This window comes from Nycticebus coucang, chromosome 1 (assembly GCF_027406575.1).
Source record: "Nycticebus coucang isolate mNycCou1 chromosome 1, mNycCou1.pri, whole genome shotgun sequence".
In the NCBI taxonomy this organism is placed as follows: domain Eukaryota; kingdom Metazoa; phylum Chordata; class Mammalia; order Primates; family Lorisidae; genus Nycticebus; species Nycticebus coucang.
In genome coordinates, this window is record NC_069780.1 from 185,980,295 (window position 1) to 186,052,383 (window position 72,089).

Below are 72,089 nucleotides of genomic sequence, written 5' to 3' on the forward strand. Positions count from 1 at the left end.
AATCAGAAACTTAATATTTTCAGTTAATTTTTTGTTATTACTAATAACAGATACTGGTTTCTTCAAGAACCTTTACTTTCTCCTATTCTAGGGATCTATGCAGGGACAAAAATCTTTCTGCTCTACACCTTATCTGGTGACTAATAAACTAGAGTTTCAGGATCTTAACAAGGAACTGACACTCACATTTCTGGTCCCCAAGTAACTATAAATGGTATGTTATGAGTGAAAAAATCTCAGTAAAATATTTCCTTGGATTAAAGTTGAACAAAAGGCCAGATTAAGAATATAGCATTTATCATGACCTGTGTGATAGATAAAATGATTCAGAATAGGATAAGGATCAGACTGAAAAGACATCTTCCTGCTTCTTGTTCGAATATTTGCAAAATATCAGGAATAGAGATAAGATAAAACATGAAGAAGAGACAACAAAGAAATAAGCAGTTGACTTAGTCTAAAAATTAATTTTTATTTATTTTTCAGAAGATGCATTTAATAGAAATAAATTTTGATTTACTTTCCAGAACATGAATTTAAAAGCAAGGTATTATTACCTGTGAAATCTCAATACTACTTTTTACTGTTGGGGAAATTACAGCAATATTAAATCCCTATTTTTTACTCAAGTATAAAGAGAGCTAAGAAAGATATTCCCCAAAGTCCATGACATGTTGTCTGAGGAAAATAAGGGGAGAAAAAGAATTCCAAGATAGAAATATAATTTCAGAAGGAAGAAAGGTGAATCAGACAAAAAGGGTCTCTAAGGAGAATCAGAATTAAGTGCCAACTACCCTCAGGATAGAAAGCCTTCCAATGCTTCACCCTGTGAGATTTAAAAATCGGTATGTGTAAACTACTTTCTATTCTCTTTATTTCTCCTATTTAAAATAAATAATTTCATTGGTTTTCTGTCCCACTTATAATGCTTCTGTGTATATGTACGTGTTGTATATGCTTGTTCCAGGGACATACCTTCTCTTTTTTGATAAATAGATTTGCACACTAAAAGTTGTTACATTCAGAGATTGTTGGAAGCCATAACAACTGGCCCAAGAATCTCAGACTATGACCCAGATTCTGTGGACTGGATAATCTTCTGGGATGTCTTCCTTGAAGAGAATGAAGCACTCTGGCTGTATATAGGCAGAAAAATTAAACAGGTAGTTGATGTCCAGAAAACGGTTGAGATGTTCTTGCTTTCATGATATCCAACTCTTTTCTCCATTATAGGCACACGGAAAGACTACTTTTCTCAGCTCCCTTGATATCAGTCAAGGCCACGTGACTAACTGTGACCTATGGCTACTAACTGTAGTGGCAGGTCTTATTTCTAGGCTGAAATAAAGCCCTTTGTAAAACCCTTCAGTTGTCTCTCCCTGGGTGCCAAATCTTAGAATGATATATCCAAGACAGAGTCAAACTGATTCATCATTTGGGAGGAAACTCTGTATCCAGTAAGAAATTTTTATGCCTAGCATATAAGCTTGTAGATGTTAAGCAGCTGAGTTTCAGAGTTCCAAAATGTATTTTAACAAAGAGCAACTGCTAAATTCTCTAAGACATTCAATGAAAACTAGTTTAGGAAATTTAGTTAATTTTACTAATGAAGAAGAGTTTATTAGATGTGAAAGAATTTGTCTATGAGAAGCTAGATGATCATACAAAATTTTGGATAGTTTTTTTTTTTTTTCTAGGTCTTCCAACTCCTGGGGATACGACTGAACATGAAATACACCTTAAAGAAATGACAGCTGTTGGTTTCCCAAGTTAAAAAAGTATCCTAGCTAAATGTAATTTGAACATATAATTCTGGATTTAATTTTTCATTGACCTATAATTTTTCACTATCATGATCAGTGAGAAGTTTGATGCCCCAAGGGACTATGTACCTTTCTTTGAAAAGTGACTATTTAACAAAGAAAAGCAGGGTATCTGTACACACTTTCCCCACAGCCGGTTCATGTCAAGTTTCCAACAGCGGTGGGAATCTTTCTTTCTTTCTCTCTCTCTCTCTCTCTCTTTTTTTTTTTTTTTTTTTTTTTTAGTTTTTTTCTTTTATTTCACATTAATATGAGAATACAAATTTTGTTTTCAATTCTAAGGTAAACTTCAACATGTAGTTGAGACCTATGCCCGGGGGCGTGCTGAACGCCCTCACATTGTGCACATTAGGTGAGATCCCACCAATCACCTGCCCGCTCCTGCAAATCCTCCTTTCCTCTCTCTCCTCTCCCCTCCCCCTTGCTAGATGACATTTGTATTTTATGATTTATATGGGCATGCAGTTGTTTATATATTGGTTTCATATCAGTATTGACTACATTGGATAGTTTCTCTCATGCATTTAAACTAGCTTTTCTACCTGGGTGAACTGAAGTGGTGGGGACAGAGGCTCCATCTGCTGTACATTATGTTATGTGCATGGTTATTAAGGACTAGTGTTAAGTGACATTAACCCAATCTCAGCTTACCTAATAATGTGGTCAAGCTTACATTTCAATCTTCTTTCCAATTTCAGAGTTGTTTATGGCCACAGCCATACTTAATGTAGTGTGAACTTTTCTAAGAATAGTTCTCTAGGTAGTTTACCTCGATAGCTACTTCTTCACTTGAGTGAGTGAATATTTCCCACATACTGGTCTCTCGAGAAAGACTGGGATCACCAGAAATGATTAAAGCTGTTCTTTTATAATAGCAGCTTCAACAACTGCAATATTAAATTCCGGCACTTAACTCATCCTGGTGCTACCATGGCCGGCTATGAAATCGAAGTATCATAGTTTCATGCTTTTAAATGAAATTCCGTTTTAGATGTTGATACACAGGAGTCAGTCTCCTTTTTTCTGTTGAATAAATTCGTAAGTTGCCAGTGTTCCACAGCGTAGCACACACCCAGGGTGCTCAAGAATTGTTTTGGCAGATATTGAATTTATAATGAAAATTCAGGGGCTAAAACAGGCATGGGCATTACATAAAGTCAACTATAACTTCATAAATGTCAATATTGACACTTTGGGAATCACTGACCTCTACATGAGTGAAATATGGATTTGCTTATGCAACATAAATTAGAAATTTTAAAATTAATCTGTAATTGAATACCATGCAAGTAAATACATGAATACAGAAAACATAATGTTCAGTAAAATTGAAAATGAAGACTACATAATACTGTGTTTTTATGCATTGTAGACTTCAAAAGGATACAGATCAGTATCATCCATTGTTAATGGATATATTCCCATGTAAAATAAATACATGTGTATTAATAATGAGCACTCAGTTCAGAAAACTGATTCAGACTGGGAGGTATGAGGCTTGGATGATGGAGGTGTACACAGAAAGCTTTAACTCCTTCCTTTTTTTACACTTCTCATTTAGAGAAAATCAGGACTCAAATGTGGCTAAAGAAACAAAACAAAGATCCTCTACATTCTTCCCCCAGAAGAGGGAACCTTCTGAATAACTGCAGAGCAGTATTGTAATCAGGAAACTAACATTGATAGATTCCATCCATTTCACTCGTATTTCATGCACTCATTAGCCCTTAGCTGTGTCTTTAGGTCTGTTTAATTTTAGTCCATACTTACATTTGCTATTTTTAAATTCCAAGTTGACAAATTACAGGTGTATATATTTGTGAGGTACAAAGCGATACTACAAATCATAAACACAATATAGAAAAATTAATTCAAACTAATAAACGTGCCTCTCACTTCAAATGCTTTTTTTTTTGGTGATGACAACATTTGAAATTTACTCAGTTATTTCAAAATATACACTAGTATTTACTAAATGCACCCCACTGTGCAATAGATCTGGCAAAAGCACCATTCATCCTGTCTCCATGAGGCTTTGCTCCCTTTCCCAGCATTTCCTCTTTGTCTCCACTTCCCAGCCTCTGGAAACCACCACCCTACTCTCTGCTTCCTTGAGTTTGATCATTTTAGATCCTACAGAAAGTGAGAACAGGCAGGATTTGTCTTTCTCTGCCTGGCCTACTCCACGTAGCATAATGTGCTCCTATTCCATCCTTGTCACAATGACAAAATGTCCCTAGTTTTAAAGGCCAGATAGTATTTCATTGTGTATATACACCCTATTTTCTTCATCCTTTCATCAGCTGATAGACACCGAGGTTGATTCCATAACCTAGCAATTGTGAATAATGCTGCAATCAACGTGGGAGTGCAAATATCTCTGACAAAATGACTGCAAAACTTTTGAGTGAATAACCGGAGGTGAGATTGCTGAATCATATGGTTATTGTGCTTTTAGTTTTTAGAGAAAACGCCATAGAATTTTCCATAATGGATGTACTAACTTACATTCACACCAATAGTATATAAGTGTTCTCTTTCTCCACAATCTCACTAGTATTTATCATTTGTATTTTTAATAATAGCCATTCTACAGGGGTGAGCTAATATCTCATGATCATTTTAATTTGTATTTCCCTGATAAGTGGTGTTAAGCATTTTTTTTTTTATGTATCTGTTGGCCATTTGTAATTCTTTTAAGAAATGCCATCCAGGTCTCTTGTCTCTTTTTAAACAAAACTATTTGTTTTCTTTCTATTGAGCTGTTTGGGTTCTGCATATATTTTGAATATAAATACTGTATGGTATCTATGGCTTATCCCTTGTCAGACACACAGTCTGCAAATAATTTTTCTTATTCCATAGGTGTTTCTTCATTCTGTTGATTATTTTTGGTTGTGCAGGCGTTTTTAGTTTGATATAACCCAATTTCTCCATTTGGCTTGGGTTATCTATGCTTTTTAGTTCATATCCAAACTTCCTTATCAAGATCAATGTCTTAAGGCATTTTCTCTGTTTTCTCTTAGTCATTTTACAGTTTTGAGTCTTACATTTTGGTGTTTAATCCATTTGAAGGGATTTTTGTTTTGTTTTGGGGTTTTTTTGGCATGGAAAGAGGAAAAGGTCTACTCTCTTTCTCTGCTTGTGAATGTCCAGTTTTCCACAACCATTTATTGAAGAGACTGTCCTCTTCTCCATGTGTTCCAGCACCTTTGCTGAAGATTGTTTGGCCATTAAGCCTTTGAACTTATTTCTGTGTTCTCCATTATATTTCATTAGTCTATCTGTCTATTTTTATACTAATAACACGTTCCTTTAGTTACTATAGCTTTATGACATATTTTGATGTCAGGTAGCACAATGCCTTCCACTTCACTATTTTTGCTCAAGATTGCTTTGGCTAATGGAGGTGTTTTTGTCATTCCTTAAAAATGTTAGGGTTATTTTTATATTTCCTTGAAAATAAACATAGATCTGTTAATAGTGATTGTATTGACCATAGACTTTTGTTGGGTAGTAGAAACATGGTAACAATATGTATTTTTTCCAGTAAATGAACACAGAATATATTTTCTTTTTGTTGTTGATTTTACTTGGCTTGAGATAGGAAGTTATTGGGGGGGGGGGGTTGAGCAGGATGTGTCATTGTTTTATGGAGAATAAATATGTATTTGGGAAAGGTGGGATGTGAGGCAGGCTAGTATAAAAGGCAGGATAGTAGTCAGGAGGTGATTGCAGTAATCTCCGCAAAAAAAGTGATTGGGGTGATGTGATGTACATGGATGTGGAGAGATGCAGACAGGTTTGGAAAAACCTATAGGACTTATTTATGTAGTGATTATGCCACATAAAGAGACCAGTCAAAAATGACTCTATTTTTTTGGCCTAAGCAAACGGTATATTCTTGTGATGGTTAATTTTATGTGTCAACTTGGCCAGCTTACGGTACCCAGTTATCTGGTAAAACATCAGTGAAAACAGTGACCATATTTTTTAGATACGATTAACCTTTAAATTAGGAAAGTTGGTATAAAGCAGTTTGCCCTCCATAATGTTGGAAGGCAGCATCCAGTCAGTTAAAAGCCTAAAGAGCAAAGACTGAGGGTTCCTAAGGAAGAAGGAATTATAAAGCATGTGCCATAGTGACCCTGCTTCACTTCCAGCCTGCCAGCTTGCCCGACAGAGTTTGAACTTTTTGGTGTCAGCTCCCATAAGCACATGAGCCAGTTCCTTAAAATCTCTCTTTCCCTCCTGTTTTTTCTATCTCTCCATATATATTATGATTAAAATCATATAATTATATAATATAAATTAAATATGTTTCTCTAGGAAAGTAATAAATTGTTCTTAATGACCGTGAAATTTTAAGCCTCTGAAACATTTTTATAAAGTCTTTTATAAATTGAAGGATGTTATACACTGTTAGATGAGCATCATGCGGTCTCATTTATGCCACGTAATAAAATACATATCATATGCACACATCTGTAAGTAAATTTGTATTAAATGTTCCTAAAAACATAATAAATAATTTTTATGACATTTAACTCTGGGGATTGAAATTAATGTGTAATTTAGGAGTGCCATGTCATGCACTGTTAAAATATTTATGTGACTCTTGGGATTCTCCCCATTTGTCATTTTCTAAATTAATTAACCCATAAAAAGATTAGAAATATTTATGAAATGACTCTTTTCAGTGGAGGGACACATGATGAATATGATCGATGTGTTGCTTTCATGAGGCTAGACATTTTGTAGCTAACATCTAAACCCAGAAACAGGAAAGAGAAAGGAATGATCTCAGAATTTATATTGACGTTTGAAGAATGCCTGCAGCTAAGACAGGAGAAGCAAGAATTTAGGAAGAACATAGAGTAACAGATCTCTAAACTCAGATTTTGTGAAAGATAGATACAAAACACCAGAGAGAAGTTTTCAGATTATAGCAAGCATTTAACTCCATGGAGAAGGCGGTCTAGATCCCAAAGATGAGTGTGTGAGAGTTTGTGGTTTGTGCGAAGGAAATGCATATGAATTAATGATTTTAATAAGCCAAAATATATAGAAATATTAAAGACATTCTTGTTAAGAGAAAGAATTTATACATTATATCTTTCACTATCAATGTTTTCTACCCAAATAGTGAAGAATGCTCGTGTGTGCACATTTGTAAATTGTTTCTTTTCGTTTTAGCTCATCTGCTGTGTTACATAGTTCTTTACAGATGAATGTTATTTGTGGCTTAGGATGATGAAAATTTGGGACAAGAATTTTTTTGATGGGGCACATTTACATAATAGTAAGGGCAACAACTTTTCTTATACACAGAAAAACTTTGGGTCTCAGTTTATTTGCAAATTGTTGGCATCAGTAATATTATTTTTCTTACGTGCATTAAAGAGCCAAAGGGGAGGAGAATTTTCCTCTTGCGAGAAGAGAAATACGATTTTGTAATCAGAGCAGTAGTTAAAGATTATCATGTGAAATGAAATAGAAAAACTGAAATAGACATTTTTTACTAACATTTTTAGCATCACTGAAAACATGGATGTGGACTTCAGGGTCTCTCTCTCTCTCTCTCTTTCTCTGTATCCCACTTTATACTCTTTCACTATCTCTATTTTTATTTCTGTCTCTAGTTAGCCAAATACTGTACGGATAGGAAATAGAAGAATATGTTGGTTGCCAATTTTTATCAACCAAAACACATTTCACGGGTAGATTTTAATTATTTTTATGCTTTTCTGGATGTTCTAAGTTTTTTGAAAATTGGGATCTTCTTTAATAAAATGAAAATATTTAATGTAGTAAGAAAAGTAAACATCATTTTACTGCTGACTCTTAAAACAACTGCATGTACACTTGCCAGAAAGGTTAAGGCAATAGCATACATTTTAATATAGAAAGCCTTCCAAATGTCTTTTTAAAATTCAGCAGCACTTCTCTGAATGCCCTTTTAGTTATGTCAACTTTAATGCCGGTAACTATTACTTTATAATCGTACCACATTGGAAAAGTGAACTGGAACATTGGTATTTCCCCTACGTGAGAAGTAGCATCAATATAAAACTAAATGTTTCCACAATTCCACAAAATAAAGTGCTTTTCAGAACGTCATTATGAATAGTGTATTTATGTTATTGCTTCTTCAATTGGCAGTTGGCCCCTTATCCCATCACTAAAATCCCTAAATATAGACAGTGTTCCCTGCTTTCTACCCTGACATGAAAGAGGGACCTGGTAGCTTGGAGGACTGCATTTGATGCACAGAAAATTGTTTTCTCCTTTTAATGAATATAAGTGAAAAAAAAATATTTTCAAAGGAATTTATATGTGTTTAAGCACCAAATTTTGAATATTTCCCATAAAATATCTCTAATGAAAATTTACATTTCATATGCTAAGTCGTTGGCTTTCTAAATCAGACACATTTGCTTATATGCAGTGTCATCAAGTTTACGATTATATGGGGAACAGTTTTTTCAACATCCTAATATTAACATGTCTGCATTATTGTTGTACAGTTTTAAAGAGCGAATGAACTTGGAACAATTCTTTTGTCCATCGTTCAAAATAAATTCTCCTAATATCAGTCTAAACTGATCTGTAGTAAATGCTCAAAAATCATTAGACAAGAATGATGTGACTCAGCCAAATAGTATTGATCACAGCAAACAGTTCAAACCACTACAATTCATTGATATCATTCTGTTGCAAGCTATCAAACCCAAAGAAACCAAACTCCTACTCATCTCTCTCTAAGGTGGTTCCCAAGGAGAAAAAAAAAAAGACAACAACAACAAAAATAAAAATGACCTATTTTTCTATATGACTGTACTCATAAGTATGATAACAAATGATGGAACTAGCATGAATTACACACTTCCCTATAGAACCTAATGATAATGAGAGGATTTTAAAAAGCTTTTAATACAGTAGATAAAATTTAACCAAATCTTCTCTATTACATGCTAATTTCAGCATCACCTGATCAAAACTATCCCAATTTATATGCCTAATACTGATGACTAAATCAGATCCTCTTGATTATTTTATTTTGTTCTGTGATTAACATGATGAAACATCTGTTTTTCTAAGATAAGACCTAAGGATCCAATCTTGGACCTATTTCCTTTTTTTTTTTTTTTTTATTCTATTCACCCAATAACACACACACACACACACACACACTCACATCCATTCTATGTGGTAGTGATGGGCACAGAGAAATATATTAATTCTATTGATGTATGTGATGGATTTAGATAACACAGGTTTCTACAGGGAGGTATAGAGTTTAGGACACAGTACAGCCTTTTCTCTAGGGGTAGCAAATTTCAATGGGCTCCTCACCCCCCCACCCCCACCCAGGGCATCAGTTTTCTTGCATTATTCAAACTCTGCTGATTCTATACCCTCTGGATACCTCCTGAGATTTTTAGGGATAACAATCTTCAAACCAATGCCTGGTAACAGGCTAAGGACATTCTGAAATGCTTGCCAGAAAATGACCAAAGTCATTACATGCACAGTTTTTTCAAAAACATAGACTCTAGCTTTGCCTAGATCCTTTGTCTACAAAAGCCAATTCAGTGTCTTCAGTGTCTCTCTCTTCCTAACCTACATTATTGCTTGTCTCCTGAGCCTCCTCACCACCATTCTACCATTCTTCTATTACTGAAGGTTCTTCTGACATTGGAAGTGACTGATTTTACTTGGCACTCTAACTAGATGAAAATCTACTTTCTCAGACACTGCTCTGAAATTCTAGCATTCATCTCTTCTTTTAGGCAAAAAATGCTTTTTGCTAGATTAATAGGCAATTCAATTGGTGTCCTAAGGTCCAATCATCTACTTGTGTAGAACCTCATATGCACCAGTCAAGAGAGAGAGAAAAAGAAAGGAGGATCTGGCTCAAAATAAATAATGGCTAGAATGAGAGTTTAGAGAAATCTTAGCAGACTTTATTAAATTACTTCCTATGAGGTTGATTTTAACATCTTTATCTTTTTTAGGAATGGATAAAGTAAATTTCATTTTCAATTTCCGCTGTTCCATTGATAGCATGAAATTACAGGTGCACAAGCCCACTGGTTCTCAAATATAGTCATCAATATCACCCAGAGGGCTGCATCAAATAGATCGCTAAGCCCTATCCCCAGAGTCTGAGCCAGTAAGTCTGGCATAGAGCCTAAGACACTTTCTAATAAACATCTAGCAGCTCCTGCTGCTGGTAGGAAACACAGGCAGAGAACCTCTGGACTAACCTATCTTCATTTCATCTAATTAAAGAACCTTCCCTATGGAGGTTCCAACCTCAAGTTCCTGCATCTAGCTACATAGGAGTTTTTTTGTGTATTTCAGTAAGAGGAAATTCAGGGTGAGCATCATGTTAATTAATGCTTCAGAGTATAGACGATCTCAAGTATAAGATACTCATAGCTGTGATGTTACTTAGAAGATAGAGAATTAAAGCAGATACTAACAATGGGTGAGGAATAAAGGAAAGCTAAGCTTTGGGGGAAAAAAACACAAACCAATTAATATGATTGTGATGACTGTTATTTTCCTTCTGAGGGAAAATAGCCAGGCATTGTGGCAGGTGCCTATAGTCCCAGCTGCTTGAGAGGCTGAGGAAAGAATATTGCTTGAGCCCAAGAGTTTGAGCTGGGCTGAGTTTGAGTTGTGAGGTGCGACACCACAGCAATAGCTCACAAAAAGGGCAACAAAGTGAGACTGTATCTCAAAAAAAAAAGAAAGAAAGAAAGAAAGGAAATCAGATGTAAACTATATAGACTATTTTAACATATGTTAAAAATAAATATTTAGGGTGGCCATAAATTTCGTGTGGTTTAAATTGCACATGAACTTAATGGCCACCCTATATATCAATGTGTGTAGATATATCTACAGTATATAATTTTATGCCATTGTGTCAACAATTGTTTTTTTTCTAAGTGATGCTGTTGAGGTGATCTTTATTTTATATAAATTTAGTTTGTACTGTCTCCATGTAGGCTAGCATAACCATTTAAACTTTCTAAATAGCCTGAATAATTTTATTTCATATACAAAGTTTTTTTTTTCTCCTATTGGAATATTTAACTTAAAACCATTTGGAAGAAAATATGGAATTATGATTTAAGTAATTGGACCAGAAATGTATTCCCCAATGAACTGAGGCCTGTGTCTTAAATAAGAGCAACACATAACTCGTAAACATAAGAATTTGTGTTCTAGAATAAAACACCACGGAGTTCTGACTACTTGTGGATCTGAATGTCAATGATCAGATGTAGAGTGAGCGGTGTCAACTCTGTCAGCAGCTTGGCGATTCTTTCCCCCTAACTTCCATCCTCTTTCTGTTGCTGGCAGACATCATTCTTCAACTCCCCCTTGATCTCAGTGGGGGGAGGGTCTCTGACTTTGAGGCTTACTTAGAGGTTATAAACTACCTTACGATCTTCAGATGAAAGTGGTATTAGTGCAAAATACTAACATGCATAATAATTATAAATCATCTCACTAATCATCTCACTAATCATGCACTAAGGTGTTTGCTGGCATCAGAAGCTGAGGAATTCTAATATTTTAGAATATAAAACTGTCAAAAGCATTTAGTTTAGGAAGTATTTAAAGAAGGCTGATGAAAAGACACTGGTTGGAAGTGATGTTATTCTAGTTCTTTTTAAAAATCATGTAAGAAATTAGGCAATGACTCAAAGCAAGCAAACAAACAAGAATGGTAATTGAGAGCAGTATTGATCCAAGAGAAAGGAATGGGATAGCAAAATTCTATTCCAGGTGAAAGAGAGTGTAATTAAATTGCTTTTCATGAAGATACCTACTAGAAGGATTTTAGTCAAAATCATTATTGATGTATCATATTTGAGAAAAAGACAATTGAATTAGAATGTTCCTTCATCATGATTATTGATGATATTAATCTGCTTTTCAAAGATGGTACATATATAATATCTGCCATTTAATTTTCTTGTAACTACAAAAATATTTTCATTGCTGACTTTTATTTGCAATATATGATTTGATGCAATAGTTGCCGTGAGATAAAACTGTCAATGCTCACTTTTTTTCCAATGTATAATTCCTCTTAAAGGGTTTTATTTGTTGTTTTACAAAATGTTAACAGAACCTCAAAGTGACAATATTCCATTTATTTTTAAATAAAGTGAAGGGCATCTTTGATTGTTCCTATTCTCTTGTCTCTGAATTTACTGACATTTTAAATTCAAATGTCAAACTTAATAGTGATGGAGGAGAAAATGTTCAGAATGAATTGAACAGATGAACTTTTAAAACAAGATGATGGTCAGTGGGTTAATAAAACACAAGAACTCAAGGATGACTTTGGATAACATAATTTTGTATAAAATTATCTGTAAAATAAATTTTCTTTTTAATGTAAAGTGATGGGCTATCTGAGATGACTGTTATTTATACCTACAATGTGCTTCTCCAACCTTACTGTACATAGGAATAGTCAGTATTCCTGTCGGGGATTCTTTAAGTGTCATCTGAGACCCAAGGTCCTAAATTTCTAGAAGCTCCCAGCAGAGATTGCTGATGCTGATTCACTGACCACATTTTGATATGAAAAGCATGGCAGTAAAAGGATATTAATGAAGAACAAAGCAAACTATTAATTTATTATTAACGTGATTATTGAAATAACAAGCAAATTAAAAGGCAGCTTGTAGTCAGAAAGCATGTCTTGGAGATAAAGTTCATAAAAGGGATCCTTCCACTTAGCGGTCAGACTAAATATTTTACTATTTTTAGCTATAACTTCCTAATAATTGAGGTCCTTCCCCACCCTGCTCCATGTCTCTGTAGAACAAAACCACTGTTAAAAATAAACACTGTCAAAAATTTCTAAATAGATAGATACTTTTTACTGCTTGTAAAGTTCATATGTAAAAATATTTAAGGTCTCCACTCCACACCTGCCAGGTATAAGCTGGGTGATGGTAGACATAATTTTATTTTCATGGAAATCAGAGTCAAACAGAATACATGTAAGTTTAAAAATATAAAGTCAAATACGTCTTTTAAAATTGTACCAGTGCCAATGTATTTAAGTTTTTTTAACATTTAATCCGAGTAATTCTTAATTCTAAAGTGTCGATCTGTACATGGTATGATAGTTAGTGTTATCCCCCTCATTAGATTCCCGTTAGCACCTCCCCCAGAAAATGTCCCCAGGTACTGACACTTGTTCCTGTGAAGAGGGAAAACATTCCCAGTGAACCATGGAAAGGCTGTTCACATCTTTGTTATAATAGTAGTAAACATTTTTTTTTTACTGTATATCAGTACACTAATTTTTCAATGGCAAGATCAAATAAATATTTTTATAGTTTGCAATGTTGCATATTAATTTTGCCTTTGCCTTAGATCCCTCCATCTCAAAATATAATCACGCTTTTATACTTCTTGTTGGGGCAGTAAGGTAATACCAAGTGTTGATATAAAAAATAAATTTTTGAAGGACCAGGCATGGTGGCTCATGCCTGTAATACTAGCATTCTGGGAGGCTGAAGCAGGTGGACTGCCTGAGCTCATGATTTCAAGACCAGCCTGAGCACAAGTGAGACCCTGTCTCTAAAAAATAGCCAGGTGTTGTGGTGGCTGCCTGTAGTCCCATCTACTTGGGAGGCTGAGGCAAGAAAATCACTTAAGCCCAAGAGTTTGAATATGCTGTAAGCCGTGACATCACAGCACTCTACTGAGGGCAACAAAGTGAAACTTTATCTCAAACATAAATAAATAAATATTTAATAAGAAAATAATTTGATTATTTTAAAAGATGAAACATCATAGATCTAATCACTAACTGGAACTGATACACTAATTTCATCAGGTTGCATTGGCATGTAGCTTTAAAAGCTACATGCTTACACTTCTTTGTATAAAGATTGATTGAGCTTCTTTTTATATAGAGAGTAATAAGAAGAAACACAGGGTACCTCAGTGTTATATCTTATGATGGACACTCTAAGCATATGATATCCCAGCTTCTGCTTAGAATATTTTAATGATATAGTCACTTTCGTAAATAAAAGCCACAGCATCAATCTTCTTTCTTTCATTCCGGATACCTCATATGCAATGATAAACAATCCAGTTAAAAGTGACAATAGAAAATTTCAATTTTAAGGTTAAAGTGTTTTTTGTGATTCTTAATTATTTCTCTTTCCTCCTTATTGCTCTTGCTTAGGTTGGTCTCAAACACCTGAGCTCAGGCAATTCACCTGCCTCGGCCTCCCAGAGTGCTAGGATTGCAGATATGAGCCACCATGCCCAGCCCCGATTTCCCCTTCTTTGATACGCTTTTTAAAAATTATTTTAATTACTATGTGTATATAATAGATGTGTATATTTATAGGATACATGTGATGTTTTGATGCTGACATACAATATGTAATACTCGATTCAGGATAATTGAGGTATCCTTAGCCTCAAGTATTTATCAGTTTTTTGTGTTAGGAACATTCCAATTCCATTCTTTTAGTTATTTTTAAGCAGGCCCTAACTTAACATTGTCTATGTTACTTGTGCTATTAAATATTATTCCTCCTATCTAACTATCTGATTGTATGTTTGTACCCTTTAGTCATTGGACTTTTATCCCCTCCTCACTGCCCTCCCCAGGCTCTGATAACCATCATTCTACTATCTGACTCTGAGATCGATTGTTTTAATATTTAATTCCCACTTATGTGTAAGTGCATGCAAGATTTATCATTCTTTTTTTGCTTTATTTCACTTAATGTAATTTCTCCTCTTCCATCCATGTTGACACAAGTGGAAGAAGGTCATTCTCTTTTATGGTTATATAATATTTCATGGTATATGCTGCATTTCTCACTCTTTTGATCAAATTTCTTAGGGAAAAATGAGAATGTACCTTACATATGAGTAGTACTAATAACATATCTATATAAATTTTTAATATTTTTATTTATGCTTAGGAATTAAAAGAAAACCATTTATCCTACCATTATATATTAAAAATTAATGCCAATATTCCTTTACAATACAAAAAAGTAACTATAAGCAAATAAAAATTTGAATTAAAACAATTTTTTTTCCTGAAAGTTTGGGCCAAAACTATGGGTATGCATTATACAAAGAATGATATTACATACAGCAAAATACAGGACATACCACAGTTTCTTTATGGTTTTATGTACTGATGCACACATAGGTTGATTCCAAACCTTGGCTACTGTGAATAGAGTAATATACATAGGAGTACTGATTTCCTTTGTTTTGGAAATGTGAAGGTCTGAAACTAAGTTTGCAAACTAGCAACCATGCCCATATGTTGGCAACATGGTACCAAAAACTTGGTAAAATTTCACGATCTTTGTACATCAGTGTCTCACAGCTGTGTGTGTTGACGTGTGGCGATGTCTTGCTGAATGCCATTCATTGTTGTTACATGTCTTTGTGTGCCATTATGAGAATGTTGAAGCTTGAATTATAGCAATAAACAAACATTCATTAATTTCTTGTTAAATTTGGCGAGAGTGGAAATGAAATCAGAGGCATGTTAGTCCAAGTTTAGGGGGATAACGGCATGAAGAAAACAGCATTCTCTGATCACTGATGAAGAGAAGCCATGGCAGCTGGTAATGAGCAGCACTGACAAAAACATTGCAAAAATTCACTGAATTGTGTGTCAAAATCATCAGTTGACTGTGAAAAGCAAAGAAAACCAAGTAAACATGGACAGAGAAACAGGAAAATCTTCACTAAAAATCTTGGCCAACAACTCCTGGCTCTTGCGTCACAACAATGTACCAGCTCACACAGCACTGTCTACAAGGGAGATTGAGCCAGTAAACAAATAACTATATTGGAATATCCTCTCCACTAACTTGATATGGCCCCCAGTAACTTTTCTCTTTACTTGAAAATAAATGAAATATTGAAAGAAAGTCATTTTGATGGCATTCAGGACATCAAGGATAATACAACAGACAAGTGCTCTGATGGCCATTCCAGATAAAGAGTTCCGAAATTGCTTTGATGAATGGCAGGCAATGGCATTTGTGCATAGCTTCCCAAAGGAAGTACTTTGAAGGTGACTATAGTGATATTTAGCAATGAAGTATGTGGCATTTTATCTTCGACAAATTCATGATCTTATTAGTCCCATAGAAATACAATTCTTAGCACCATTTATCCTTGAAAAAATATCCTTGTCATTGGAATTGCTTTTACTCCTTTTATCAAAGATCACTTGTTTGTAGTTGGATGGGCCTTCTCTCTGTTTTGTATGATAAGTCTATTCCTTTGCAGATTTCACATTGTCATGATACTATAGCTTTATAATGAGTCTTGAAATTGGGTAGTGATAGTCCTCCAACTTTATTATTATTAAATATTGTATCATGTAATATTGGTCTTTTGCCTTTAGGTTTAATTTATTGGTATCAATAAAATACCTTCCTGAGTTATCAACTGATATTATATAGAATCTCAATAATAGGATTGACATAGGAATAACTGGCATCTTAACAATACTGACATTTCCAGTCCAAGAACAAAGAATACATCTCTATTTATTTATATTCTCTTCGATTTGCTCAACATAGATCATATATATATATTTTTTTTTTCTTTTTTTTCCAGTTTTTGGCTAGGGCCAGGTTTGAATCCACCACCTCCAGTACATGAGGCCGGCACCCTACTCCTTGAGTCACAGGCACCACCCTATACATATTTTTTAGAGTTATATTTAATTATTTAATATTTGTTGCTAATGTAATTTTGATTTTAAACTTTGAATTTCATGTAAAAATTGTTCATTGCTGGTATAAGAAAGCAGGTGGTTTTTATATATTAGCCTTGTTTTCTGCGATCTTATTATAACTATATATTATTACCAGGAGTTCGTTTTGTCAATTTTGGGGGATATTCTACATAGACAATCATGTTATTTGTGAATATATAGTTTTATTTCTTCCTTTCCAATTTGCATACCTTTCATTTCTTTGTTTTTACTAAGACATACCAGATGATGTTACATACAAATGATATTTATCGTAGAGAAAAAGCACTTACTTTTCACCATTAAGTGCTATGCTAACTGCTGCTTTATGTAGATTCTCTTTATCTACTTGGGGACATTCCCTACTATTTCTGGGTGGTGAGAATTTTTATCATGTTTGGGTGTTAAATTCTGTCAAATGTACTTTCTGATGTTGCCAAGTCAAGCTACATTTTAGAAATTTGAGTAGATATTTTGTGAATATTTTATTTTGAGTTTTTGCAAAATACAAGGATAAATCATCCTTTTATTTTTGATGACACTTCTGAGACAACTTAGAATTTTAAATGTGTATTTTTATATGTAGAATTAATCTAGTTACGATTATGCAATTGCTTTTATTATAAAATATGGACCTATTACAACCTCATTTGGGAGTAAAATGGGCATATATCTGACAGTTCAACAGAAGATGTGTATTTTTGCTTTTGTTTTTATTATTAGGTGGTACCCCAATTCTTGAAAATTTTTGAATGTTGGAGTGGAAGTAATTACTATAAACTGTACTTTATACAGAAAAGGTGCAATGAACAAAACACTTTTTTTGTTTTTTTAATCGTTATAATTCACACATATAGAATTCACCTATTTTAATTTTATCATTTAATGAATTTTGGAAAAATGTATACAGTGTATGTGTATGACCACCATAGTCAGGATACAGGTATCTCCTTTATCCAGAAAGTCCACTTCTGACGTTGGTGGCCCATCTCCTCCCTCACGGTCTACTCTGTTCAGCAGGCTGGTGCTGTTTTCCTTGGTTTACTGGTCCAGTTGCCTCTCACTGTCATGAGTAATATGTTGGGCATCCTTCTAGCACAGCATAGCAGTAGGATGTGGAAAGAGAAGAGGGCAATCCCAGCACTGGGTGTTACTTGCGTTCACCCACTTGACTGTGGCACTGGGAAGACTGATGAATTGTTAAAATATATAACAATAGGCTTGTTTTTTCAGATTGGAAAATAATGATGTTATTGGCTGTGTACTGAATCCCTCTGTTTTTGTCTACCCACTACTAAGAATGATCACAGGAGACAAAGCAAAAGTAGAAAAAGGCTGACAAAGTAGAATTAGGAAAATAATTTTATTACAAGTGAGGAAAAAATGAAAGGACACTCCACTTCGTGGGAGCAGGCCTTTGCCCACTGGGACTCTGGCCCAGTGCACTCTTTGTCTCTGGACTTTAATGTTTTCGCCTTGGGAGTGAGGGCCACACTCCCTGGATTGACAGGAGAGTGTTAGAACACTCTGCGCTAGCTTCCTCCTGGGCGTGCTGGGCTCACTAGTCTTTCTCCACTCAGCATGGGCATCTGTACTTGGTGCAACACTGCCCTCCTGCTCATTCAAAAGCCCCACGACAAGTTCCTTCTGCTTTTCTTATGCACTCAGCTCACTTGTCTCCTCTCCTCCCACTCATAGCTAACTAACCTGGCTATTCTAACAACACTTCACATGTTGATTGCAATTGTCTAGTCAAGAGGAGAAAATGGAGATACAGAAAAGAGGCGAGACAACCACCAGCACTGCATGTGTGCTTAAGCGAGGAGGATGAGTGCAAAGGCCGTGGGAGAGGCACCGGTCTGTAAGAAGGAAGTTTATCCAGACTGCAAAGATATGAATTTAGGTATAAATTCAGACAGTACAAATGTGTGGTAGCAGAAGTTTGTATTACTTCTTTCCAAGGGATACACTTATTAGTAATGACCTCGGTGGTTTAGGGTTGATGTAGTACCAATTACCAGAGTACTGGGAGAGAGGAGCTCTAGATTCTGAGAAGCTCAGGACATGAAAATCTCTGAGTTTATGGCAGAGACAGTGCTAATGTAACCACATGTCAGACTATAAATGTTTAAGAAGCGTAGGATGGTGATAAGAGTTGGGTGCATGACTACAAGAAGTAGAATTGTATGTGGTATAATTGGATATCACTAAATTCAAAGCTGGTGTGTTGAGAAAGGGTGTCCTCAAGGCAGAAAAAAAGTGAGTGAATGTTTGGGGGAAATCACTAGAGTACCTGGACTCTGCTTACTGCTGGCCGTGAGGCACTGGAGATCAGGACTTGAAAGATCTTTCCAATAAACAGGAATCTATGAGTATCAGCAAAGTAAATATTTGAAATATACCATTAAATTTAACAATCAATAATAATGTTTAAAAAATGGAAATTAAGCTTTGCCTAAACTTTTCAAGTTTCTTTTATCTGAAATTTTATTTTTTAGTAGGCATTCAATGGTTGTTTCTGTCTTTGTAATAATTTTAAATATATTTTTATGCTCAGAACAACTTTAATCTATAGTTTTAACATTAACAGCAGAGTTTTTGGATGTACAATAGGTCTTAGTACATAATTCCTTAAATTTCCTTGTAAAATGTAGATACAATAGAAAATGACAAGCTTACTGCTATGTGTTTTCATTAGGATATGATTGAATTGCCTGAATTTACTTCTGCAACCCCTCAGGGTTCTTGGGGCCCTAACTCTTTACCCTGCATGAGCAAGTTTCACAGAATAGAGAAAGACAGAAGGCCCAGATGAAGGACAAACTGTTTCTGAGACCTAACAGAGAATTTTTGGAAGAGGATGCCTCATGTCTCCTTGTCTGTCTTTGTTTCATTTTCTCGTGCTTCCTTTCACATTTTATCTTTCCCTCATGGAGACCTCAGAGGAAGAAAGACTCAGCTCCTGCCGTTGTCTGTGGAAGCTCTGAGCTGCTGGCCTCGGGGCTTGAATTGTTGTGGAAGACAAAACGATCAGACCCCACTAATCATGATCCTACAAACAACTGAATGAGCATTGCAGCATTGCAGGAATACTTCTTCCCACAAGTATTAATAAAAGTGACTGTGATGTCACTTTGTGAGCCCCAATAGTTGTATATAGAAGGTATCTTTAAAATTTCCTCTGTCACATAACATTAGATTATAAGATTCAGTTGAATCGTATAGAAGAATCAATACTCTATACCTCAGTCACTGGCTATAAAGGAAGAAAGATATTTTCTGGCTGAGTGGTTGGTTTAGACCAATTTTTACTAGCAGTAAAGCAATGTGAGTAGGTTCCTGTGAATAGAAAGAAATATAACAGATTTTGAAACCGACTTCTATATATCCAGTCAGCTGAGCTATGTTTTGATAAAATACCTTGAGTGAGGAAAAAATATTGACCAATCAATGCTTGCTGTCTTTTCCTAAAGACAGGATGGAAGTGCTAATTACTTTTAATCATTTTATTTCCTCGTTTCAATATTTTCCACCCACAACTGAACTATGTAATTTTAAGTCCGGGGATATAAGTACAACATATTAAGAAATCAGCTTCTATTATTTTATTTTTATTTTTTATTTGTTTTTTTACTAAGTTTATTTTTTTATTGTTAAATCATAGCTGTGTACATTTGTGCAATCAAGGGGTACGACATGCTGGTTTCATATACAATCTGAAATATTCTCATCGAACTGTTCAACATAGCCTCCATGGCATTTGCTTAGTTATTGTATATAGACATTTGTATTCTGCATTAAGTAGGTTTTGCCTGTACCCATTCTAAGATGCACTTAAGGTGTGGCCCCACCCATTACCCTTCCCTCTACCCTGACTTCCCCCCTCCCCTCCTTTGGCCCTTTCCCCATATTCTTGTGCTATAGTTGGGTTATACCCTTCATATGAAAGCTATAAATTAGCTTTGTAGTAGGGCTGGGTACATTGGATACTTTTTCTTCCATTCTTGAGATACTTTGCTAAGAAAGAATATGTTCTGGCTCCATCTATGTAAGCATGAAAGAGGCAAAGTCTCTATCTTTCTTTAAGGCTGCATAATATTCCATGGTATACATGTACCACAATTTGCTAGTCCATTCGTGGGTTGATGGGCACTTGGGCTTCTTCCATGAATTCGCAATTATGAATTGGGCTGCAATAAACATTCTGGTATGAATGTCTTTATTATATTGTGATTTGTGGTCTTCTGGGTATATACCTAGTAAAGGAATTATAGGATCAAATGGCAGGTCTATTTTTAGATCTCTAAGTATTCTCCAAACATCCTTCCAAAAGGAATGTATTATGTGCATTCCCACCAGCAGTGTAGAAGTGTGCCCTTTTCTCTGCATCCACGCCAATATCTCTAGTTTTGGGATTTCGTTACGTGGGCTACTCTTCCTGGGATTAGGTGATACCTCAAAGTAGTTTCAATTTGCATTTCTCTGATGATTAAGGATGATGAGCTTTTTTTCATGTGTCTGTAGATCATGCGTCTGTCTTCTTTAGAGAAGTTCCTCTTCAAGTCTTTTGCCCACCCTGAGATAGGATCACTTGTTCTTTTCTTGCTAATACATTGGAGTTCTCTGTGGATTCTGGTTATTAAACCTTTATCGGAGGTATAACCTGCAAATATTTTCTCCCATTCTGAGGGCTGTCTGCTTGCTTTACTTACTATGTTCTTGGCTGTGCAGAAGCGTTTTAGTTTGATCAGGTCCCAGTAATGTATTTTTGATACCGCTTCAATTGCCTGTGGAGTCCTCCTCATAAAATATTCACCCAGTTCGATACCTTCAAGAGTTTTCCCTTCACTTTCTTCAAGTATTTTTATAGTTTCAGGTTTTAAGTTTAAATCTTTTATCCAGTGAGAGTCTATCTTAGTTAATGGTGAAAGGTGTGGGTCCAGTTTCAGTCTTTTTTTTTTTTTTTTTTTATTGTTGGGGATTCATTGAGGGTAAAATAAGCCAGGTTACACTGATTGCAATTGTTAGGTAAAGTCCCTCTTGCAATCATGTCTTGCCCCCATAAAGTGTGACACACACCAAGGCCCCACCCACCTCCCTCCTTCCCTCTTTCTGTCCCCCCCATAACCATAATTGTCATTAATTGTCCTCATATCAAAATTGAGTACATAGGATTCATGCTTCTCCATTCTTGTGATGCTTTACTAAGAATAATGTCTTCCACGTCCATCCAGGTTAATACGAAGGATGTAAAGTCTCCATTTTTTTTAATGGCTGAATAGTATTCCATGGTATACATATACCACAGCTTGTTAATCCATTCCTGGGTTGGTGGGCATTTAGGCTGTTTCCACATTTTGGCAATTGTAAATTGAGCTGCAATAAACAGTCTAGTACAAGTGTCCTTATGATAAAAGGATTTCTTTCCTTCTGGGTAGATGCCCAGTAATGGGATTGCAGGATCAAATGGGAGGTCTAGCTTGAGTGCTTTGAGGTTTCTCCATACTTCCTTCCAGAAAGGTTGTACTAGTTTGCAGTCCCACCAGCAGTGTAAAAGAGTTCCCTTCTCTCCACATCCACGCCAGCATCTGCAGTTTTGAGATTTTGTGATGTGGGCCATTCTCACTGGGGTTAGATGATATCTCAGGGTTGTTTTGATTTGCATTTCTCTAATATATAGAGATGATGAACATTTTTTCATATGTTTGTTAGCCATTCGTCTGTCGTCTTTAGAGAAAGTTCTATTCATGTCTCTTGCCCATTGATATAAGGGATTGTTGGCTTTTTTCATGTGGATTAATTTGAGTTCTCTATAGATCCTAGTTATCAAGCTTTTGTCTGATTGAAAATATGCAAATATCCTTTCCCATTGTGTAGGTTGTCTCTTTGCTTTGGTTATTGTCTCCTTAGCTGTACAGAAGCTTTTCAGTTTCATGAAGTCTCATTTGTTTATTTTTGTTGTTGTTGCAATTGCCATGGCAGTCTTCTTCATGAAGTCTTTCCCCAGGCCAATATCTTCCAGTGTTTTTCCTATGCTTTCTTGGAGGATTTTTATTGTTTCATGCCTTAAGTTTAAGTCCTTTATCCATCTTGAATCAATTTTTGTGATCTTGAATCAATTTTTGTGAGTGGGGAAAGGTGTGGGTCCAGTTTGTCTTTTACATGTAGACATCCTGTTCTCCCAACACCATTTATTGAATAGGTAGTCTTTCCCCCAAGGTATGTTCTTGTTTGGTTTATCAAAGATTAGGTGGTTGTAAAATGTTAGTTTCATTTCTTGGTTTTCAATTCGATTCCAAGTGTCTATGTCTCTGTTTTTGTGCCAGTACCATGCTGTCTTGAGCACTATGGCTTTGTAGTACAGACTAAAGTCTGGTATGCTGATGCCCCCAGCTTTATTTTTGTTACAGAGAACTGCCAGTTTCAGTCTTTTACAGATCGCCAGCCAGTTCACCCAGCACCATTTGTTAAATAGGGAATCTTTTCCCCACTGAATGTTTTTAATTGGCTTGTCAAAGATCAAATAATGGTAAGTAGCTGGATTCATCTCTTGGTTCTCTATTCTGTTCCAGACATCTACTTCTCTGTTTTTGTGCTAGTACCATGCTGTTTTGATCACTATGGATTTATAGTACAGTCTCAGGTCTGGTAGCATGATTCCTCCTGCTGTGTTTTTATTTCTGAGTAATGTCTTGGCTATTCGAGGTTTTTTCTGATTCCATATAAAATGAAGTATTATTTTTTCAAGATCTTTAAAATATGAAAATGGAGCTTTGATAGGAATTGCATTAAATTAGATATTGCTTTGGGTAGTATAGACATTTTAACAATGTTGATTCTTCCCAGCCATGAGCATGGTATGTTTTTCCATTTGTTAACATCTTTAGCTATTTCTTCTCTTAAAGTTTCATAGTTCTCTTTATAGAGATCTTTCACATCCTTTGTTAGATAAATTCCCAAATATTTCATCTTCTTTGGCACTACTGTGAAAGGAATAGAGTCCTTGACTGTTTTTTTGGCTTGGCTATTGTTGGTATATATAAAAACTACAGATTTATGGGTATTGATTTTGTAGCCTGAGACATTGCTGTATTCCTTGATCACTTCTAAAAGTTTTGTAGTAGAATCCCTAGTGTTTTCCAGATATACAATTATGTCATCTGCAAAGAGTGAAAGTTTGATCTCTTCTTACCCTATGTGGATACCCTTGATTGGCTTTTCTTCCCTAACTGTGATTGCTAAAACTTCCATTACAATGTTAAAGAGCAATGGAGATAGTGGGCAACCTTGCCTGGTTCCTGATCTTAGAGGAAATGATTTCAATTTAACTCTATTCAATATGATATTGGCTGTGGGTTTGCTGCAGATGGCCTCTATTAGCTTAAGAAATGTCCCTTCTATACCAATTTTCTTAAGTGTTCTGATCATGAAGGGATGCTGGATATTATCAAAAGCTTTTCCTGCATCAATTGAGAGAATCATATGGTCTTTATGTTTTAGTTTGTTTATGTGCTGAATTACATTTATAGATTTACATATATTGAACCAGTCTTGGGAGCCACGGATAAATCCTACTTGGTCATGGTATATAATTGTTTTGATGTGTTGTTGGATTCTGTTTGTTAGGATCTTGTTGAGTATTTTTGCATCAATATTCATTAGTGATATTGGTCTATAATTTTCTTTTCTTGTTAGGTCTTTCCCTGGTGTAGGGATCAAGATGATGTTTGCTTCATAGAATGTGTTGGGTAGTATTGCTTCTTTTTCTATACTTTGAAAGAGGTTTAGAAATATAGGTACTAGTTCTTCTTTAAAGTTTTGGTATAATTCTGACGTGAAGCCATCTGGTCCTGGGCTTTTCTTTTTAGGGAGATTTTGTATAGTTGATGCTGTTTCAGAACTTGATATAGGCCTGTTCAACATTCCACTTCATTCTGGCTAAGTCTTAGTAGGTGGTGTACTTCCAAGTATTGGTTGATTTCTTTCAGATTTTCATATTTCTGAGAATAAAGTTTCTTGTAATATTCGTTAAGGATTTTTTGAATTTCTGAGGGGTCTGTTGTTAAGAAATCAGCTTCTAGATTCAGCCTCCTTAGTGTAGAATCCTGATTGCTTCCTTTGTTAAAAATATGACCTTCATCAGGTTGCTAAAGTTCTCTGCTCCTTATTTTTCTTATTTCCAACAGTTGAAGAATAATTTTGAAGGGTTGCTCTAAGACTTTGAAAAGATAACGCATATGCTAGACTAGTCTGTGGCACGTAGTATGTCAGCTGCTATGTTCCCAAAGGATATTTCCTGCATGAACACAGCAAGTATCACTGGACATACACAATTCTTAAGATAAAATGCAAACTTTCAGACAGCATATAATCAAGAGTTGCAGATTTAACTCATACTACAGGACAGATGTCTGGAAAAAAACGGAGCTTCTATTATCTTTGATTAGTCTGGTGGTGTCTCCTCTGAGCTTACTCTTAGTGATTATATGAAAACAAGACAAACATGTATCCAAGTTAAGTCTGCTGTTAGTCTTATAAGATCATTTAAAGGTAATCTTTAGGCAAGTGTCAATTCCTAGAAAAAAGTAATTAGCTCTCCAGCCTCCTGCTCCCTATGTCAGCAGCATTGGGTCAGACAGGGGCCTTCCTGACTTTGTGCTAGACTTTGTATCTTGCAGGCATTTATTTGCAGAGCATTGTTTGCCCTCTTAGTCCTGGAGACTGCAGTAACTCAGAGCCTTATTGTGTTTTGGCGGGGAAGTGCCCACTTTGGCCCTCGCCACATCTTCATCCTCCACTCAGCCTGCACCCTGACCTCCACCTGCCTCTGCTGTGGGCCACCCTTACCCACTAGCTCCAGGACTTCCACTCAGAGACATTTCAGAAAAGCTAACTGCTGGGTCTCCTTTTTCCCGGCTACATAGCATGTTCTGTGTCAGCTCCCCATGTCGGTGGAGCCATTTGCACACAAATTCCTTAATGTGAACCACGTACCCACCCCTCACTTTCCTTTCCCTTCAATCCTTTAACTGCATAAGGTTAAAGGGTGTTTCCAGTCATCCCCCTGATGTCCTATTCCCCTCAAATCAAGGGGCATGGAGAGAGGCTATTTTTTCTTATCTTTTCCTCCCAAGGTGGCTGTCAAGGGTTAGACTATATTTCTTATCTTTTCCTTCCCCAAAAACTGTCCTGGCTGTCAAGGGTTAGACTATTTCTGAAAGAATATATAGTATAATTTTTCTTTTGTTTTCAGGATTAGGGCTTCAGCCAAAGAGTTTCTTAGGGAATTATTTTTCATAATTCAAAGAAAGTAAATCCTCTGATACCACAAATGTGTAGAGAAAATTCTTTTGAGACCATTTGATCTCCACTAGATTGAAGGAAGACGCTATTTAATTATCAGTGGATACATCTTTTAAAAAGATGTTATTAGTGATAGCCTACTATGATATTTAAGCACATTAACTCCCAGAAGTTCCAAGAATTGACAAAATGTTTTCCATTTCAGTCTATTAATTTATATTACAAACATTCTATACATGTATTAATATAAAATAAATTAGAAATTAACATACAAACAACAGAATAGATGCTAAATGTAGTCCAACACTAGAAATAAGTAAATTACAATAGTTATATTATATAAAATGATTTTTAAAAGCTTCATCTATCTCAATTAACCATGCGAATGACTTATTGATTTAGTGTTTAAAAGTTTCAAACTTGAAACATACTATGTTATGTTGGCACTTGTTTACAAATAAAAATGATAACTATTTCCAGAAGAAAATTTAAAAAAAAAAATTGAGATTGCTACTTTTAATGTTGATTTCAATGAAATATATTCATGTATATTATGTAACCATTTTTCCCCTCAGTTCCTTTACCTCTAAAATGTGGGTACAGTAATATCTACCTCACAGAGTCTAACTCTGTACAGAATAAATTCACTATCCTTATACATGTACTGGCATATGCTCAATAAAAATAGTAAACAATGTTATAATTACTATAATTACATCATTATTATCATTAAATTGTAGATATATTTGTTTTCTAATGCTACCCCAATATACTACCACAGAATTAGTGCAATTAAGTTTAATTTATTATCTACAGTTCTGTAGGGTCAGAAGTCCAGTATAATTCGCAACAGATTAAAATCAACCCATTCTGGAGGCTCTGGGGAGAATCCATTCCCTGGCTTATGTAGATTGTTGCCATAATTTTATTTACTTCCTTGTGTTTGTAGCACTGAGGTCCTCATTTTCTTGATAACTGTCATCTGAAGTATGACTCCAGCTTCTAGAAATCACCAAATCTCTTGGTTTGTAGCTCCTCCCCCTTCAACCTCAGCAAAGGCAGCTGAGATTCACTCACACTTTCAATCTGTCCTCACATCCCACCTTTTCCTTCTTGTCTTCCCACCTGACCTTCTACTTTTCTCTTTCTATTGTAAGGACCCATGTGATTAGGTGGGACCCATCTGATACTCCAGAATGATGTCTCTCATCCAATTTATCCCTAACTACTTCTGCAGAGTATCTTTATAGCTTGTCAGGTAACATACTACCAGTTCCAGGCTTTAGGAGTTAAGTCTTTGGGGGTTCATTATTCTACCTATCACATAAAACAGGCATCCTCAAACTTTTTAAACAGGGGGCCAATTCACTGTTCCTCAGACCGTTGGAGGGCCGGACTACAGTTAAAAAAAAAAAACTATCAACAAATTCCTATGCACACTGCACATAGCTTATTTTGAAGTAAAAAACAAAACGGGAACAAATACAATTCATACCGCTTTATGTGGCCCGCGGGCCACAGTTTGAGGACGCCTGACATAAAACATCTGAGTTCTGTCATTAGTCTGTTGACATTGCAGAAAGTAGGAGCTGGTATCCAACATATAAAGTGTAATACTCACGTCATGATGTGGGTCTATTAATTGTCATTAAAGGCTTGTTTTGTTTTCGTAAAGTCCTAAGTAATAAAGTGTAATTCTAAGATAGTTGCAGACAGTGCCTCTCTGCAGTTAGCCTAAGACTGTGGTGGATACAACAGATAATTATAGAAATAAACCTTATAAGAAACATTACAAGATTGAAAACAGCCTAATATAAAGATATTAATAAGATAAATTAAATTCTGTTTTTGAGGATTAGTTAATGGATGGAAAATTACATATTAATTTGGAAAATACTAGAAGTGGAGCAAGATGGTGGACCAGAAGGATTGTTCAGGTGAGCTCTCCTAGAACAACTGGGAAAAAAGAGAGAACCCAGCCATATCTGTCACAGGCACCTTACCCGGAGTGGTAGCTCAGGAAGCATAGTGAGGAGGTGGTGAGCTGGATATAACATATGGTCTACAGTGGTGGAAATCTGATGAATTAGGCAAGAGATTGGGATTGGCTGGCCACCATGGAGGTCCAGGATGGAAGGAAGCCTTTCCACAGTTTTCAGTTGTTGGGGGAAGTTGCATGTTGAGTGGAAAGCTTGGAAGAGTGGGTGGACTTGAACAGTATACAGAAACCTGGTTTGAATGCCAGTTGGAGTGGATTTGGCATAGGTTTCGTGGCTAGTGAGGCAGCCATAATGAGAAGGTCACTGGGCCAAGGGGAGCCATTGTGGGAAGGTCATGAGGAGGTCTTAGCAGTGGCCTAAAGCACAGCTGTCTTAATTTTGCCTGCCAGGATTAGAACCCCACTCTTGGGACAGGCTGAGGGACTCCTGCAGCCCACAGGAACTGGAATCAGGGGACACTGTGAGATCTGCCTCTGAAGGATTGTTCTCTAAAGAAGGCAGATGGGAGCAGCTCCTGTGACTCAAGGAGTAGGATGCAGGCCCCATATACTGGAGTGGTGGGTTCAAGCCCAGCCCTCGCCAAAACTGGAAACAAACAAACAAAAAAAAGCAGACAAATGGCTAATGTATGAAAATGCTCTCTGTCCTTAATCATCAGAGAAATGCAAATCAAAACTACCCTGAGATATCACCTACCCCCAGTGAGAACAGCCCACATCACAAAGTCTCAAATCTGAAGAAGCTGATATGTTTGTGGAGAGAAGAGGACACTTTTATACTTCTGATGAGACTGCAAACTAATACAACCTTTCAGGAAGGAAGTATGGAGAATCCTCAAAGAACTCAAATTAGACCTCCCATTTGATCCTCAATCTCATTCCTGAGCATCGACCTAGAAAGAGAAAAAATCCTTTTATCATAAGTACATCTGCACTGGACTGTTTAATGCAGCTCAATTTACAATCTCCAAAATGTGGAAACAGCCTAAATGCCCACCAATCCAGGAATGGATTAACAAGCTGTGGTATGTGTACACCAAGGAATACTATTCAGCCACTAAAAATAGATGGAGACTTTACATCTTTTGTATTAACCTGGATGGAGTCGGAACACATTCTTCTTAGTAAAGCATCATAAGAACGGAGAAGCAAGAATCCAATGTACTCTATTCTAATATAAAGGCAGTGGGTGATCTAATACAAGGGGGGTTGGGGAATGAGCAAGTGGGGAGAACAGAGGAGAGAAGGGGATGGGGGTCATGGCGTATGGCACACCTATGGGGGTGGGACACAATTATAAGACGGACTTGAACAAATGCAATCAGTGTAACCTAAGTCTTTATACCCTCAATGAATCACAAACAATAAAAATAAAAAATTTGAAAAAAAATCAAGTTAGCAAATTTATAAACTAGTAACGTGCCAATTTTGTTAAACAACACAAGTGCATAGAAAGAAAAAGACAAAAAGGACTTCCCTCTGCAATGGAACTGAGTGAATTTTCTTTTACTCATTTTCTATTATGAGCTTTAAAAATGTTGTACAATGCTAGTTTTCTTTTTATAAGCTCTAAATAAAAATAATGCTGACTTTTTAGTTCACCTTTTTTCCTCAGGAACCCACATCTCTTTATGTTGCTGTTATGGCGAAGTAAAAGAAAGGCGATATAAAAGTTTGATTAGGTTCATGCGTAAATAGAACCACTTCACATTAGCCAGAATGACAGTTGCTAAAACATTCTTGTCACTCAATAAAAATGCTGACCTATGGGCCAGATTGAAGATTTTGCTGTTACACTATGTGTTATAGGCTCTATTGTAATTCATGTGTATTACTAGCATTTATTAATTTCAATAATGTTCCTACTTTGCAAAAAATAGTTCTCAATCTTAGTGCAGCTATGTGGATATACTTTAAAAATTATGTGCTCGAGTGTTAAATGAATAGCTCAAATAGTTGCTTATTCTAAGAGCATTAAATTGACTTCATGGTGATTGTAAAATAAAGAAAACTCAACATATCACAGAAACTTTGAAGGAAAAACAAGAATATGTCACAGAGCAAACAAGACAAGAAAAAGAGGGAACATTGGAATTGGCTTTCTAGTAAGATTTCTTAGTCCATTGGATTTAAGGATGAAATGAAGTCTGTGTGGCAGAATTGGTGCAAAACTTTGAATTTCAGATGACCTGTGACATTCAAACAGTGATGATCTCTAGGCAGCTGTAAACAGAATATCCAAGAACAAAGCTTTGCCCAAACCAAAGGCAGAGAAGAGACCAAAAATACTCAGAAAAAACTCTGTGATTATATGTGCCCAGTGCAAGAGGGGCATAAAGACAGGGCAGAGGAGACTTCCTGAGCCCAACAAAAGGATCTTCCAGAGAACAACAAAAGGATCAGCAAAAATGTGTCTGCATGTGAGAGAAAAACTCAGTTAAATTCAAGAAGGAGGTAAAGGGGGGTTAATATGTTTCCACCTAACAGGTACAATGCACAGGTAAATGGCACACTTTCTGGGTGAACGTCACAACTACAACCCAGATTTTATCCTACAAATGCAAACAAAGTAACCTAATTTTATGCACCCTCATATTGATCAGAAATAAAAAAAAAAAAAAAAGTACTGTCTGCTTAAGGACTGGATGCACAGAAAATGCACTGGTCTATCTTCAGATTTAACGTAGTGGTTTCCTTTGCCCTCTTATCAACAGGAAAATCTTATTAGAATGCAATTTTGATACATAGATAAAGGGAGAAAATTCCTTCCTTTTAAGTCTACTTTTTATTACCCTATATAGTGTGATAAGACCACAAGATTGTCTGTTAAATTATTAAGATCCCTCTAGTACAAAGTAATTAACTTTAATAGTCACACAATCAAGTTCCATTTTTTTCAAAATCACCTTTTGATCTTTGTTTATCCTCATTAATATTTTTGACATAAGATATGTTTTACCCTCCTCACTGGGAGTTTAGTAATCTATTACTGTAGTGAGATAAAATCATTTTGTTTCAAATGTCAGAGTCTTTAGTTAATCTTTTTAAGTTAAGAACTAGTCACACCTCTTTTCTTCTAATAAGGTGTTACAAAAACAAGTGTGCCCCATCTAGAGGCTTATCTGACGTGGGTTCTCTGGTCTACATTTTCCTCATTTCTTTATTGCTTCACTTTCTAATACAACATTGTTCAATTGGGGTCCTAAAATATTTTGAGCATTTGTTTTTTTCAAATAATCTATTAACAGAAATTGAAAGGACAGCCCTGCTAGAATAACAGAAAAATAAAATATAAACCCACAATCTCTCAGTAAGAGTTACGCTGATACGACTGATACATGGGCCATCTCACTCCCAGGTGAGGTGACAGGTATTCGAGGGGAATGCTGTTTTCATGAGATCTGGAAAGAGCTCAGCAGACAGAAGGGAAATGTAGATTCTTCACTTTTACATCCCTCAGGCCTATAGACTAAAAATGTTTTTGAGAATCTACTTTTACAGCCTTGAAGAGTTCCAAAGTGGATGGTGGTGTGAGGTTCAGGCCTCAGTTCCTGCCCAAAACCCCATGTCAAGGGCAAAAATCACATCCCCAGCAGTAAGCCTGTGTACAGGGGAAAGACAGCGCTTTCTGTTACCAGCCCACTGCTAAGAAAAGAGAGAAGAGGGTAAAGCAGTTTCACGCAGGTACTACTGTTATCAACGGACAAAAATCGCAATTTATTTTCTTTCCCTTACCCCCATAAAAATGGCAAGCCACCTCAGAGCAGCACCTCCCTTCTCTTTTGGGGATACTATAACATGTCGCCACCACCACCCCCCTTCTGTCTTTTTCCCCTGTGTCTGTGTTCCCCTCAGATTGACTAACTGGTCACTAGGTGTCCAGTTTCTGAGAGCATTGACTTTGGAAAACCTGGAAATTTTTTCTCTGCTCCTCTGAGAGATAAATTTTCTGTTTACCCAGGAATGTCTTTTCCCAGGGCCTGGGATCAGCAAACTTTCAGAAATGCAGAGATTAAGAAAGATAGTGCCCTGGTGCCCCGTCTCTGTGGAAGAACAGAAGCCAAACTTGACAAAGTTTAGCAAACATTGATGCATAATCATGGTGACCAGCTGCTCTCCTAACTCTTCCACTTGCCCACCCTGCATTTCAGAATGTCCCCACTTTTTGCTTCAGCTTGATATCTCTACCCTGTTATAACAGCTTTGAATAAAATCTTCCTTGCTGTATTTAACTGGTGTCTGTTGCCATTTATCTTTTACACAACTCAGATCTACATGAAGAAATACTGTTGTAGTAGGAATAAATGAAGCTTAATGAAGTCAATTTCTCTTATTCTTAACAAATGTAAATGTAACTGTTGGAAGAGATGAAAGCAAATGTATTGGGTGATGATAGCACGGGAGTAAATGAATGAATAACACCCATTGTACAAGGAATGGAAGTGGGCAAATTAAAAGACTGTTCTAACTTTTCTGGATTATACTTGAAACAGTACAGTGTTACTTGAAGATGGCTTTCTATTAGATGAAAATGTATACAGAAAATTATAGGGAAGCTACAAAAAAATAGTAAAGCGAGAAACATAATTACTATGCTAAAAAAGATATATGCTTCTTTAATGCTCCATTAAAACCATAGAAAGCAAAAAAAAAATGAGGAATAAAAAGGACAATGAGCTAAAATCATTTTGTTTCAAATGTCATTTGTTTTAAATGAATGATAAATGGAATGAATAGAAAAAATGTACAAGCATGGTACATATTAATCAAATCATACCAATAATCATTTTCATAAAAATATTTAAATGTACCAATTAAAAGACAGATTATAAGAGTAGATTAGAAAAAAACATTATATATTATTTACAAGGAATCTAATATAAATGTAAAGATTGAGATAGGTTCAAATTACAGGATTAGACAAACATATCCCATGCAAATACTAATCAATGAAAAGGTTATTAATCTAAGAACTTACTTTTTACCCACAGTCTTTAAGGTATATATTTTTGTTATTTCCAAATAGTGTCAACAAAATATTTTATTGAGGGCAAGTTAAATTCTGTTGTAGTCAGAGTATCCCATATTATTTCAGTTCTTTTAAATTATTTGATATTATTTTGTCATAAAAATATTCTCTATATTGGTAAGTACACCACATACAGATTTGAAAAAATGTGCATTCTGATTGTGCAAGGTGGGATACTTCATAAAGTTGCAGTAGGTCCCTGTCACTTAGTTCAGATCATCTTTCTCTTCCAATTTTTTCAAGTACTTCTATAATTGTAAGAGACTGTTTGATACTTCCATGTAAAATTGAAGAAAATGTTTTCTCCTTTAATCCTGTCAACTTTACCTTTCAGGGTTTTTATTAGGTACATTTACGTTTATGATGTTTTAGTACAGACTTGACACTTGCATCCTTGTGAAGTGTCAGACTTTACAGGAGGCACTACATGTTGCCCTGTGTTCTGTTTTGTTTAATATTACTATAATTATTTCAGGACTCTCTTATAACTATTTTTAGGTGAATTTTTTGCAACTATTCACTTTTCACTGTTTTGTATCTCTATGTTTTGAGCGCATTTCTTGTATACAACGTATAGTTGGGTTTATCTTTTAATTAGATGTGTAGTCCTATAATGTTAAAGATTTTAGAAATTAAAATTTATTTCATAAGATTAAAGATTCTTTTGATGTTGGGGCTCATTGGTGAAAGGAAGAACTCTTGTTACATACAGCTCAAATGAGAGCAGGCCCCAGGCTGGGTGACATAAGGTGCTGCACCCAAGGACAAAGTAATAGAAAGCAGCTGCTGCTGGTGTCAATTTGTGTGTGGTAAGCAGGGTGGGATTAGCTAGGCATCCTGGGCTCCCTGGAGATGGACATACAAGTTTTGTATGGCTGAAATAACTTTCATTATTGACTAGATACCTTAAACAACAGAAATTATTTTTCGGACCATGCTGGAGACTTGAAGTCTGAGATGAAAGTGTCAGAGGATTGGTTTCATCAGAGAGTCTCTTTAGTTAGCTGCTTTCTTCTAACAGTGCCCTCACGTGCCCTTCCTCTGTGTGTAGATGTCCTAATTTCCGCTTCTAATAAGGACACCAGCCATATCAGATTAGGTCACACCCTAATGACTCCTTCAGGAGTTAGTTATTACTTTATGGACCCTATCTCTGAATATATATATTATGTATATATAATGTAATGATATATATATATATATATAATATAAAATGATTATATAATGTAAATGACTATATAAAATATATTGCATTATATAATTATATACCATATATATTACATATAATACATTATATATAGTAATTATATATGTAATTATATTATAATTATATTACAATAATTATATATGTAATTATATTACATTCTGATGTACTATTGGTACTTGAACATGTGAATTTTAGGGGGACACAAATAAGCCTATAATGCTTAGCTAATTTGAATAATTTCATGGGCTCTATGGTACCAGATATGTCCCTGGCTGTTGTATCTGGCCTTAAGGGAAGTCGAATAGGTGCATAGTGGGCTGGTGTGTGAGAACATATACAGGAAGTGGGGGGAGTGTGAAATTAATTAACTTCTCCAAAAGAGAACTGCCCCATCTCTATCCAAGACCTCAAAACTAGGTCAAAACAGTACTAAAAGGAAGGAAGGAAGGAAGGAAGGAAGGAAGGAAGGAAGGAAGGAAGGAAGGAAGGAAGGAAGGAAGGAAGGAAGGAAGGAAGGAAGGAAAAAGAAAGGAAAAAGAGAGAGAGAGAGAAGAAAAGAGAAGAGAAGAGAAGACAAAAGGAAAGGAAGGAAAGGAAAGAAAGAGGGGGGGAGGAGAAAAACTACAATGCACCCTTCAGTTAGGTCCACAATTGAACAGCCACATATATCTTTGACTTCCTAAAAACGTAACTACTAGTAGCCTATTATTAACTGGAAGACTTACGGATAACACAGCCAATTAACACATATTTTGTATATGTTCTTTATATGATACTCTTATGATAAAGTAAGGTATAGAGAAGAAAATGTTGTTTAATAAATCGTAAGGAAAAGGAAATATGTTTGCTACATATTAAGTGGAAATGGATATTCATAAAGATATTTACCCTCACTGTTTTTACATTGAGTAAGCTGAGGGGAAGGAGAAACATTGGGGTTAGTCTTGCTGTAGTTAGTGTTATAGAGTCATAAGAAGTAGAGGAGGAGGTCTAATTAGAGGAGGTCTAATGGGACGCAGGAGAGGAAGGCACACTCCCCGTGACTTTTACTGGGAAAAAATCCACATATAAGTGGACCCACAAAGTTTAAGCATATGTTGCAATTTAAAATAGTACACTACCTTTATGGAAACCTATAAGATATCTTGAAAATATATCCTATTGTTTACCACTATGTTATTTATGCCATGATATTTATATGTATTCCATCTGAATACATTTTTTAAACTTTTCATTTTCAAAATAATTTTAGACACATAATGAAGTCACAGAAATAATAAGAAAGCTCTTGTGTTCCCTTCACTGATCTTCCCCAGATAGACAATCTTTTTCCTTCCTTTCTTTCGTTCTTTCTTTCTTTCTTTCTTTCTTTCTTTCTTATTATTAAATCATAGATGTGTATAATAATGCGATCATGGGGCACCATACACTGGTTTTATAAACAGTTTGACACATTTTCATCACACTGGTTAACATAGCCTTCCTGGCATTTTCTTAGTTATTGTGTTAAGACATTTATATTCTACATTTACTAAGTTTCACATATACCCTTGTGAGATGCACCATAGGTGTAATCCCATCCATCACCCTCCCTCCACCCATTGCCCCTTCCCTCCCCTCCCTCTCCCCCTTCCGCATATTTTTAGGTTATAACTGGGTTATAGCTTTCATATGAAAGCCATAAATTAGTTTCATAGTAGGGCTGAGCACATTGGATACTTTTTCTTCCATTCTTGAGATACTTTACTAAGAAGAACTTGTTCCCCCTCCATCCATGTAAACATGAAAGAGGTAAAGTCTCCATCTTTCTTTAAGGCTGCATAATATTCCATGGTGTATATATACCACAATTTATTAATCCATTCGTGGATTGATGGGCACTTGGGATTTTTCCATGACTTAGCAATTATGAATTGGGCTGCAATAAACATTCTGGTACAAATATCTTTGTTATGATGTGATTTTTGGTCTTCTGGGTATATACCTAGTTGAGGAATTATAGGATTGAATGGCAGATCTATTTTTAGATCTCTAAGTGTTCTCCAAACATCTTTCCAAAAGGAATGTATTAATTTGCATTCCCACCAGCAGTGTAGAAGTGTTCCCTTTTCTCCACATCCACGCCAACATCTCTGGTCTAGGGACTTTGTGATTTGGGCTAATCTCACTGGAGTTAGATGGTATCTCAAGGTAGTTTTGATTTGCATTTCTCTGATGATTAAACATGTTGAGCACTTTTTCATATGTCTGTAGGCCGTGTGCCTGTCTTCTTCAGAGAAGTTTCTCTTCAAGTCCCTTGCCCAGCCTGCGATGGGATCCCTTCTTCTTTCCTTGCTTATACGTTTGAGTTCTCTGTGGATTCTGGTTATTAAACTTTTGTCACAGACATAACCTGCAAATATCTTCTCCCATTCTGAGGGCTGTCTGCTTACTTTATTTACTGTGTTCTTGGCTGTGCAGCAGCTTTTTAGTTTGATCAGGTCCCAGTAGTGTATTTTTGAAGCTGTTTCAATTGCCCAGAGGGTCCTCCTCATGAAATACTCGCCCAGACCGATTTCTTCAAGGGTTTTCCCTGCACTCTCTTCTAGTATTTTTATAGTGTCATGTCATAAGTTTAAATCTTTAATCCAGTAAGAGACTATCTTAGTTAATGGTGAAAGGTGTGGGTCCAGTTTCAGTCTTCTACAGGTTGACAACCAGTTCACCCAGCACCATTTGTTAAATAGGAAATCTTTTCCTCACTGAATGTTTTTAATTGGCTTGTCAAAGATCAAATAAGAGTAAGTAGCTAGATTCATCTCTTGGTTCTCTATTCTGTTCCAGAACATCTACTTCTCTGTTTTTGTGCCAGTACCATGCTGTTTTGATCACTATCGATTTATAGTATAGTCTGAGGTCGGGTAGCATGATTCCTCCCACTTTGTTTTTATTGCTGAGTAATGTCTTGTCTATTTGAGGTTTTTTTTGATTCCATATAAAATGAAGTATTGTTTTTTCAAGATCTTTAAAGTATGATAGTGGAGCTTTAATAAGGATTGCATTAAAATTGTATATTGCTTTGGGTAGTATGGACATTTTAACAATGTTGATTCTTCCCAGCCATGAGCATGGTATGTTTTTCCATTTGTTAACATCTTTAGCTATTTCTTTTCTTAGAGTTTCATAGTTCTCTTTATAGAGATCTTTCACGTACTTTGTCAGATAAACTCCCAAATATTTCGTCTTCTTTGACACTACTATGAATGGAATAATGTCCTTAACTGTTTTTTCAGCTTGACTATTGTTGGTGTATATAAAGGCAACCCATTTATGAATGTTGATTTTGTAACCTGAGACACTGCTGTATTCCTTGATCACTTCTAAGAATTTTGTAGTAGAATCCCTAGTGTTTTCCAGATATACAATCATATCATCTGCGAAGAGCGAGAGTTTGATCTCTTCTGACCCTATATGGATACCCTTGATCGCCTTTTCTTCCCTAATTGCTGTGGCTAAAACTTCCATTACAATGTTAAAGAGCAGTGGGGACAATGGGCAGCCTTGTCTGGTTCCTGATCTGAGTGGAAATGATTCCAATTTAACTCCATTCAATACAATATTGGCTGTGGGTTTGCTGTAGATGGCCTCTATCAGTTTAAAAAATGTCCCTTCTATACCAATTTTCTTAAGTGTTCTGATCATGAAGGGATGCTGGATATTATCAAAAGCTTTTTCTGCATCAATGGAGAGAATCACATGGTCTTTGTTTTTTAATTTGTTTATGTGCTGAAGTATAATTATATATTGACATATATTGAACCAGACTTGAGACACTGGGATAAAACCGACTTGGTCATGATGTATAATTTGTTTGATGTGTTGCTGGATTCTGTTTGTTAGGATCTTGTTGAATATTTTTGCATCTATATTCATTAGTGATATTGGTCTATAATTTTCTTTTCTTGTTGGGTCTTTTCCTGGTTTGGGGATCTGGGTGATGTTTACTTCATAGAACATGTTGGGTAGTCTTCCTTCTTTTTCTACATTTTGGAACAGGTTGAGTAATATAGGTACTAGTTCCTCTTTAAAGGTTTGGAAGAATTCTGACGTGAAGCCATCTGGTCCTGGGCTTTTCTTTTTAAGGAGTTTCGTATGGTTGATGCTATTTCAGAACTTGATATTGGCCTGTTCAACATTTCCACTTGATTCTGGCTAAGTCTTGGAAGGTGATGTGCTTCCAAATATTGGACAATTTCCTTCACATTTTCATATTTCTAAGAGTAATTTTTTTTCTAATATTCATTAAGGATTTTTTGAATTTCTGAGGAGTCTGTTGTTATTTCGTCTTTGTCGTTTCTGATTGATGAAATTAGAGATTTTATTCTTTTTTTTCTGATTAGGTTAGACCAAGGTTTATCTATTTTATTGACCTTTTCAAAAAACCAACTTTTTGATTTAGTGATCTTTTGCATAATTCTTTTGTTTTCAATTTCATTTAATTCTGTTCTAATTTTGGTTATTTCTTTTCTTCTACTGGGTTTGGGGTTGGAATGTTCTTCCTTTTCCAGTTGCTTGAGATGTCCCATTAAGTTATTAACTTCGTTTCTTTCCATTCTCTTGAGGAAGGCTTGCAGTGCTATAAATTTCCCTGTTAGGACTGCCTTTGCAGTATCCCAGAGGTTCTGATAATTCATGTGTTCATTGTTGTTTTGTTCCAGAAATTTGGCAATTTCCTTCACAATCTCATCTCTGACCCAGCTATCATTCAACATAAGGTTATTTAACTTCCATGTTTTTGTATGAGTATGAAGATTCCTGTTGTTTCTGAGTTCAACTTTTATTCCATGGTGGTCCAAGAAGATGCAAGGAATAATTTCTATTCCTTTAAATTTACAGAGGTTAGACTTGTGACCTAAGATGTGGTCAATTTTAGAGTTTGTTCCCTGAGCAGATGAGGGATGAAATGTTTTTGTTGGGATGAAATGTTCTGTAGATGTCTTCTAAATACAAATGTTGGATGGTTAGGTTTAAATCTAAAAATTTCTTTGCTCAGCTTCTTATTGGAGGATCGATCCAACACTGCCAAAGGAGTGTTGAAATCTTTAACTACTATGGAGCTGGAGGAAATCAAGTTGCTCATGTCTGTTAGAGTTTCTCTTATAAATTGAGGTGCATTCTGGTTGGTTGCATAAATATTCATAATTGAAATCTCATCATATTATTACCCTTAACAAATATGAAGTGACCATTCTTATCCTTTCTTACTTTTGTTGGTTTAAAGCCTATTGTGCCTGCAAATAGAATTGCAACACCTGCTTTTTTCTGATTACCATTTGCCTAAAATGCACAACCATTCTTTCACCCTGCGTCTATATTTATCTTTTAAGATAAGATGTGACTCTTGTATGCAGCAAATATCTGGCCTGAGCTTTTGTATCCAGTCAGCTAACCTATACCTCTTTAGAGGACAGTTTAAGTCGTTCACATTAATGGAGAATACTGATAAGTCTGGTAAAATTTTGGTTATCAAGTTTTTCGAAAGTCCAGTGGACATTTTTAATCCTTTCATCACTGTGGAAGTTGGAGTTTGATCGAAGTTTGTGAGTGAGTTTACTTTTGTGGTAGAGGATTGTGCTGGTCATTATGGAGGATAGGTCTGAGAATATCTGAAGAGCTTGTTTAGTTTTGGCAAATTTCTTCAACATATGAATGTCATTAAAGTATTTAATTTCTCCATCATAAATGAAACTAGTTTAGCTGGATACAGGATCTGGGGTTGAAAGTTATTTTGTTTTCAAAAGTTGATCTTAAATAGTCAATGACCAAAGCCAGGAAACTAATATTGGCACAATGCTATTAACTCAACCATAGACCCTCGTGGAGCATCATGGTAGATGCCTATAGTCACAGCTACTTGGGAAGTTGCTACAGAAGGATCACTAGAACCCAGAAGTTTATGTACTGTGAGGTAGGCTGAAGCTACAGGGCTATAGCCTATACTACAGAGTGAAAGTCTGTGTCAAAAAAAAAAAAAAATCACTACTTCTAGGTTCACTCACTTTTATATGTTTAAGTCTATACTCTTACAACATGTATAGATTATGGCAATAGGTAGACATCATCACAGAGAAATTTCTTCATTTTCCCTCAGGATAATCACATCATCCTTCCAACCTTAAACCCTGGTAACTACCACTTGTCATTTTGATAATGTTATATAAATTTGTGACAATTGAACACATTGAAGTACTGAAAAGGCTGCATGAAAATGTTAGACAAAAATGACCCGAACTTTTTGCCTACAAATCATGGCTTTTGCATCACAGTAATGTACCACCTCACATGGCACTATCAGTGAGGGAGTTTTTGGCCAGGAAGCAAATAAATGTATTGGAACACCCTTCCTACTCACCTGGTCTTGTCCCCCAGTGATGTTTTTCTTTACCCAAAGATAAAGGAAGTATTGAAAGGAAGACATTTTGATGACATTCAGGACATCAAGGGTAATACAATCACAGTTGTAATGGCCATTCTAGGAAGAATTCTCAATTGCTTTGAAGAGTGAACTAGGTGCTGGCATGGGGGCATAGATTCCCAAAGGGAGTACTTGAAAGGTGACCATAGTAGTACTCAGCAATGAGGTATGCAGCATTTTTTCTTGAAAAAGTTTGAGAACTTATTTTTCAGAACAGATCTTTTCATACTGGGTTCCCTAGTGTCAATGGGAATAAAAGAACTCATAAATAGTGGAACACAGGAGGTAGCATCAGAGATAAATTGGATATAAAGACCTCAGCAGTCAAAAAGGCCAGCATGGCAATCAGAGGGTACCCACTTGTAAGTATTTATTATGTTAGCTAATAGATCATGGTGTTTATAAAAAAAGATATAAGTAAAATGATAACACAGATGTTGATTTGTCATATTGCTCAAAATAATCAACAACAGTGAACTGAAGTAATTTGGTTGCACTCACTAAAAACTGCAATGCTTTTCATTATTCATAAGGTGTCAACTTAATGAAGCATTGAAATATATGTTTAAAAGCCTAATGAAGAAGCCAATTTAGGAAAATAATATTCAGGATTGTGGTGCTGTCTTTCAAGTAGTGGTATATACTCCGCTAATGGCAAGTATAAACTGCTATCTCCCAACAGATAGAGTACATAAGTATGGGAAGCAAAGTACGGATTTAGATGTAATCTCTCACCAGTAAGTTCAGTAACCCCCTAGGAGAATTTGAACTGCCAGTGTATACATCTTTAGGCTGTTAGGAACATTTGTCCTTGAGCCAAAGATCCTTCCAAGAGGCAAATGAACACTAAATGCTCTCAAACCAAAGCTACAATTACTGCCTAATAAGTTTAGGTCCCATGTAAAGAAGGCAAAGAAAAAGTTGATTATTTTCAAGAGGTGATAGAAGTGCTGCTAATAATGAGGTCAGAGGAAGGGTCCAGAACTCAAGGGCTTTGTGAGTATTCCTTTCATGGTAACATTTGTACATGGACAATTTCAATAACTGCAGCATGACACGGCAACACAAACAGAATTCAGATTCCTCAGAAATGAAGGTCAGGGTTACTGAGCTGGGTAACATCATGGTCCAGTACAACTGGCTAAACAACAGGAGAGTCTTGAATGGGAAGCAGAGGAAAGAGACAATGAATAGCAATTGAGGCCATGGGAACAACTGTAATGTGGGCAGTGTCTTGTACCACTGCACTATCTGTAAGTCTTGTCATTTCTACTCATTTATAAAGTACAATCATCCATCACTTGAAGAATCCTGGCAGAACATACCTTACTGAGTGCTGAATGTGAAAATCTGAGCGTCACAGTAGATGCCTGACACCACATAGTGGCCATACCAATGATGAACAAGAACAAAATTCATAAAAATTTTATAATAAAATACGTACCTGAAAGACAAAACTCAGGATTAATAAACAATAAAATCAAAACTGAGAAAAAGGCATAATTCAGGAAAAAAGAGCCAACTTTCAGAGTACTTTAATTGGTATCCACAGAGATATGTAAGAGAATATTGTATCTTTAAAAATATAAGAGGGTCATATAAGCGAGTCAAATACAAGAAGTACAGTTTTTTGCTTTTTAAAGAATGATGAAATCAAACAAAAAGGATAAAGTTAAAGATCTTTCCATAATGCAAAGAAAAAATATAAAATTTTAAAAGATGTGTACAATGTTAAGAAGTATATAAAATTTCAACAGAGGACAAAATCTATTATATTAGAGAAAAGCAAAGAAAGATATAGATGATGAAAGAGTTCTCAAGTTTAAAACTAGATAAAAGTATTTTTAATGAAGGTTTCTGCCAGGTAGAAAAAAGGATAAACACAGAACTACTATCATCTGGGAAAACTGTGTGGAAATTTCAAAGATTAAAAGATGAAGAGAAGATACTAAGGACATTCAGAAGAATAATTCAGTTATTGGCAAAGAAATAAAAAACAGATTGTCATCAAAGAACCCATCAGCAACAGGGTCAATACACCATTATCTTCAAAGTTCTGAAGAAAAATGCTTTGGGATTTGGAATTCTCTATTCACCAAATTATAAATCAGGTAAACAAAAAATTAAACATATGTTTGTTTTCTTAAGGGCATTCAAATTTAACCCCCCCATGTCCATTTAAAAGTAAAATTGCTCAAGCATGACCTTTAGAAACACCAAAAAATAAATAAATAAATAAAAATAAAGGCAGTCATGGGATCCAAAAATTAATGAATTTAATTAAATACAAAAGATAGTATAAGAAATTGTACTAGATAACATTTCTGCCTCCATAGAAGTCAAAATAATAATAATAATAATAGTAATCAGTCTACTTTAAAACAATAAGTTAAAAAGGCTTTCAAAATTTTTTTATTTAAAAATGTCAACAATTAATAGTAAACATAATGCAGCTGTATAATTCCTTACTTATAATGATATAAGTCAAAATCCTGTGATTTTTAATTAGATCACTGGACCTTACATGAAAATTTCCAGGGATTCATGCCTAGAGGCTTTAAGTTTATTCATTAAGGCAATGCTAATCCAGAAACAACCTACCAAATATATTTTTATTTGAGTAATAAAATGGCATATACAATGAATCTATTAACCAGAAGGTAGATAACAAATGTGTTTATGATGGCATTAAAATGCCAGCTGCCTTCTTTCTGAGCATCCTCCTCGTAAAGAGAAATTAATAGGTCATAGTCCTACGGCTTGACACCTTTCCACAGGCATTTCCCTCGTGTTTGCAGCAGAGTCCGGCACATAGTAATATTTAAATAATCATTTCCTTGATGACCAAATTAGATTAATCCTACCAATGAATCAAAAGGAAATTGTAGACATCAAAATGTAGCAAAAATTAAAAATACTTCCACAAGCCCATGAGTAGAATGGAAAAAGCCAAAGAATTAATGAACTTGTAGATCTGTCAATCGAAATTACACTGAAATGCAAAGAGAAAAAAAACTCAAAAAGAAAGAATAAGATATCCAGGAACCACATACTAATAAACAAGGAAACAAACACATCAATGAAATTCCACAAGGAGAAGAAAGACATATTAGAGTAATGGAAATATTTAAATAATTCATTACCAAAAACTTTGGAAAATTAATTAGGTGTGACCAACCACAGATCCTAGAAGCATAGACCAGAGAGAACAGAATAAATGAGAAGATAAGACAAATGAAGAAAAAGAAACTATCCCCAGGCACATTATATTCAAACCACTGAAGACAGACGTTCGTAGAGAAAACCAGCAGGGCAGCTAAGAGTCATAGGGGAGGGCATTTCACGTACAGGTGGACAGGAAAGAATTATATAGACTTTTCCTTCAAAAAAAAAAAAGGCAAGAGTAGAGCACTAGACTATCTTTAGAGTTCAGAAAGGAAAAGCTGAGAAGCGAAACTTTTATACCCAGAGAAAATATTTTTCAGAAGTGAAGAAGTAAAAACTTTCTTAGATAAACAAAAACTGAGGGAATTCATTACCAGCAGATCTCTAGACAAGAAATAGTAAAGGAAATGAGGAAATTCATCAGGCATGTAAGTCAGAACAGTGGCTGTATACAAATACAAAAGAATTATATCTGAAAAGCAATAAATTTCAAAAATATAATATTTCTTACAGTTGAGGGCTTTAAGAGAATATTTGCTCTGAAAATCCAGAGCAATGCCTATAAATCTAACGACTATCTATTTCTCATAAGAAACCATGTTCTTTTTTAACATAGTGGTTAGGAGAACTGTCCAACCATTAAAATTAAAATAAAAAAGAACTTTGACACAAATTTGATACTTTACAAAAAATTATCTCAAATTTGTTTATAGCCCCAAATTTGAAAACTAAAACTATAAAAGCTTTTAGAAGAAAATATGGAAGAAAATCTTTCTGACCTGTGATTAGACTTACAGTTCTTAGACTTGAAAACAAGAGCACAATCCATGAAAAAAAAAAATTGATGAATTGGATCCCATAGTTATTTTTCATTTCATTACGAAGCCACTATTAAAATAGTGACCGAAAAAATTTTACACTTGGATAAATGTCTTAAAGTAACATCTGCAAAGCACTTGTATCTAGAATATATTAAGAAAATACTCAAAATCTAAGTAAAAGGAAACAAACCATTGAAAAATGCACAAAATAATTGAAAAGGCACTTTATCAAATAGGATATACAGAGAGAAAATTGGCATATGAAAAATATACATCATCATTAGGATTTGGGGATCTGTAAATTAAAACTCGGGTGGGATATCACTGCAGTTATTTGAATGGCTGAAAGAACAATCCCTCCAAAGAGAGAAGGCACAGCCCCTGGAAACCTCGTACAAGGCTGCACAGATGCTGATGATACAGCCCCTTTGGAAAACACTTCTGCAGTTTCTTATAATGTTCTACGTACCTTTACAATATGGCCAGCAATATACTTATGGGTATTAATTTAGAAGAATAAGTTATGTCCAAACAATCCTATGTGTAAATATGTATGGTAGCTCTATTCAAAAACACCCAGGACTAGAAATGACCAAAATATCCTTCAATGAATAGGTGTTGTTGACATAATAAAATTGAATCAATAACAAAAATAGACCAAATATTGTTATACCCAATAAGGGTATGTATCTAAAAAGGATTATACTAAATACAAGAATCTAGTCTGAGTATAATTCTCGTGTCTTCTGGAAGCTCATGACTGGGGAAGTCTGACTGGGATTGTACTAGTGTAAGCACGAAGTGATTACTGGAGTGGTCAAACCACCCTGCTAATTGTTGTAGCTATACATATCTGTAAAGATGGTAAAATTTATAGAACTGTACACCAAAACAACCCTACTTAATGTGTCATTTATTAATTACTTATCTACTTTAAAAAGTAATTTAAAAATACAATTAAGACTTATGAGTAGGTGCAAATTGACAAGTGGACTTGCTTCATCTGAAACTGTGTTTCCTCTGCAAGATTCCAAGTTAAAGTCGGTTAGAAAAGATTTATGTGAGATTTAAAATGAGGATGTGAAACAGAAGCTATTATTAATACCCTGTAAATACTACTCAAGTCTGGCCTGGTGACCAGGACAGCAGCTCACTCATGCTCCTCTGTGCCAAACCCATTTCTTATTCCTGATTCTCCCCCATGATGACCAACAGTGACTAGAGAGCTACCAGCAGAACTTTGCTTACGGCCCCTGATGAGAGCAGGCTGCCAGCTGCCTGCAGACTTCTTAACCAGCAACCTTTGTGCAGGTCACTTTGCTGCCTGCATCACTGGCATCCCATTTGGACCCATGAAGCCCTGGGCAAATCACCTCAGTTTCCTGGAATTTGGTGTCCACCATAAGAATAAGACTGGGATCGCTGGCTGTTAAGTGACCCAGTAGGGCAAAAATTAGGTTTTCCCCAGCTGAAGTCATTCATATCAGTCTATCTCTGGCAGAACTGCCACCGTCTGGTCATAGACAGTAAGTAAGAACAGCCGAAAAAGCCTGGTCCCGGTCCATGATGGTTGTTTCAAACCCCTATGTTTAAATTTGTTACGCAGTACTACCAGGGAAAGAGATAACTGATACACAAAGGCAGTTCAGAAAGTGTCCGACCATATTTCTCTTCATTTTCATACTACATGGCTGGATACTTTCCAGACAGATCTGATATTTATTAACAATTTATTTTGTCATTAATACTATAATACTAATTGCTACCCTTTATTGCAAAGCAACCATCTATGCACCAGACACTGGACAAGGTACTTTATATTGTACTTTACATGATTTATGATACATATTTACCAAGAGGTGAAGAGGAGAATTTAATTAAAATGTCCTAGATTACTAGGGATCAGTTGCTACATTTGAAATTCAAACTCAGGACCCCAATATTAATTCTTTCTGCTACACTCTTCTGCCTCTTCATTGCTTGAAAATAATTTAGAACGCAGGATACATTTTTAATGAAAAATATGTTATTTGGAAGGGGCTCCCTTCTGATTACAATTAGCAGTGCCTGAACACTCAGACCTACAACCACACCTTAGTGACAGAGATTCATAAGATGGATAAGGAGTCTGATCAATCAAAATGAGGTCGTTTTGTCAGATAATTCCCCAAGTACATCAGCAGCTCCTGTACAATGCTCCATTTTATTTGTATTTTTTAATGCTCCATTTCAAAAGAAGAAAACCAATACTTCAAAAGGGAAGAATCACTCCGGCAGGGAAATTCTTTATTTTGCACTCTACCATAACAACTTTTACTTAAATTACTGTACATTTTATAATAATTTTCATAGCTCTATTCATTGTTACCTAAAGCTATATGTGGCAAAGTATTTTTATAAATACATTTTAGTAAGTACAAAATGCCTGCACCATAACAAACAACCTTTGACAACTCTCATTTTTCGTACATAATTTCTTTTGCTTACCTTGGGAACTTGGGAAGGCAATTAAGAAAAGGAATGAAATATCCCCTGCTCTCTTTATGTAGTTTCACAAAGGCAGAATAAACTATCTGACATTTTCTGGCCTAGGAATCATTAAAAAGTTGCCACTTTGATGTGTGTACAGAAAAAAAGTTTCTCTAAGAATTGCTCACAGGGTTTCGGATGAGCCAAAAGAGAAAAGACGGAAACTGACAAAGATATGAGAAATCCCAAGGGCCTTATGAGAAATTTAGAAAATGAGAATTCTCTATAATGCACAGTTCAAATTTTTTCATCAAGTATGATGACATTGTAATATTTTCCTTTATTGTTTCAATAATAAAGTCACTAGAAAAAAAGGTGAATGCAGGTCATGAGGATGAGAACAAAGAGTAGATTTCTTATTGATGTACGCAAAGTAAAAATATAAATAATTTCTTACAGAAACATAAATTTTATATTTTACTACTTATTTCATTTTTTTTTCTGCCAATATTGTATTCTAGGAAGGAAAGACTTTGCTTTCATTTTCTTTTTATAATAGGAACTGCACTTTCTTCTTGCAGATTTCACCGGGGATTGCAATCCAAAGACCATTTATCTCTCTTGCTGTTTAAAATGTCCTTAGCAGCTATCACCCTAGTATAAAAGCCAGTTAAATTTAGAGTTTTTGTCAATTCTTCCAGTTAATTTTGGACCCTTGCCTTTTATAATATGCTGCTTGGAATATGAACGCTGGCCAAGAATTGCAATTTCTACATTCTCTTGTTAGAAACAAGAATGGGTTGTTATTTTTCTATATTTTAGCAAACAGTGAACCTTTTTATGTACAAAATATACACATCATTACAACACCTCTCCTTACTAGGAAGAAAATTCTACTAAGTAGCTCAAGTTCTTACTGTTCCAACTACAGTATTGAATATTTCTCTTCCAGTCACTGTAACACCTCATTTCGTTCCTTCTCTGATTATATGAATTAATTTCTGTAAAAATACTGGAAAATTACTCACTAAAAAGAAGGGGAAAGTTTAATACAAAGATTAATTTGACCCATCAACCTTCTACAAATCTTGTTAAAATAAAAAAAAATGGCTTTGGGGTTTTATACATAAATTAGTTAAGTTTTATTTCCTTTATATAAGGTAAAAATGATAATTTTTAAAGAGATGTTTAGATTTTTTTAATCTGAGGAAAAATAATAAAAATATTTTTATCTAAGGAAAAATAATAAAAATTTGGCTAAAACTATGCTGATAGAAACTGGTGATTTATCGGACAGCGCCTGTGGTTCAAAGGAGTAGAGCGCTGGCCCCATATGCCACAGGTGGCGGGTTCAAACCCAGCCCTGGCAAAAAAAAAAAAAAGAAGAAGAAGAAACTGGTGATTTATCAAAGAAAAAGGAAAAGTGACAGATTATATAGCCAACATGACACACACCCACAGCATTTCAATTGCATGCTACATATATGTTCATTATTGTATTATTTAAATGCCATAAATTGCTTATTCATTATGGAAACAAATACATAACTATTGTGTTATTATAATAACTACTTTAATAAAAATAATGGCAGAGTGCTAACAGACCTAAGTGGTCTAGGAAATGGACTTTCATGAACAACTGCTACAGATTCATAGATAATATTTAATAAATATCATGTTTCAAGTAATTCATTCATGTTTAATGAATTTTTAAATTCAATTGTATATAAGTATACTAGATTGACCATCGTGGACCAACCTAGTCAAAATATTTTATTTTTAAATTATTACTTTTGAAGTTGTATCTACAAAAATGGCATTTCAGTTCTTATGTCTCTGAATTCAGAGCCTGCGCCATTATTTCCAAGGTCCAAAATCTATTTGCGATGTTGATCATAGTGGTCATTGTGATATAACCAAAAAGAACTATTCTGAGAGTTGGAAGAAAGAATTTTCTCCTATATTCTCCCACTAACTACCTTTGTGATTTTTGGAAATTGAAAAGAATTTCTGCAATGTTTTCCTTTTCAGTAAAAAGAGAAAATTTGACTAAATTGTTTCTAAGTCTGACTGAAGTTTAAAAATAAAAAGCCCATCACTGATGACTCTTCATGGTAACACACATTACGGCTGGTGCATACAGGGAAGGAGCTCCCCCAGTGCCCAGCTTGATGCCTAATGCACCACAGGAAAGGCACTCTGTAAAAATTTGCTGAGTAAATGAGCGGGAATGAGTGCATGAATGTGTTTTCTCCTGAGTTATAGTTTTCTTGTCATGAAATGATCTGCGCTGGTATGTATTTCTCTCCATTGTTTAATATCATTCTAATTATTGTCATTAGAGTCAGGATGCTTATGCTTCAAATTAAGTGAATAAAAAAAAGCACCAGTAATTTTCTTTGCTGATTTGACGTGGGTCACCCTTACTCATGAGCTTCAAAATTCCAAGAACAATGTATTCAGCCTAAGAAATAGAAACTTATTTAAGACTTATGGGAATTTTGGAAATATTTTTCTCTAATGAAGGGAAGTAGACTAACCCTCCTGCTCAGAACCACAGGCGGAGTGTTAACATGACTTGGGCCTTGCCAGGCTATGAGCGAGATCCCCACTGGGCTCTGACAGGTGATGGAAACCCAAAGAGAATCCTTTTCAGTTCCGCAACAAACTGCTGCGACCCTGTGGATATGACCTGCATGTTTGAGGGTTCCGTGTAATTAGTAGGATAAAAGTTCAGATTCAGAGTCAACCCATGTGGGGCTCTGCTAAATGCCCACATTCTGGTTAGGACCTGAAAGGCTGTACCCTAGAAACAGAAGTGAACCAACTCTACTCCCCACCTTATGCCTCAGCTCCTGACATGGGGGATAGGAGACCCCAGAGGCCTAGTGTCCCTGAGCTGTGCATGACTAAGGAAAGGCAAATCTCCTCTGAAAGAAGGTAAGGCTACGCTAGGTCGCAGAATAATTCTTAACACAACTTCGTCAAATGTATTGTTTGGCACAGGAGAGAATCAAACTAGTAGCAATTTTTGCTTGTTTCCCAGGGCAAAGTCACTCTTTCTGAGAAGCGACAGAGAAAAGGGCTTCGGGGGGGTGGGAGGAACCCCCGGCCTGCTAAATGAGGAAGTCTGGAGGGCCTACGGGAACCCTGGACAGTTAGAGCACCTTTCAGTAACTCTCACCAAAAAAGGGAAAAGAATGTGGGTGCGAGGAAACATAGGTAACCAAGGAGCCATAGAAAAGGACAGTAATCAATGACCAGGAGAAGATGATGCCTGGAGGCGCATAGAGACCAATGAAGGGGCTACACGCAATTTCAAACTGAGAAGAAAATTCTATTTCTGCCCCACCCTGCCCAGCGCGCTGCTCCTCTGCTCTCTCACGCGAGGCGCCCACTTCCAACTCTCTCTGGAAGTATCCCAAGCGTGCCCTTCATTCTTCAATAAAATTTTCCCTCTGTTCTACTAAAATCTGGGCGCGGTGCTCCAGTTGGCCTTTAAGACTTTACCCGCGTATTATTTCCACGTGTGCTGTGCCTTGGTTGAACTTTCTAGTTCTGCTGAGTAATTAAACCAAGTTAGGGGGTTCAGGAGCTGGGACTTCCGACCCCAGCCCCTCTGCAATCCTCCTTATAACAGATTTTACCTCCGTACAAATTTCCAGTCTTATTTTATGTATGCATTTTCGTATTTTGTATGTATTTTATTCAGAACATAAGTAAATTGTTATAATTCTGAGCTTGGAAACACTAGAAATTTTCAAGAAAGCTGATGGAGCTATAGTTTAAAAAAGGAAAAATTCTACTGCTGTTCTGCTATGACAACATTTTTGTTATTGCCGAAGTAAAATAGCATTCCTAAGGGAATTGTTTTCTTTCTCCCATGAATATTGGCATAATTAAAATTGATATAGTTGAAGCATTCAGTCTCCTATAGCTGTGATTTATTTCTACTAACAATTGAAAATAGTGTGTTGATGTTTGAGGAGGGAAATCCTATAAATTTAATTTTTTAAAGCATTATGCCCCTGATATTTTTAATATCATACTTGGGAAACTATTGTGTCGCTACTAGGTCACATACAGAATGTTCGATTTGCTCTTTACTTAATCTTAAATGTACATGGTAGCAGATAATGAAATGTGTCTTCGCTTTCAAAAGAATTTCTAAAATATTAATATTAAATCACAATCTTGTTTTCCCTACTTTAAGCACACAATTCCACGTTAACAGACATTAGAGTGATGTTACAGAAAAATGTTGTGGCCATATTGGCTTACCAGAATCTAACATACTGAAATACCCACAAACGTGAGGCCTTTGGGAGCTGATTATCTCCTGAGAGCAGAGGCTTCACAAACGGGACCACTGCTTTTGGAAGAGGCGTCTGCAGAGAGCACCTGGGGCTCTGTTCTGCACCATGTCAGCACGCGAGAGAGGACGGCCATCTGCCAACCAAAAAGCAGGCCTCTCTCCACTCTGGATCCTCTGCGCACTGAACCTGGACTATGAAAAGCAGATATGGAACTAGGAGAAGTCACTGTCTGTCGTTTACACCGCCGGTCCGTGGCATATTTATTGCAGCAGTCCATACTGACTCAGACACGAAGGATTTGATACATGTTTATTCACTGAATCCTCCCGACAGCAGAATGAGAGAGAATAATTCCATTACTGATAGTGTCAGCTAAGTTGCATTTTCTATATTAGCACAATAAAACATCACAACTGTCAATAGGAATTAACTGCCAATACTAGCGTTTTGCAGGTGAGGTCCATAACAGTTAGTTCAACAATCAAGGGCCTTCAGAGGTGGTGACAGGGCTGGTGGGTGGAAGGAGCACGTCCATCATTCAAACCCTGGCTGGTGGCCAGTACGCTGCACACCAGCTCGCCTGTTCTCTTGTCCCCATTCTGCCTTTATCACTGACCCTTCCACTGTCCCCTTTTTTCTCTTCTTTCACTATTGCTTTTTCTTTGTCTCTTTTCCAATCAACCTGAAAGTAGACTAACATTTGAATCTTTTTGATAATTTCTTGATTCATAGAGAGGTAGTCAGCTCTCTCTCTAGAACACAAATACACAAATTTGAATCTTCTATTTAATTACATATACAATTTCTCTATTGTTGTTAATAAATATTTACACAAAACACACAACCCAGGTAAACTAATTTACTAACAAACCATTAACCAAAATTTGACCACTTTTCTTCAAAAGATTAAGTAACTACAAAGATTATGTAAGTATCAACTTTCAATCAGTGCTGACAGAACCTGTTTAAAATGCTTTTTACATGTTAGTCTCAGAAAACATTAATTAAAAATTCACTTTAACATAGTATTTGATAAAATATATAATTCTTTGTATTTTGTAAGAACATCTCAATTGTTGAAAGTAACTTAGATGCAAAATTTCAAGTATTTAATGTTTCCTTAATTAGTTATATTCTCTTTGCTACTTTACAGCAGCTAACTGGCTACAGGTGATATTTAAATTCCAAGGGCTGCTAGTATGGTTCCTTTTATTGCAGAACATATTCAAAGACTTACTAAAGATGTGATGCTGGATGACACGGCTAAAGCCTGATTAGCACTTGTAGTAAATGCATGGAGTCAATACATGTTATAATATAAATTTACAATCTATTAGTGCTAATAGGTTTCGTTCATTTAACCCACTATCTGCTTCCTACTTGTCTGAATATGGCACATTTTGAAAGATGTTGATGCTATGAGAAAAAGCATGGTTATTGAATGGTGTTCTTTTCTAGTCTAGCACCAAGTCTTTTTTTTTTTTTTTTGTAGAGACAGAGTCTTACTGTACCGCCCTCGGTAGAGTGCCGTGGCGTCACACGGCTCACAGCAACCTCCAACTCTCGGGCTTACGCGATTCTCTTGCCTCAGCCTCCCGAGCAGCTGGGCTAGCACCAAGTCTTAAAAAGTAGGATGCACAGGTCTTTTGAAAATAATCCTCCTGAAATACTTACCTCTTGTGAACAATCTTCTACTAAGCAGTACTTTGTCACAAAGAAAATGATCTTCTCTTTTTTTTTTTTTTTTTTTTTTGTGATTTTTGGCAGGGGCTGGGTTTGAACTCGCCACCTCCGGCATATGGGAGGTGGCGAGTTCTCTTTTTTTATCCAATTGATCCATATTCAACTGGACAAAGGCAGCAATGGAGTCAGCAGGAAGCTAGGTTTTAATGTTTTTTTTTTTTTTTTTTGAGGATATTCTTTGTAAGTAAACAGTTTATTTCTCAAAATTAAGCAGAAGGAGGAAGCCTTATAGTTGGTGCACATATGTTAAGAGACAGCTGAACTGATCAGAGATTCAGGGCCGTGGCTATTTAACAGATGTTAAAGATTATATATCACATTCTACATCTTCTTGTGGAGTATTTTCAAAGAACGATGCCACCAAACATAAAAAGAAAAAACAGCTATGTGGAGTGAATAGATTAAAACAACAACCAAAATGTACAACCTGTCAGGCATGTTTTGTGTGACTGTCATGGTCACACATGTATGCACAGGGACATGTTCACATACACACGCACACAAGATGCTAGCTAAAGACATGAAAAATCTTCCAAAGAAGATGGAGTAACAATCAATACATTGTTTAAATACTCAAAAATGAACATGGTTATGACCACACTAGATCTTCATGTCATAATATCAGTGTGACATAGAGGCTACGTGGTCTTGGTCCTTGCTACCTACCTCTTCAGCTCTGAGGGTACATTATCCCCTCCACATCCCTCTTACAGGAAGGATTGGCCAATGCTATATTATATAATATATTATATAAAGTTAGAAATAAACATATTCAGCACAGAGCACACTCAGCCTGAATTTTCTAAAAAATTAAATAATATTTCAGGTAGAAGACTTTATTAAATTTTAGAAATATATAGCACCAGGTGGTGTTCTATATGAAATTAATTTCTCTGTTATTAATTCAAGGCTTATCAAGTTCAAGCTTGACAGGTGAGCAGAATGAAGTGTTCACCCTCACCTCCCCCACCTCCCAAATGAACAAGACCATTGAAAGAATTTTTAAAGTGATGGTCTTTGAAAGGAGAATTTTCTTTGAAGTAAATACAACTTGGACGAAAATATACGTAGAAAAACTTATATAGATTTACTTATTTTAAAATGCTGAGTGCTAAAATATTCATGTAGAATTATGTTTTATTAACATTTCCAGACCATTTCTAGCATAATGGCAAATATAGAATTATAGAAATAATAGGCAAAGAGATTAAAATATGAGGTCTGACAATTAAGTTCCAGTTCTGACAATTAAGTTTGTGAACCTGCCACCTTGCTCCTACATTGTCAGCCCTGTAGAAGCAACTCTGTACGTCCCTTTGGTATGTCAGTGTCTCCTGGCTGTGCTCAGGCTGACTGCTGGCCGTGTCTTGCTGAGTGCCATTCATCACTGTTTCTGAGTGTTTTTGTGTGCCATATGACTACAGCTCTGAAGCTCATTCCAGAAAAAGAGTTCCAAGATCTCTTAGAGGGTGGATAAGGTCCTGGCATCAGTGCATAGCTTCCTGAGGGGAGGGCATTAAAGGTGACCATGGTGATACTCAGCAGTGAGGTACATGGCATTTTTTCGAGGAGGAGTTCTCAAACTCAATTGTTAGATCTAGCAAGCATTTATGTTGTTTGGGAGAAGATGGGCAACACAATGTTGGAGAATAATATTTGCATTTTCCTAGTATTGAAAGTAAGAATATTTCATTGCTGATTTCCTTTTTTAATTCCTGATTTTTATAAAATTTGAAGTGTCTAATGTCTTAAAATCACATGTTATCCTATTTTGTCTTGTTTAATAAATTAACACACAGCTACACTTTGAAATAAACTTCCTGTAGGTTGATAATATAGGAGACATAGTTCTTTGGTAATTCATAGAATAAAATAAGAAAGAATATTCTTCCCACATTATTTCCTAATTTTACTAATTAGCATTAATGTACTTGTCTATAGATTTAATCTTTTAAGTCATGGTCTGCACAATCCTTTAATCTCACAAGTGCTTAGAGTTTTTTAAATTAATGTTAAAATATTGCCTCTAAAATACTTTACTTTCTAATTTAAAAAATGTACTTATAATAAACTGGCTTTAACAATATTTTAAGTCCATTAAATTATATTTTTATCTCCATGGCTTCTATTATTATTTCACCTTTATCATTTCTGATTGAGGTTATTAGAGATTTTACTTTTATGTTTCTAGGTTTATTGATTTTATTTTTTTTAAAAGCCAACTTTTTGTTTTGTTAATTTTCTCAATAATTCTTTTGTTTTCAATTCCATTAATCTCTGATTTAATTTTGTTATTTCTTTTGTTCTGCTGGGTTTGGGATTAGATTGTTCTTCTTTTTTCCAATTCCATAAGATGGTTTATGAGTTTTTTGATGCACTCTCTTCCTGGTTTTCGAATGTAGGCATCTTATGTAATGCATTTCCCTCTTAAGACTGTTTCTGCACAGGTTTTGGGTAACTTGTATCTTCATTGTTGTTATGTTTGAGGAATTTAACAATTTCTTCATTTATCTCTTCCTGAACCCAACTACCATTCAGCATAAGGTTGTCTAATTTCCAAGTCTTTGTGTGGGGATGAATGTTTTTGTTGGAGCTGCATTTCATCTTTACTGCCTTGTGGTAGGAGAAGATATCACTGGGCAAGGGACATGAATAGAAACTTCTCTAAAAAAGACTGATGAATGGGTAACAAACATATGAAAAACTGCTCATCATCCCTAATTATCAGAGAAATGCAAATCAAAACTACCCTGGTAAGGCCATTCTCACCTTACCCCAGTGAGAATGGCCCACATCACAAAGTCTCAAATCTGCAGATTCTGACATGGATATGGAGAGAAGGGAACACTTTTAACTGCTGGTGGGGCTACAAACTAATAAAACCTGTTTGGAAGGAAGTACAGAGAATCCTCAAAGAACTCAAATTAGACATCCCATTTGATCCTGCAATCTCAGTACTGGGCATCTACCCAGAAGGGAAAAAAAAATTATTTTATCATAAGGACATTTACACTAGATTGTTTATCAAGCTCAATTTACAATCACCAAAATGTGAAGCAGCCTAAATGCCCATCACCCAGGAATGGATTAACAAGCTGTAGTATATGTATACCATGGAATATTATTCAGCCACTAAAATAGATGGAGACTTTACATCTTTTGTATTAACTGGATGGAGATGGAATACATTCTTCTTAGTAAAACATCATAAGAATGGAGAAGCAAGAATCCACTGTACTCAATTCTAATATAAAGGCAGTAGATGAACTAATACAGGGGGTGGGGGGCAGGGTAGGAGAATAAGCAAGTGGGGAGAGGGTAGGAGGGAGAGGGCTGGGGGTTCACGGGGGATGACACACCTCTTGAGAGCTAGACACAATTATAAGAGGGATTTTATCTAACAAATGTAATCAGTGTAACCTAATTCTTTGTACCCTCAATGAATCCCAAACAATAAAAATCAAATAAAATAAAATGAATTCTATTTTTTTTTTAGTTATAGTCAGTTGTTATCACTTGAACTGGAACTTCTAATTCCTTGTTGTTCCCTTCTCACATTTCAACATTTTCTCTTCTTCTAATGGTTATTTCTGTAACACAAACAGGTCAGTTGTTCACCAAAAGAGAGCAGCATATTCCTTAATTACTCTGACAATGTTCCAGATAACACAGCCTAAAGGGATCCTCATCCCAATTCTCACAGAGGTTCATTTCTATTTACCGTTTCACATCCAGTTTCAAAACATTCATTTTTGACCATAAATCAGCAAAGTATTTTTTATAATAAGACTCATTAGCGTCATACGTGTTATTATAAAAGATGAATAAAAGACTACTTTCTGCTCAAGCCAGCAAGATTTAGCCCAAAATTCTTCACCTGTATTCATCTTCTCAGATTGCCATAACAATACACCACAGACTAGTGTCTTAAACAGTAAAAATGTTTCATGCTTAAGAAGGCAAGCAGTCCAACATCCAGGGTCGGCTGATGGTGAGGCTTTCCTTCCCAGCAGGCCTTGCTGTATCCTCCCATGACCTCTCCTCCATGCATGGAGAGAGACCTTCAGCATCGCTTTTCTTCTTACAGGGTAGCAGCACTCATGGATTAGGACCCCACCCTTGTTACCTCATTATCCTTTAATTATCCCCCTGAAGGTCCCTATCTCCAAATGGGTTTTAGGACTCTTTGACAATTAATTTTGGGGAAAACACAGTTTAGTCTATAATATCACCCATCTGGCTAAATCCAAATGGCCCAATGAATAGTTGACAAACTATGGCAACAGTTTGCTTTCTGTTAAGTTTTTCCATAGATTCCATGAATTCAAACGGTGAACAATTATTGGGACAAAACTTAAGATCAGCTATATTCCTGAAGTTACCCTCTAAAACCCTAGATTTCTTCCTCCCACAGAATCCCCATATAAGAGTTGTTCTTGTGTCATAATATGGTAAAAAGCTTTGAACTAAAAGATATAGGCTGAATTTTTTTCTTCCCACATTTTTACATATTATCTTTTGATTAAGATTATACATGTTTAAAATTATATTTATAGTTACAGCTATTCTTTAAATTAAACATTTTGAAGCTCCAACAATGAATATATCTATTGATATAGAATATCTATTATATTTGTAAGAAAATTATTGTGAAGGAAATTGACCAGGTTTTATCGCCAATTTATTTAAAGCAACAGCTTTGTTGAAGAAAGCTTTGCAATGAACAAGAGTTAAACTGTACAGCACAATTAGAAATATAAACTCCTATTGGGATTATTATATGATAATAATAGGTATTGTAAACACTGTCAAACATCTGAATAAACAAACCCTTATCAAGCTATAGATTAGTAAATAAAAATACCCAAAATTTTCAAATTTAATGAATGAGAACGATGTATTAGGAAAAGCTGAAGAGAAAATTGCTAAAGAAGATAAAGAAAGCTGCGCACTGTGGCTCATGCCTGTAATCCTAGCATTTTGGGAGGCTAAGGTGGGTGGATTGCTTGAGCTCAGGACTTCTAGACCGGCCTGAGCAAGAGTGAGACACCACGTCTAAACAAAGATGGGCATTGTGATGGAAGCCTGCATAGTCCCAGCTCCTCTGGAGCCTACGGCAAGAGGATTGCTTGAGCCCAGAAGTTTGAGGTTGCTGTGAGTTATGACACCATGGGACTCTACCCAGGGTGACAGAGTAAAACTTTGTGTCAAATATATATATATATATATATATATATTTAAAAAAGAAGATAAAGATCAAGCAATTGTCCAGAAAATACCACGAGAGTGAAAGAAAAGGAAAGAATGGGAGTGAGTTCAGGAAGGTAAACTGCAGAATTCCTGAAATTTTTCTAGAGCTAGACAGTTTAGAATAAGAATTTCCAGTAAAATAGATCCCAAAGAGGAAAACTAAAAACAATAAAAATAAAATAGCACCTAGATAAATTTAGCTGATATTTCAAAGAACTAAAACCAATGATGAAACCCTAATAACCTGACAATTATCAAGGAGAGCAGGAAAACATAAAGCAAAAAGGAAGACCCACCAAGGCCTGCAGGGTGACCTTTCAGTCAACAACGGGCTACATGTATGACAGTGGTCGCACACGATTATATTACCATATGGCTCTGCCCTTTCTCTGTTTAGATATGTAGATCCATTCTGGTTCAGTTGTAGGCAGTATTCAGTACAGCAAGTTGCTACACGGGTCTCCACCCTAGGGTCCACAGGCTATAACATACAGTCTGGTGGATAGTAGGCTATACTGTCTAGGTTTGTATAAATCTATGCTACAATATTTGAAAAGGATGAAATCACCTAACGACACGTTCCTTAAAACGGATCCCTGTCAAGTGACACATGACTATATAATGACTGCCTTACAATTAGACGAATCATAGATTGAACTGACTGGATATGGTATAACAGGAATACAGCTAAGAAAGTAATGTTTTACCCTTTTAAAAGTCTTTTGCAAGTTTTTCTTTCTTGATTACAACCACCTAATATGTTTACTCGTGTCACTTATCATATTACCTATACTCTCAAATGTATATATGTACACACACACACACAATTTGAGAATCCTTAATCTTAAAATCTGAAATCTGCAATGCTCCAAAATCTAAAACTCTTTGACGCCACATGATGCCAGAAGTGAAAAATTCTACACCTGACACCTTTGCTTTCCAATGGTTCAATGTATACCACTTGTTTTATGCACAAAATAAAAATATTGTATTAAATTAACATTGGTCTATGTGTATAAGGTATATATTGAACATAAAAGAAATTTCATATTTAGACATATGTCCTATATCAAAAATATCTTATTACGTATATATAAATGTTCTAAAGGCAAAAAAAATTTTGAAATTAGAAATGCTTCTGATCTCAAGCATTTTCTGGATTAGTGACACTCCATCTACACACGAGTATGTTTAGTAGGTGGAAAGTTCTTTTAAGGAAATATTCAGTAAAAAAAGTTAAAGACATTTTTTTCTGATGAAATTAAAGACAAACAGCTAGTTTTAATCCAGGTCAGAATGAGAATGATATTTTGAACAGGTCTTATAAATTAGAGCCAACACCCTAGAGCAGTGATTCTCAACCTTCCTAATACCACAATGTCTTTTCCTTGTTATATAGGGGTCACTACTCACAGATTGAGAACCACTGCTCTAGAGCAAAGGCAAAGAATCACTTTCAATATTAAATTAACACAATTTGTCAAAAGTCTAGTATTTTAACATATGGATTAGAAGTATCTTTTCATTAGACATAACTTTCAGCTTTAAATCTTGCTGCAAGTACTAGTTTAATTTAAAAATATATATACAGCATTGGAGAACAAATTTATCCACAAAATAAAATTCAATTTTTCTCCAACTTTTAAGTTTATCTCTCACAAAAGAAAGTTAAACTTTGTACCCTCAACAAATCCCCCCAAATAAAAAGAAAGTTAAACTTTATTTTAAAATCTAGGTTATACTGGATAATCCTTCAAATCAAAATATTTTCACTGTACAATGAAATTATTGCATTACTTATGATTCCATCATTTAAACAACATTGAAATGTCACCTTTCCAATTAGGGAAAAATGTTTTGTCCAATTCAGATTAGCTTTTGTATACAAAATAGCACTTTGTATAACTATTCAGCAGATAGTGTTGTTGTTGAGAATTAAAACAAACTAATTTGCATGGACACTATCAAGCTTGGTAGCAATGAAACTGGTTATTGAGTTTAAGTAACTTTCAGCAGTGACCTGTTTATATCTAAAGTTAAGATGTAGTTCTTAATGGCTGGAAAGGAAAGGGGTTATTTTGACAGGCTTTGGTCTGGACATATCTCCTAGAAGTAGTCGTGAGACATACTAAAAAGGCTTAGCTAACTTTACAAATAGAAAATATAAACCTTTTATTGAGTATAGTATTTATAAAATTTAGTTATAATTGTAACTATATCTTACAATGACGCCACAAATTTAATTAGTATAAAAAAATCTAAATAGCTGTGTAAATAAATGAGACATAACTTATCTTTTAACTAACCAATGAAGTTACTCATCAGTTATGTATAATAGAAAATAAATTCATAACAGCCACATAAAAATTAACATTCAACCATAAAGTAACAAAGCATTCAATGAATTTCAGTTTACTTATTACAAGTGTCTGAATGTAGAAGATAATTTTTATTTTTATAGGAAGCAATTAAGTAATCTGGCAATAAAATAACTTATATTACTCAAATAGTATCTGTTTGACACAACTAGCATTTGTAATTGCTTTATAAGTAGTGGATGATTTATAAGAGTTGAAGGTTTTGTTTGCTTTTTTGTGTTTTAAGCATTCCTGACTGGCATTGTTTTAGTTTATTCTAACCATTTATAAATGTTATTAGAACAACCAATAATATTGACACTAATTAAAATCTCAGAGAGGCAAGCAAGGTGTCTGAGAGTCCGGAAACAGATAATCTCATAGGTGAAGACTTCACTGCCTTTAATATTGAGGAATTATTTCTTTTCAATAACATTAAATATTGGTGGGTCCAAATGTTACAGATTTCAACTTCTTCGAATGAGATGATGTTTTTCCAATGTTATGAGATTCTTAATGGCAATCAATTGAATCAGCAGCACTTTCCCATAGTAGCTGAGGAGTTTACCGATTGTTACTGAAGTGGGATTGTTTCGCAAAATATGCCAGTAATCTCAGTGGCCGTATTCTAGAAAGAGCTGGGACTAAGCACACATCTAAAACCCTGTGAAGCTGGTCTGTCGTTTAGCCTCCTAACACTGCTCGTAACTGAGCTCTCTCCTCATTTGTCTGGTGAATACATGGCCGCCTAGGATCCTGGGGCTTTGTCCCTGTGAGATCTTGACCACTGCCTGACAGTTACTTACAGGCAGACAAGAATCCTTCCCTCAGGGGTTCCTGCCTCGCTAGAGCTTGGCCAGGTGTTTCTCTCTGTCATCAGCTGACCAAGACACCCACTGTCACACTGGAGGCTGTTCCTGACCTCAGCTTGCCATTCCGAACACATATTGAGAATAAAATGATATGTAAGATAACATTTAATTGTATCTTTTTTATTATTAAATCATAGCTGTGTACAGTAATGCGATCATGGGGCACCATACACTAGTTTCATAGACCATTTGACAGATTTTCATCACACTGGTTGTATCTTAATAAAAAATAAGATACGTCGTGTTACTCAGAAAGGAACGCTGATAGGACAGACTCCACCCTGCACAGGGGATATTCTGTGTCCAAGGACCCAACCAGGGTATTTTTGAGAAAGACTCTTCCTTCTACTTTGTGTACCTCCTGTCTAGAATGTCAGAGAAGGGGCCCCTGAGATTTTCTACAAAAACACCTTAGCTTCTGACTCCCAGCGTTAGTCTCAAAATACTGGCTTTCTTGTAGTAGTAGAAAAGGAAACTCAGTTTTGCATAAGGACAAAAGATGAAATGAGAGGTTTCACTACTCTATGATTTAGGAAACCATTTTTGGATGACAATGAAAAAAATCTTGGGCAGCGCCTGTGGCTCAGTGAGTAGGGCGCCGGCCCCATACCGAGGGTGGTGGGTTTGAACGCGGCCTCAGCCAAACTGCAACAAAAAAGTAGCCGGGCTTTGTGGCAGGCGCCTGTAGTCCCAGCTACTCGGGAGGCTGAGGCAGGGGAATCGCCTAAGCCCAGGAGTTTGAGGTTGCTGTGAGCTGTGATGCCATAGCACTCTACCGACAGTGATAAAGTGAGACTCTGTCTCTAAAAAGAAAAAGAAAGGAAAGAAAAAAAATAAAGAGATAATCTATGAAGGGAATGAACCAGGTACAGAGTCTATTTCAGAATTTGCTTTTAAACTTTATAATATTATAATACGCCAGATTTGTTCTCAATGTCAACAAACTATCTGCATGTATATGGCCAAAAGGAGGGCATGCTGGAGAACATAGTAATTGTTAAACTTTCAAAGAGGTGGTTCTTGAAAGTACTCATAAGTGCATGCATCTGTGTGTGTGTGTGTGTGTGCGCGCGCACATATATTCTATATAGATCAGCTAGTAAAATGGGACGATTATTACTTTTTCTTATCTATAAAAAAAGAAAGATAAGGAAAGAAATCCACAGATCGCATCAGACCATCCAAAATTGTGTTTGGGAAGGTGTATCATAACTCTAAACATTTCCTTAAAACTACTCAAAAAATTAAAATTGGTATAGGAACATTTGATTCATAAGAAAGAAATATTTAGGAGGAATTATTTGTATTTGAACAGATGATTATAAACTATCTTTAATCCTGTGATACATACATTTTTCAAGGATTAAAAGACAATAGGGCAAACTATAAATATAATATTTAAATGTGTCCTTAGGAAAGACACAAAGATTGCAATAATCTGTGTTAAAAGATTTTTTTCTTAGGCCAGGAGCGGTGGCTCATACCTGTAATCCAAGCACTGGAGAGGCCGAAGCAGATAGATTGCCTGAGCTCATAGGTTCGAAACTACCCTGAGCCATAGCAAGACCACGTCTCTAAAAAATAGCCAGGTGTTGTGGTGGGCGCCTGTAGGCCCAGCCACGTGGGAGGCTGAGGCATGAGGATGACTTGAAGCCAAGAGTTTGAGGTTGCTGTGAGCTGGGACGCCACATCACTCTACCAAGGGTGACCAAGTGAGACTCTGTCTCAAAATAAATAAATAAATAAAATAAATAAAAGTTTTTTTTTTTTTTTTAAAGTATTATTCTGTCTAGTCACACAAACTCATTCCATTACTTTTGACATATAACAATTGGGACAACATGTATTTCTTCTGGGCAAAGGTAGAAATACTAGTGTTCTGCCTGGAAGCAAAAGTTCTGAAACCCTTTTAGCCATCACATTGTCAGCTAATACAGAACAAAGCTCTGCTGCTCCTGGCAGAGTGGCAGGGAACTCCTTGGTGCTGGCGTAAGGTGCCTGCTCTGTGATGGGGAGGACTGGACAGGGAGAGACGAGAAATCCACACTCTTGAACTCTTGCAGGGTTCATGGTCCAGACAGTAGAAATGCATCTCTTACCTCTGCCGCTGAGCAGCCTACCCCAGAGCAACCAGCAAGAGCAGCCTGCTGCAGAGAAGGGGCAAAAGTATAGATAAGCCGCCCACTCTGGACAAGTGCTCAGGGACTGATGAGAAAAGGGGATGAAGCAGAAACTCAGAAAAAAAAAGAAAAAACATGTAAGCGACCTTTTAAGCATCACACTAAGCCGAAGGTGAAGGAGGTAGGACATTACTTAAAAAACAAACACACCACAAACCAACAATATGTGCTATAGGAGATAAGAATGTTTTAAGTAAAACCAACCAGATATTTTTATTTATAAAAAGGAAAAAAAACAAGTTATGAGTGTATTTATTAGTTCTAGACATGCCCACTAATGAAACACAAAATCCACTAAAGGTTGCTAACCACAGAGTGGACACCGCTGCCTGATCGAGGCTGTCATTTCTTCCTGTTTGTATATTTTATTTTTTAATAACTTCCTTAATTTCAATAAAATTGACCAAAGAAAACAAAAACCACCAACAAGCTATGCTATTTGAGACACAGTGTTTTCAAAAATATCCCTTTGTGTGTGTGTGTGTGTATGTGTGTTATTTTTAATGTCACAGGGAAATAAAAGCCTCTCTGATTTCAGGAAGGATCTCCATCCAGGAGAGTCTGCAGCTCAGGATCTAGCTCGGCTCCACCAGGGAGACGTGGGCTTTGCTGTTGGCATTTCAGTTAACAAAGAAAATACAAAATCCAATAGAAACCTTTCTATAGTGTAATCAATCTTCATTCTCTCTTCACATGCCAATGTCAATTAAATCCCCAATTTTTCTTCCCCCTGTTCTCCCAGGCCTCAGACTGTTTCCCTGGGAGGCTCGAAGAAACCTCATGGCTGAAAATATTCATTATTTATTCCAGCTTCCTGAGAGAAAGTTGGCAGTCAAGCAAAGAGGAAATCTCGACACCAATCGCAGAAAAGTGAGGAATGAACAAATGATTGATTAATCTAAATGCTTTAATGCACATATTTGAATTTTGAAAGATCAAGTTTTCCATATTTTAAAGAATAGTTTATTAGAAAGGCCTGGCACACAGACTTGAGATGGCAAGGGGGTTCTGATTAATTTACCCCATGGCCCCATCAGGAAGTTGACCCTTGAGCAAGGACTTGAAGCAGGTAACAGTATTATCCTTATGTTCTAACCAGAGTCAGGCAGATCAAATACCCAGGGCCAACTATTAAAGCATAAATGACTTTTTTCAGGAACAGAAAAGAAACTTCAGCCAATTTAGAAAAATGAAAGGTTGGTAGAAAATGAGTACAGAGAGAAAATTGTCAGAGAGGATTGGAGGGCAGCGATGATTGGGTAGGGTTTCACAAGCAGACCCTGTCAGCACTTTCACTTTTATCTTGGTGTCATGGAAAGCCACTGCAGGGCTTTCTGTAGAGAGGTGACACGATGCAATTTGTGTTTCCAGTTTCCCTGCTGAGAACACAAAGCAGTCAGCAAAATAGGACCAGAGAGCACAGTCAAGGGCCATGTAGGAACCGGGTTCAAAGATGTGTATTCTCGGGGACAGCAATGGAGATGGAAGACGTGGCTAGAGATTTTATTATATGTTGATATCAGACACAAGTTTTCCTGCCCAGCGGAACATGAGTAAGAAGGGTCTGTGAGTTTAAAGAGGTCTCCTCCGAGGTTTTTATACGCAGGACCGGGAAGTGAGTCTCTGTCCACGGAGATGAGGACAACAGCCTTGGAGTAGTTTTGGAGTCAGGGAGGTCAGATCAATGCCAGAAGTGCTAAGTATGACAGGCCCATCAGACATGTAAAAACAAACAAACAAAAAACACTAGACACTTGCATTTATTAATCTGAAGATTTTGCAAGGGTCTGCCTGAAGATAAAAGTTGAGTGTTATTGTGGTTTCCTGAGATCACCAAGAACATGCACATAAAGAAAAGACTAAAACAGAATATATCAAAGGTACGTGTTCAGGGGGGAAAGAATATTCCAGAAGCAGAGACTGAAAAGGAGGCACAGCAGAGGTTGGAGGGGAGCCGAGTGCACGTGGTGTGAAGGGACTGTGCCGAGAAGGCCCGAGCTCCGCCAAGCTGACGCGGCGTCCAGGAGGATGAGCACTGGGAGCTGACCGCCAGCTTTGTACCATGTGAGGGTCAACAGTGACCCTCAGGGAAGTCCTTTGTTCTCAGTGTTTTCGGGGGAGGAGTGGGGAATGGAAAGAGGAGGCAAAAGTCAAAAAGGAGTAGGTCTAAGAGATAAAGAAAAAAGGAGAATTCAGGCACTGAGAATTTGGGATACCCTTGGAAAGTTTTGCTGAAAAGAAAACTAGAGAAATAGGACGTTAATTGGCAAAGGAAGAAGAGAGTTGCATGAATATCTTCTGTAAAGACAGGAGGGTGGGGCAGACGTGTACACCCCTGGAAAAAATATGGGAGCAAGAGGAAGACAGAAATGGGGTGGTAGGTATGCCATTTCCCTGACAAAAATCTTCTTAAAACATCCTGTATGATTTTGAGTTCTAACAGAAGTGTTGCCTATTTACAATGTAAACAGCCTGGGGGCTTTCAATTTTCTAGTAGCCGTTCCTTTAAAAAATGGTAAAAAAGAAGATTAAGTTCATCCTACTATGCCTAAAATGTTATCATTTGTGTATGCGCTCTACAAATGAGTTTTATATCTTTGTGTGTATTCATGCTGGTAAATACTGTCCTTCTGCTTACAGATGTAGGACTTCCTGAAGTGTTTCTTCTAGGAACCAGCTTAGTGGTGATGAATCCTTTGAGGTTTTATTTGTCTAGGTAATAATTTCTCTTTTGTTTTTGATGGATAGCTTCTTGATCAATGTAACAAACAGAATGAAATGAAATCTTTTCCATTCAATTCTGTGTACTGTTTTTGAATCCAGTGTGGATTTCACAGACACACCACATCTCGCTTGGGACTAGTTACATCTCCTATGCTGCACAGCCACATGGGTAGAGCGGAGGCCGTGGGTGGAAGGCACAGGTGCACGTGTCAGGCAGGCAGATAGAAAACGTGGAAGCAGATGTGGTGGGGAGCTGTGCATTGTGGTGGAGGGAGTCTAGGAAACCTGTGTTCTGATAACTTCAATTTATTCAGAGAAGAGGAAATGGGGGAGAAGATGCTGAAGGTTTTTGAAAAGAGAATGTGAAATAGTTATAGAGTATGAAAAGCAAATTCCCTAAGTAGTGTGAACGGTCCACTGGAGGTTCATGACAGGGAATTAGAGTCCAGCCTCTGCCCTTGAGTTCATTCCCATATAAATTGCACGCTCCTTCAACCCTTCCCCCTTTCTTGTCTACCCTCGCTTTATTTGATGGACATGCCAATTTGTTGTGCCTTCGAAGTGATTTGGGGAAATAGGATTGTTGATTGCATTGGGTGTGAATAAATATAGAAGAGCAGGCCTATGATAACATTGCTCTAAGAATAAAGTTTCTAATGATACTTTTAAATATTTACAAGAGTACAAATGAAGAACCTGGTTTTGTATAAACTGAATAGCTTTTAAAATTGCTGCATGCATTTACGGAGTGCATTTGTTGCTTCCTATTGCCAATGCTGAGGCCGTAATTCAACTGGATTTTTATTGAATCTAAACCAGACTTTAACACACAGTTAAATGCAGGTTTATAAATGGTTGTAATTTTAGTATACAGTACTGGTAAATAGAAATTCAGTACACAGGTACTTCTTCCTGATAAATAAACCTGAGTAAGCTATTTTATTGTTTCAATGACAAAATAAGAAAATGTATATATATTAGCACTAATAAAATCATTAAATTGTTCATTTGTTTCTCTAATTTTATAAGGATATTGTCACATGCTGGAGTGTTGGTAGGTTACACTGACATGCCATGTAGACACATGCCTGTGCTGCCCATGTGGGCTTCGTCCTTAGTATAATGTTTTCTTTATAAGTTCATCCATGGGTATTTGCACATCTGTTCTCACAGAGATCGTCACCTTGCTCAGTTCAGGACAGTCCCAAAGTGCAAGTTCCCAGGATCCTTTGGTGCATATAAGGGCCTCAATGCATTGAGGGAAAGTTTCTATCCAGGTTGTAGGACAGAGTCAGTTACATCTCTTAGGGCGGTTAAGCTGCCTCCCCCACCACCACCCCCGTCCAGGCAATTTCAGAGACTCCAGGTAAGAAGGAGAGGATGTTACCCAGAGCAGGAGAAGTGCCCTGCCACGCTCGTACTTGCAGGGCATACGAAATGTTCTTTTTCTAGCAGACTGCAGTGCAAACTGCCAGGGATTCTGACCTAGACATCACTGCTAAATGCTTGAATAATTTACTTCTTTCTGCTCCTGCCTTCAGCTCATTTTCAGATACTTCTAGAAACAAAGCCCATGTTTTGTGAGAACCACTCTCTTGGGAATTTAGGCCAGGTATGTCTGTGTATCATCCAACTATCTTCAAGGCTGCTGCTACCCTTACTCTCAATGATGCTCCTAACGTCAAGTCCTCTCCTTTATTCCTCCCAGCTAAAGCCCGTTTGCAAATCCATGTACATTGATAGCCAATTAGCGTCCAAATCTTTACTTTAGGAAACCAGAGTTCATATCACAGTTTAGTGTTTAACCTAAAATTTTCACAATGTTTACCTAACCGCACACTGTGTTTATAAAAGCACATCTTTATTTTACACTAAATAGGGCTATCTCACAATTTAACATAATCTTAAGTGAAATCAGAAGATGGCTTAGAAAATTATATTTTACCTCTCACACACATGATACATCATATATCCTCATTCTCTATGACAAGCAGAACAGAGTCTATGCTCACGCCTTTAATGTAAACAAAAATAGCCTGGGTTAGGGAAACAGAACAATATAAAGGATAGTAGAGGCAAAATATCATGTCCAGTCGTGAGCCCCCAAACGGCATCTCAGACAATGACAGACTGCATATGGTCCCCTAAGATTCTAATGGAGTTGAAAAATTCCTATCCTCTAGAGACATTGTAGTTGTCATCTTGTAGCACAGTGTATCACTCATGTGATAGGTGATGGTGAAGTTACCAAACCTCCCATGCTGCCAGTCATATAAAAGAATGACACATGGAATGGTGTATATAGCACACAAGACTTGATAATGATAATACATGAGTATGTCACTGTTTAAAATATTTACTGTACTTTTGTTGTTTTAAAGTGTATACTTCTGGGGTGGTGCCTGTGGCTCAAGGAGTAGGGCACCGGCCCCATATACCGGAGGTGGCGGGTTCAAACCCAGCCCCCGGCAAAAAACTGTAAAGTGTATACTTCTAATTCTACGAAGAAAATTTAAGGAGCCTCAGGCAGGCCACTCAGGAAGTGCCCAGAAGAAGCCATTGTAATCACAGAAGGTGACAGCTCTGTGCCTTACTTTCCCTGGTGATCTTACAGTGGGACATATGGTGGAAACAGAGATTCGTGATACTGACCCTACATAGTCCAAGGGTAACATGTGAGTTTGTGCCTTAAGATTTAAGAATGAAGTTTAAAATGCAAAAACTAATATATAATTTTAAAAATAAAAAGCTTAAAGAATAAATGCATAAAGTCAGAAAATATTTTTGTGCAGCTGTTCAATGTGTTTGTGATTTAAGCTAAGTGTTATTTGTAAAGAGTCAGAAATTAGCCCTTACAGGGATATACCACTCCATGATAGTCTACCCAATGCAAATAATGTCTCTCTAAAATAAAGAAACATCACAAAGAGCATCAGATCATTTAGAAATATTTTACCACAATGCCCAACACATAGGCAAAAATAAAAAAAATAAAAAACAGGCATGCAAACATAACTAAGAAATGAGAAGGGAAAAAGAGACAATGAAAATAGATGAACAGAATTTTCAGACACTAAAGTGATCAGAGAATGACTTTAAAATAAAAGTTCTTAATACTTTAAAGCAATAAAATGAAAAAAAGAATTGCAGTGGAAATTTTGATGCTATGGGAAATAAAATAGAAATTCTGAAAACGATTAATGCAATGGCAGAAATTAGGAACTCAAGAAATACATAAGATTAAAAGCTGAGAAGAAAAATTAAGGAGAATTAGCAAACTAGAAGACAGAGGAGAAGAAAATGTTTAGACATTCTCTCAAAGAGTAAAAGGGGTGAGATTATATAAGAATATGAAAGACATCTGGGGCATGATAAAAAAGTCCGGTTGTTCACTATCAAACAAAACCAAGTCCCATTCCCAAGGTGTTTATACATCCCAGTGCCTATAGATTTCTCCCCATTGTTTTCATGGTAAAACTATAAAAACAACTTTAAAATATATTCTTTGGAATATTCTGTTTTGTTAAACTGATAAGTGTCCACAAAATCGATATTTTACCTCATTACTACTTTGTAAGAAAATAATAATCATCATTTGAATAGATGCTTTCATTGCCCCCATACACACACACACACATATTAATTTAATATAATCGAAACTGGTTTCAGTTCTGAAAAGATACACTCAAAAAATAAAGCCAGGTCTTGCTCAGACAAGTTATCAGAAGAAAAGAAGACACTTTAACATTTAAACATAAAATCAGAGTAGGATATGGTTCTATGCTTTCTCTCTTAACTCTTCATTACTTAACCAAGGTTATCATGCTCACCACAGCATATTTCTAATAGGACGCTGTTGTCGGAGGGGCTTCTACTTCTAGAAAACCAAAAGTTTTTACCCCACTCCTATTCTCCTTTTCCTAAGCCAGAACCAGTCTATCCTAAGCTCAAGAATGTAAATGGGTCACAATGTTAAGAAAGAAACATTCTGACATTTTCAGCCTGCACTGGATCAACCTACCCAGCCCGGATATTTTTTGAGATACTGTTGTATTGTGACTTCTTCTTACCTTTGGATTGCTAGGAGACAGCTAGTAGCAGGCCTGAGCATAACAGGGCACATTTCTGGTTGCCTAGATAATCCACAACTGTGCGAATAAACAGAATCATGCATCCTTTGCAAGGGGCATCTTCCTACACAGAAGGTATGGATGGATTCAAGTGGAAGTTCAGATAATGAACTTAATGCACAAACTTTTCTCCAAGAAGCAAATAAAAATTTTTTAAAAATTAATAAAGAAAAATAAAATAAATGTTGAGTATTAACATTAAAGAAATGTTGAGCGTGTTAAATTTTGTGATTTCAAAATTAAAACACTGTGTTTAGAAAATACAAATCTCAGGAGAAAGTAATATCAAATAACATAAATTTCTGCATAAGCATATATGTTCAAAAACTAAGATATCATACTATGGTTCTAGAGCAGGCGTCCTCAAACTTTTTAAACAGGAGGCCAGTTCACTATCCCTCAGACTGTTGGGAGAGCTGAACTATAGTTTAAAAAAAAAAAAAAAAAAAACTATGATCAAATTCCTACACACACTGCACTTATCTTATTTTGAAGTAAAAAAAAAACAAAACAGGAACAAATACAATCACACCGCCTCATGTGGCCCGCGGCAGGCAGCAGTTTGAGGATCCTGTGAGAGGGAAAAATCCCAACAGTCTGTTACTTGGTACTCTATTATATGGATGTAATAACATGACAAAAGGGTATGAACCTAATTAAATAAAATTTAAAATATTACTACTATTTCTGAAAACTAAATTAAATCTCTACATTTCAAATTATGCCATCGAAGTTTCTAGCTTCCAATAAAGCAGTATGAAGATTTAATATTGACTATTTATAATTTAAAGAACTTTTTATTTCTCTTAATAGTTAAAACATTATAAAAAATTATCAAAAAATATCTAAATGGAAAAGATAATGAGATAAAGCATATGATAAAATAGCAGGATAATCCTTCAAAGTGATATAAAAGAAATTTCAAAAGACCCTTAGAGATTACTATGAAGAACTATAACTATATACTCACAAAGTAATGGAAAACTAAGAGAAAATAAATAAATTGCTAGAACATGTGATTTCCCAAGAGTATCCCACAAACAGATGGATTTACAGCTGAATTCTATCAAAAAAAAAAAAAAAAGAAAGAAAGAAAAAGAACTGGTACTAATTATCCTGAAATTGTTCTAAAAAAATCAAAGAGAATAGAGTTCTCAATTCATTCTACAAAGCCAATATCACTCTGAAACCACAGCCAGACAAGGACAAAATCAAACCAAAACAAACAAAACAAAACAAAAAACCGCAGACGAATTATCTCTGATAAAAATAGATGCGAAAATCCTGAACAAAATACTAGCAAACCAAATCCAACAGCACCTCAAGAGACAATACACCATGAGCAAAATAGATGTCATTTCTGAGAGGCAAGGATGGTTCAACATATGCAAAATCAGTTAATATGATTGATCACACAGAAAGAATTAAGGATAAAAACTGTATG